The sequence below is a fragment of the Trachemys scripta genome, chromosome 5 (genome assembly GCF_013100865.1).
Source record: "Trachemys scripta elegans isolate TJP31775 chromosome 5, CAS_Tse_1.0, whole genome shotgun sequence".
NCBI classification, from domain to species: Eukaryota; Metazoa; Chordata; order Testudines; family Emydidae; genus Trachemys; species Trachemys scripta.
In genome coordinates this window covers 105,148,955-105,221,043 of record NC_048302.1, presented here as the reverse complement: position 1 = coordinate 105,221,043, position 72,089 = coordinate 105,148,955, and the positions used below count along the sequence as shown (strand labels likewise).

The 72,089-nt window shown below is 40.9% G+C and overlaps 1 protein-coding gene across 1 annotated transcript; it reads left to right on the top strand.

Annotated features, from left to right (window-relative positions):
- The first annotated feature begins 29,888 nt into the window (after window positions 1-29,888).
- Window positions 29,889-61,541, top strand: SLC34A2 (solute carrier family 34 member 2). The gene is made up of 13 exons (XM_034772956.1): window positions 29,889-29,960; window positions 41,599-41,707; window positions 41,817-41,951; window positions 42,559-42,687; window positions 44,020-44,163; window positions 44,816-44,927; window positions 46,998-47,193; window positions 47,834-47,929; window positions 51,381-51,501; window positions 52,201-52,368; window positions 53,678-53,794; window positions 53,879-54,003; window positions 60,510-61,541. The coding sequence occupies exons 2-13, from the start codon at window positions 41,602-41,604 to the stop codon at window positions 61,089-61,091; spliced, it is 2,031 nt and encodes a 676-aa protein (XP_034628847.1). The 5' UTR covers window positions 29,889-29,960; window positions 41,599-41,601; the 3' UTR covers window positions 61,092-61,541.
- Window positions 61,542-72,089: the final 10,548 nt, after the last annotated feature.

Sequence of the window (72,089 nt, the reverse complement as noted above, 5' to 3'; positions counted from 1 at the left end):
TCTTGCAACCAAACAGGCCATCTCCTGTTGCATTTTGGACCACCGAATGATTATGATATGTCTGTGGGAAGATTAAATGGATGAAGGTACTGATATTTGTAGGTATTTTATTTCATCACAGTGAGTTTCTTAGCCTCAGGCCAGCTTTCAAGAACGCTGTCTCACACTCTTGTAAGTTTCACCCTTGACAGAGTTGACAGTTTCATAGTTCCTGAGGAATGTAACTGTTGTAGATCAGCATTGTGGGAAGAGATGCTTGGACAGTGTCATGGAGGGCCTTTTAGATTATAACTGAGACTATGAATTTGAGCAAGTATATCAGCAGTAGGCAGTGTACCAGAGTATCTGGAGTGATGTGATCTCAGCAGCTATTATTGATGAGGAGATGGACTGCTGCCTTCACATTAAATTTCTTTAAAGTCTGTAGGCTTATTCCTAAATTATAATGAATGGCAGCAGTCTAGCTTGGGGGTTACAGAAGTATGGATCACTTGGGGCCAGATCATTTTTCTAACATTGTGAGGTCCAGCTTCCTGCCTAGCCCCAGACAAAAGAAAGTACTTCTAGCAGCAGTGACTGCACATGCATTAGTAATGAGGACACAGCCCAATGGATTCAATCCAGACAAGGCTGTGACTACATGGGAAGGGTGTGTGGTGCAATTTACTTAGTTTATGTCTGGTTAACAAATTCCAGGGTGGCAAACTCCAGCAAGCTAGTGTGAAGTTTCAAAGCTATAGGCTGGCTGCCTGGGAGCTTCCCTGTCAATAATATAAATCAAATTAACATTGAGGTACTCTTTTATTTTTTATTTTTATTTTTTAAAAGAGTCTCAAACCAAATGAAGTTCCCAGAGAGAAAACCTTTGTTTAAACAGGAATTAAGGATGTTAATTTATCACCATAATAAAGTATTTGTTGGAAAAAGTATTTTTAAAAATCATAAGCATCTGAAATCCGGAAAAAAAAAAGTTGTAAAATATGGAAATTCATTTTTATAGTAACCCGGACAAACTTAACTTGCCCTCCGATGTGTGACTGCTCTTTACACACAATTACAAAATGACCGTACATCTGCCAACCAGACATCTTCAGCATGTTACAAACCTATGTGTTCCTTCAGGATGGACGTGCTATATAAACATAAGATATGCATTTTCCCTGTAAGCTACTTGAAAGATATAGCCTCATGGTTGGGAAGCTCTGTTTTATGCAGTTCCAGGATAAATTTTACCTGGTTTAGTACTAACAATACTTACATAGCACTTTAATGTTCAAAGTGCTGCAAATATTAACTAGTCTTCCCTGAAGTAGGTAAGTATTCTTCCTATTAAAGTTGTGGATTTGATTCACAAAGACATGGTGCTTTGCAAAGATAATACAAGTCAGTGCCAGAGCTAGGATTACAAGTTCCTGTGCTCAAAAACTTAGACCATTCCCCTCTCTTTTAAACTTCACTTATACTTAATGCTTATCTTTATGAATCCCAATACTTCTGTTTCTTTCCTCTCAAGTTAAGCCTTGCTTTGAAGATCCTAGTTCCATCAACCGTAACCTCCATAATATCTGTCTCCTAATACTCAGTGTTTTATCTTAGCAATGACATTTTTAATGTACATCTGACTTATTAGGTGTCTAATCACACCCTGGTAACAAAGTTCATATCGGGGGTGGGGAGGGAAAGAATCTAGAGCACTGGTTCCCAAACTTTTATTGGTTCACATACCATCTGCCTAAAAAGTTGATGTTCAAAGTACAACATGCAAATTTCTCCTTTTTGTGCACATTTATTTTAGACCTCAATTGGCTTAATTTAAGTGTTTCTGGACTCAGTAGTAAAATAAATGTCTACGAAAGCCTAAAATGTTTGTTTATAACTAGGGCTGGCTAGAAAACAAGAGTACCATTTCACGAAAAACGTTGAGGTTTCGACCTTTATTTCTATTTTGATGTGGAACAAAACCAACCATTTCAAAATTTTGAGAGGGAGAGAAAGAGGCACCACACCAACAAGAGTGCCCTGGGCACTCCCCTGGGATGTGGGAGAACCAGGTGCAAGTCTCTGATATGAATCCACACTCCTCTGTTTGATTTGGATTAAACTTTTATAAGGAAGATTTCTCCAGTCCAGGATGGAACTTCTGGGGGCGAGGGGGTGGGAGGGGAGGAGGCGAGAGAGGCTATTTTAGGGTTTGGGGGAGAGATCTACCCCAGAATGGGGAGGGAGGAAAAGAGAGAGAAACTTTTAAAACAAACCCAGTAAAAACAAGAAAAAAATTACAAATTCAAAAATAATTGCCTATCCCTAATAGTACAGAATGATTTCCAATAGCCCAAGGCTGAATGAATTGATCCAAATAGCTTATACGAGTATAATATCTAAACTTCAAATCAAAGCGTAAAACCACTAATAATCTTAAAACACACACACATGAAGAACATCGGCAACCCCAGTACCAAATAATTTACATAGTCTACTTTTTGAAATGGCCATCTTTGCTTGATCTAAAATAAACTTTGCAAGGCATCCCACAGATCTATTTGTGAACCTATATTTAATTTTTCTCCTGTATTTATTTTTACTATTGAGACAATAAACGAAAAATACCCTGAAGTAAAACAAATAATGGCTGTAACTTGGAACAAGTAAGAAACATAGGAAAACAGTCTCCTCCATGTATCAGAGGGGTAGCCGTGATAGTCTGAATCTGTAAAAAGCAACAGAGGGTCCTGTGGCACCTTTAAGACTAACAGAAGTATTGGAGCATAAGCGTTCATGGGTGATAAGCTTTCACCCACGAAAGCTTATGCTCCAAAACTTCTGTTAGTCTTAAAGGTGCCACAGGACCCTCTGTTGCTTAGTCTCCTCCCTGTCACAAAAAGGACATGACATGGACACCTTTGGAGTGAAATGATGCATAAACGCATTCATGGCAATAGCCTCCTGAAGAATTCTCCATTGGAGACCACCCATCCTCTTTTCAATTGGAAGATTGTACACAGTGTGCCAGGCTGGCATCCATCACCAGAAGCTGTTTTCTCCAAATCGTATTGGGATCATCAACAAGCATTTGAAAATGACAAATTTTTACCACAAGCATATACAACGACTTATGGCTTAAGCTATTAAAAGTAAATTCAGAAGACACACTGAAGGCAAGCAAGGAGCCAGGATTGTCAACATCCCGGTCCACAGCAGGAGCAACAGGAAAGAAAATAGAAACGTGAGTATAATCAGAAATGGCTCGCTCATGGAGGCAACTGCCTAGCCTGGCAATAGTGCCCCTGGACGGGCTGATTCCACCTGTGATAAAAACTGAGAACCCCAGCAAATGGAATGAAAACCAAGCTTGACAGCCAAGATATCCTCTGAGACCCATGTAAAATCAATTAAATGAACCATTTTTGTTACACCTGCTGCAATAAGGGTCAAAACTAGAATTCTCTTGGCAGGGTTATAAATAAGGGGATCAGCAAGCAGACCTGGGAACTCCAGCCACCTATCCTGTGGCTGAAGCGTAAAAAATCTCCAAGCATTAAAAAGGTTTTGATAAGAACTGAGTAACATCTCAAAATTGAGATTCCCAGGGTCCAACAAAAAAGTTCCCGATCAAAACGCAATCCCTCTATCAACCGAAGGAAAAGCAAAGGCCAGTTGCTTCCAAGGAACAGGCATGTCCCCAGACAACAGCTGCTGCAGAGACTGTAACTGAAAAGTAGTGACTTTGTTCAAAAGATCAATGAGACTTTGAACCCCTTCCACAATGGGCAGATACAAAATACTCTGTCTCAGCCAATGATGGCCATCCCAGAAAAAGTCCAAAAGAACCTTCTGAACTTTTTTTAAAAAGAGTGGAGGGGAATCCAAAACAATACACTTATGCCACAACATAGAGGCAATTAAATTAGTGACTAACATCTGCCCTCAGAAAGAAAGTCAAGGCAAATACTACTTCCACATTTGCAACCTCCCCTCCAACTTTTCCATAACTCCTTCCCAATTCTGACCCAAAATATTGTCTGATCTCAGCATAACTTCCACTGCCTTAAAGCCAGTTTGGCTCCACAATAGTCCCCTCTTTCTCCCCCGCCCCCCGCCGCCTCCCCTGGAAAAGTCAGAGTGTGGGAGATCACCCAAGTCCCCAGCTGGAGTGTGTCACTCTTCTCCCAATTTATGTGAATTGAGGAAACCTGCTCAAGAAAGAGCTGACATTCAGTCAAAGCCTGGACATCACAATCATGAGTAATAAACATAGTCCCATTGTCAGCATATGCAGAGGCTTTCACTGGAGTATAAGTTGGAACAGGGAGAAAAAGCCCAGAAGGTGCTCACAACACTATTAACCTTAAATAGACTATATATATCATTATAGAGTAACTGAATGCAGGACACAAACCTGGGCTAAAACCAAAAGCACAAAGGGTCCAAAACAAATATCCATGATCTACATGATCAATAGCCTTCTCGTGATCAAGGAAAATCAACCCAATGTGCAAATCAAACATTTTTGAGGCCAAAATTACATGCTGCCATAGGAAAAGATTATAAAAAATGGACCTGTTTGGGATGCAGTAGGTCTGATCAGGCTGCATGGCCACACCAATCCGAGTTTTCAGTCTATTTGCCAAGGCCTTTGAAAAAAATGGATAGTTGGAGCAAAGCAGAGACACAGGTCTCCAATTCTTCACCTCCCCAGATCTGTCTTCTTAGGCAACGGGGTAAGAAGTGCTCAATGACAACTGAGTGGCAATATCTTCTCTCTGATACTTTTCTGAAAAACCTGGAGCAAGTCAGGCCCAAAAAGGGTTCAAGGGACCTTATAAAAAAAGAATAAGCAAACTATCTATACCAGGTGCCTTCCATGGAGCAAAGCCATTTAAGGTAGAAGTCAGTTCTGAATGTCAGGTCCTGTTCAAGTTTATCCACATCCAATGCTGAAATCCTAGGAAGATCCTCAAGGAGTTGCCAAATCTCAGATGGACACACAGGCTCTGCGGCATACCGATCTGAGAAGTAATTCACAGCAAAGTTCCTAATCCCCACAGGATCTGAAAGCACATGGCCCGACAATGTCTTGAAGCGGCCAGTCATCCTTTCTGCATGCTTCTTTTCCAGGCTGAAGAAAAACTGAGAAGGTGCATCCATTTGAGAAGGGAGCCAATTTCAGGGTCTAACCAGTGCACCCTGAACTTTGCTACTCAATGAGTCTCTCAAGAGCTATTTTTTACATTTCAAGCTCTCATGTGAACTAGCATCATTATTGCCATGAAAGATTTTTTCAGGTTCTACAATCCCCAACACTAACTCCTCCATACTTGGCAAAGGCCCAGGGATGTAAACATGTAATATTAAACTTGCCTCAAGGAGGGGAAAACATCGATTGAGGCAACCCAGGCACCCGAAAAATAATTGAGAGAGTCTCAAAAGTGAGTATCTTGTAAAAGGCGAGTGTTAAAATGCCAATATGGATGACTGTCGTGAATAGAAGGAAGAAACAACACAAATAAGTCCAAACCATGATCTGAAATCCCAGTAGGGTAAAAACATAAAAACGGTCCAAACAAGCCATAGAGAAAGAGCTGGCACTAGCACTCAGCCAGGCATACTGCTGCACATAAGGGTGAAAATGTCGTCTTAAATCAGTCAGGTCAGAAGCCTGTAAAAAATTTGTAAGTCACTGAGCAGACAGTGGATGTGGCTCCAAATGATTCCTATCCAATCTCTTAAGTTTACAATTAAAATCGCCCCAAAAATTAAAATATCACCTGTCAAACAATTTGTCAAAAGAGCACCCCAACCTCTGAACCCTCCTCAGAAAACAACCGGCCCTCAAACCCCCTACACCCTGTCTTTTTCTACAGTAGGAGCATAGACATTAAATCAAAAAGAGATGATATTGCTCAAAAGTAGCTTGAGCCATCAATAAATCGCCTGGAACAACTTCATGTACAACCACCGAACTGAATCAGGCTTCACCCTATTCCCGCCCCCAAATTGGAACACCTGGGCTTGCAATGGAACCATGACTCATAAAAATCTTTCTTCACCAATCAGCAAGCCTATCGGTTTGGCTGCCTGCATCTGTGTGCGGCTCTTGCAAAATGTAATGTCTACCTCAGGGGTCGGCAACGTTCGGCACGCGGCTCGCCAGAGTAAGCACCCTAGCGGGCCGGGCCAGTTTATTTACCTGCTGACGCGGCAGGTTCGGCCGATCGCAGCCCCCACTTGCCGCGGTTCGCCGTCCCGGGCCAATGGGGGCGACGGGAAGCGGCGCGGGCCGAGGGATGTGCTATCCCCCATTGGCCCGGGATTGGCGAACCGTGGCGAGTGGGGGCCGCGATTGGCCGAACCTGCTGTGTCAGCAGGTAAATAAACTGCCCCGGCCCGCTAGGGTGCTTACCCTGGCGAGCCGTGTGCCGAACGTTGCCGACCCCTGGTCTACCTTTTTCTGGAACAGGTACTCAAAAAGAGCCGTACGTTTTTTAATGTCCCTGCACCCATTCACATTCAGAGAACCATATATAAAATTATCCATCAGACCAGTACTCATCAGGAAAAATAAGAAAAAGAGAGACACAGAAAACCCACCAAAAACCTCAAACAAAAACACCACATTCCCCTACATCCATTAAACCCCAACATTGCCATTGGCCACAGACACAAAGTTTGGACATCAGATTTCCCCCCACCACCAATCTGTACCACTCACCAACTCAGACACAGAGACATATTGCATAGTATACTAAGCAGATAACAAAAACAGATTAAGATCAGGAAAACCATCTGCCACCTCTACTCCACGTTTTCCGTTAGTCTCATCTGGAAGCCTATCAATAGCATCTGGGGTATATCCCCCCTCAGTGAGTTCAGGATCCAAAAGAATCTGCGAGTTCGTCATACCCCATACACTCAGACTCAGAGTCACTGTTGACCTTGAGAGGGGAGAGAGAGAGAGACAAGAGAGAGACCATAGGTAGGGGGGCTGTAGTGACCAAGGAGGCAAAACTAATACTTGAAAATTCTCTATGTCCCCAACCAAAGAACTACCCTCAGCAGCATCCTCAACAGTGTGCTTCCCTACTGCTCTGACCAAACTGGTCTGCTTTACAGCACCCTCAGAAACTGGAGCACCCTCTTGTCAAAGTTTATGCTCTTTTCTATTTTCTTCCAACTTCAACTGCCATTTTTTACTTTGCAGTTATCACAGGGTATTCACTCTCTGTGGGTGGTGCCTCCTCCTGGCTGTGCTGGGGATTAGCTCTCGTCCAGGTCCAATGCCTCCCCTTGTGGTCTCTCCCCATTGTCATCTTTTTCACTCTGCAACCCCTCTCTCACTCTAGGAGCTGCAGCTTCCTCTTTGTGACTTGACCCTTTGGCCTGATTCCTCTGTGATTTCCCCTCCTGGGGAATAGAGTCTCACTGGACCCACTGTATGGGGAATGCCAGTCAATCAGTGGCTGGTAGGGGATCCCAGGCCCAGCACAGCAACCCTACAACATGCAGCTAAGGTCTCTCAGTCGCCAATCTTGCTGTTCTCTTCCTAGGTTACTACCTACCCACCACCCACAGGCTTTCTTCTCCACCATTCTCTCTTCTGGGTATGCCCTTCCTCAGAGCCAGGCTCCTACTCTCTCCCTGTGTTCCCTCCTCCTGTCTCTAAAGTAGAGGGTGGCTACAGACTTTATCACTGCAGCCATTTCTGTTGCCAGCTTCCTGGTGAACACTCCTTCACAGGGGCTTTGCCAAAAAGCCAGAATCCTCAGCTAAGGCCACAGTTTCCATAGCAACAGGCTCAGCTTCCATTTTGCAATCAGGCGCAGGCCATGAGACCACTGAGTCAGGAGCCACAGAACCAGTAATACCATCTCTCCCAGGTTGTAAAGGGGGCACTGACCCCCCAGAACCAACATCCCCAGAGACAGCTGGAGCCTGTTGAGAGACAGTCTCTGTCACAGCCACCCTACCTTGTGCTTTACTCTCAAACCCCCACATTCCCAGGCACTGGGTCACCAAGCAGTCTTCTTAGGGCACTGATTAACCAAATGTCTCAGACTACCACAACAAAAACAGGTGCTGGCCTCAGAGGCAACAAACTCAACATAATCAAACACCCTAATCCTATACTTCAGGTAAACTTAAAATTTTGGAAGCATTGTTTAATAGCATATAAACTTCCCTATGAAAGGGCAAGACATGCCAAATCTCTAGAATCCTCCTAATAGGGCTGGTGATCTTACCATAATTCACCAGGTCTCTAGCCAGTTGCCCATTTTCTAAAAAAGGAGGAACATTAGTGATAGTGACTTTAACAGCAGGTTAAAGTTGCGAGGGGCACTATAGGGACAAAAATACCCTGCACAAAATTGCCTCAACCACCGGCTCAACAAGACTAATGAGACAACAAACACAACAGCCTTGCTCATGCAGGAGGCATACCTCAATTTATAAACCCAATTACCTTTCCCACAACTGGAACACACTCCTCCGCAGAGGCAGTCTGGAAGCAAAACCTGCAGCTCATGGCTGCAGGTTAAACCCTCACAATCCACAATAAATGGAGGTCGCTGTCATCTTGGCCAGCCCCAAGGGCAGGCAGACAGACTGCTAAAAAAGTGAAATCCTGAAATTGAACCCATAACAACCTCAAAAGTAAACAAACATACAATAAACCTCAAACCCCATTTCCCCAACAGAAAGAAACACAGAGAACAGCGAAACACACCCACTCTCAGTCTCACTCCACCAGTCCTCTGAGAGAGAGAGAGAGCAAGCAAGAGGGAGATAGCCTAGATGCTTGATAGATTGATATGTACCCACTCCAGAAGACAGTGGGGTTAGTAAGAGGCAAGAGCTCAGGTGTTAAGATACTCACCTGGGATGTACGGTTACAAAGTAGCAGCCGTGTTAGTCTGTATCCGCAAAAAGAACAGGAGTACTTGTGGCACCTTAGAGACTAACAAATTTATTTCAGCATAAGCTTTCGTGGGCTACAGTTCACTTCTTCAGATGCATAGAGTGGACTCAAGTTCAAATCCCTTGTTTGAATCATGCAGAGTGCCCTAATCACTGGGCTGTTTCGGTTTTTTTTTCCTGTCTCTCATTTTGACCAGAAATTCTACTCTGGACCCGAGAAACCCTCCCAATACCTTTCTGCAAAAAGTTTTGTTTTTGATGATTCAACTTTTTCCGATAAAAGTGTTTCCTAGTTAACTTCCCAAGCAGCTCCTATAACATCTTCTTTAAACATTTAAAATTGTTAGACAGTGTATCAAAAAGCAACATAATGAAGCAGCCATTACTATTATCTTTCATATTACTCAAATTACAAGAAATAATAAAATGTCAAAAATGTCAATATGTGCTGCTGAATTACATTCAGTGGCCTGACTTTTTGTCTAATTTAAATCTGAAGTTCCTGCTAATTTGTATCTGGAGTGTGGTTGAACATGAGCCATAGTTCACTTTGCTTCCCTTTTACAAAATTTAAATTAAGAAAAATACAGCATGTTTTGAGTCACTACTGAAGGAAATGAAAAAAGTGCCATTAACAAAAAGTGTGTGTGTGTGAGAGAGAGAGAGAGACAGACAGACAGACAGGGAGGGGGAGGGCAAAATTGGTGGGGGAGGAGTCTTGGTGGCGGGGCAGGGTTTATCTAGGCATCAGGCAGCTTCCATTCCAGGAGGTCTCTTACTCCTCAAGCAGCCCCAGTCCCTTCCTAATCAGGGCCCCAGACACCTGTGATGCTAGGCAAATTGCACAGTGGCTCCCTCTGCTGGGAGGAGGCCCAAATTACAGCCAGCCGCTCTGTGAAATATCTGTCTATTTCTTCCCTATGTTGTTTTCTTCATCATCTTCAGCTGGAAATATTGAGCTTAATTGTCCCGGGTGTTTTTGTGGATACTTCAAGGGCAGAGGGCTACATAGACACTCACCCTCCATTAGACCCCTGTTCATGGACAGAGGAGAATTGCAATCCCTGAACTACATTGCTCCCTGGTAGCACATCTGGAGTGCAAATTGTCATAAAGGGGCCAAGAAAGAAGTGGTCATTAGCTCTGTCTCTCCTCTGCACTGGTCAACAGAGCTGTCCTCCTGACCACGGAGAGTATGTTTTCACTGCGTTGTTAATTTGGATGATTGGCACCTGAGTCTAAGCACCTGGGTTAGCCCAGCCCAGGCGTGAGCGTTCCTGCAACAAAGCCATGCCAATGTTACTGTGTCCTTACTATTTCTGCACTTGCCCATGTGTGTCTGGGGCATATCCCATGGTTCTTTGTGCTGAGATGCCCTGGGATTCTTTCCCAGACACTTGTGTCAATTAGAGGGGAACTTGTTTGTCCTTTGGGGAGAATTGTGGGAAGGGCATTGATTGGAGGACAGTCAGCATTCAAGTGATTTTGCCTGCATCATCACTGTAGAGTAGGTGGGTTCCAGCCCACGTGACAGCAGTATCCAGGTTCTAACCCATACCCTAGTCAAGTAAACTAGCTTGTGCACAAAGCACCTGCAAACCTGTGTTCAGGTGAGAGCCTGGGTTAACTGTGTAGTGAAGTCAGACAGTTATAGTGTTTCCTAGTTTACATCTTATTTAGGGCCTGATCTAATGCCTGTAGAAGTCAGTAGAAAGACTCTCATTGACTTTAGTGGACTTTGGATCAGGCTCTAAGGGAACTATAAACAGTCATAATAGTTGATCATGCCAAGGTATTTATATGGAAAAAAAAACAAAATACAAACAAAGGGTCAGCTAAATCTGTTTAAGGGCTGGTCTACACTGGAAAATTGACCAGATTAGCTATTCTAGAATAGCTCCCTGTGTGCATGTTCTTATTCTACAATAGACAAGCCCTAACTAAGTTTGAAAATATACATAATGATGCAATATAATGCTAGCCTGATGCGTGGAATATGAAAAACCTTGAAAAGATTAGCAGAAGAAGAGGCTGATAAAGGAAATTTTATTGTACTTGTTATTTAGAAACAATTCACTAAACTGATAGAGGATTTATAAATAGCAGACCAATCAGATCAAGGTTTAGGGATCAAGGACAGTACAGAACATCTTTGTAAATGTGTTTTACGTAATTTGACATTAACCTAAAATGGTAAAGTTTTGCAGACTCTGTAGGTCCTTAGTTACACATCAGCTGTAACAGACACATCTGTTTAAATCTTAATATATGCCAAAACACACTTGTTGCCTTCGGGTAAAAACTGTCTCGCCAGTATAAGTTAACAAGTAATTATTGTTTGCTGAGCTGCATCAATTGATGGGTGATCCATTGCTGTGAAAGTAGTTAACTGACTTTTTTAAGGAACAGTCTTTTTTTCTGTGGTCTTTCTAATGTTACGGAAACTCTGACAAAATCTTTCCAACAATAGATTCTTCTTAAGGTCATGATCCTGCAAACACTTATATAGGTATATAACTTTACTTGCATTAGGCTCGTTAGGATTTCTCCTGCAAGTAAGTTTATACTGATAGATAAGTGTTCGCAGAATCAGGCCCTAAGTTTGCCTTTTTAAAAGGTTTAGTGATTAGAAATCAGGGCAGATCTTTGTTTAGGAGGTTTGTTGGTTGCTATGTTTTAAGAATGTAAAGATATATTTTCCTGAGCATGGTAATTATTTTATAATCGTAAGTATGTTACACTTTACACATTTCACAATGGCAGAGTTGTGTGATGTTTCCCCACAAAGAGTTGTTCTAGTGCTATGTTTACATTAAGATTTAAATAGATGTCTCCATTACTGCCTGCCAGCGGAAATACAAGCACATATCTTTTAAAATCAGCTGCTGTTCATCGAGGCCCAATAACAATAGCTGATTTTCAACACCCAGGATATTATAAGCCTTTTATATCTGTGGACAAAATTGTGGGCAGGATTGTGCCATAGCAAAATTTTAGTGCCAGATTCTGCCAACCTGTATGCTGAGTGGTAGGTAAGGTCCTGATCCTGCAAACATCTATGCACATGAATAACTTCATTTGCATGGGTAGCATCAGTGTAACTACTAACGTGAGCAAATGTACTCATGCATAAATGTTTGCAGGATTGGGCCCTTATTTTGGAAGGAAGTCCCATTGAAGTTAGTGTCATATTTGATTTTAATAATGGGAAAGGTATTCCACTGAAACACTAAGGGCCACATTCTGCTCTTAGGTACACACATGCAACTACTACAAAAGTTAATGGGAGCTCTACTCATGTGTCTGTCAGGGGCAGCATTTCACTTTAAATAGTTTTCAGGAAATTATTCCATTAACAGAGAGAGAGAGAGAGAAAGAGAGAGAGGCTTTAGAATAAGAACAAAACTATTATCCCTACGTTCCTTATTTGATATTAGAAGAGAAAACTCTTTCTGGGACTCTTGTCAAGTGACACTTCCTTCCTTCTTTATGGTAATGAAAAAGTGGTTTTTGTTTCAATTGCTAAATAAGTGTATAGATTCACCAATTCACCCTCTCAGTGAACATATATACGCTGATTTCACTGGATTTTTCATAGGCTAAGTCTGGAAAATATTGTTGTCATCTTGTTTCAAAATATTGACAGTACATTGGGGGATTACCTAAAGGGGAAGTCTTTTAATGCAGGTTCTCCAGAATGTTACCTTACCCTGTCCTGAATGCCATCTATCTAAATTAATCTTTAAAACAGAATATCCTCCCAAGTCTGTAATATGGGTGTGTAATTTAGGAATGGAAGTGACTGGGTTGATGACTTCGAGCAGTATGTTGTCAGCACCCAAGGATAATTTGTTTTTTTTGTCTATTTGAGTACTGTGTAATGTTTGGGTGTTCACTAGTGGCAAATGTCAGGGGGTGAGAAACAATCAGGATATTGGTCAACTCTGCCCACGTGAAACAACACCCCCTGAAGGCTGTTGGTTAGAAGACACATGCTAGGATCTTGGAACTTATGATAGTTTTCATAAAGTTCATGAATCTCTTACCAAAATGAAAATGTATCTGTGACGGCGGTTCATAGTGCAATCCAGACTGATAAGAGGTTGTGTCACCATATGCCCTGCAATCCTGGGTGCCTTGCAATGCTCTACTGCTGGAGCTCCCAGCCTGAGATCTCACAGCCAGCTTTCAAGCATGCAGGTCACACTTTGAGTGTCTGTGTGGTAGACAGCCCTGGTTCAGCAGCTCTGCTCCAGCAACCTGTCTATTGCCCCATAGACCCAGTGTGGCATACTTTTTGCTGACTGTGGACGTCCCAGGCAGAGAGGTACAATAGCAAGGCATTGGGAAGCACTCAGAGTTACAGTGTAAGAGGTGACACAACTCTTCACCAGTCTGGATTGCATCCCAGAATGTAACAACATCTAAGTGCCAAACACAAAATTCCAATTTACCCTGTCAAATGCTTTCTCTGCTTCTGTGGAGATGAAGAGAGTGGATGTGCTCTAAATTATCCTATTGATAAGGCTGATTAGTTGTCAGACATCATTGCCAGAAAACTGCTATTAACATAACTCCCTGGGCAGGAGCTGTAAAAGTGTGAATGACCTGTAGCTGAACAGCTAGGACCTTGGCCCAGATGCTTATACCTATGTAGATAAGTGATATGGGCTTACAGGAAGCACAAAGCTCAGGGTCTTTGCTTTTTTGTGTGAGAGAGAGTGAATGGATTTCAACCTTCAGTGTTTCCACAGGGAAGACTCTGCTCCTAATACTGTGGGACGGGAAAAAGAGCAAAGCTGAGGTGATAACATATAAAATTTCACTTTAGATCATCCAGTTCTGGGGCTATATCCACTGCCATGATCTTGGTTGCTTGCTGAAGTTCTTCACCATCTAAGAAGATGTATTCCACGGCTTATAATTTAGGGAGTTCTGCAGCTACAATGAGATGGATCTACTCTGTGTGATGAAAGTTGTGTCCTATGTGTATGGTTTAAAAGCTTCAGAATCTTTATTGATATCAAAATGAGTGAAAATATTGTGCCATTAGACGTGCTGGAAAAAAGCAACACCACATAGAATCATAGATTATTAGGGTTGGACGAGACCTCACGAGGTCACCTGGTCCAATCCCCTGCTCAAAGCAGGACCAACACCAACTAAATCATTCCAGCCAGGGCTTTGTCAAGCCAGGCCTTAACAACCTCTATAGACGGCAATTCCACCACCTCCCTAGGTAACCCATTTCAGTGCTTCACCACCCTCCTAGTGAAATAGTGTTTCCTAATATCCAACCTAGACCTCCCTCACTGCAACTTGAGACCATTGCTTCTTGTTCTGTCATCTGCCACCACTGAGAACAGCTGAGCTCCATCCTCTTTGGAACCCCCCTTCAGGTAGTTGAAGGCTGCTATCAAATCCCCCCTCACTCTTCTCTTCTGCAGACTAAATAAGCCCAGTTCCCTCAGCCTCTCCTCATAAGTCATGTGCCCCAGCCCCCTAATTATTTTCGTTGCCCTCTGCTGGACTCTCTCCAATTTGTCTACATCCCTTCTGTAGTGAGGGGACCAAAACTGGACACAATACTCCAGGTGTGGCCTCACCAGTGCCAAATAGAGGGGAATAATCACTTCCCTCGATCTGCTGGCAATGCTCCTACTGATACAGCCCAATATGCCATTAGCCTTCTTGGCAACAAGGGCACATTGCTGACTCATATCCAGCTTCTCGTCCACTGTAATTCCCATGTCCTTTTCTGCAGAATTGCTGCTTAGCCAGTTGGTCCCCAGCCTATAGAAGTGCATGGGATTCTTCCTTCCTAAGTGCAGGACTCTGCATTTGTCCTTGTTGAACCTCATCAGATTGCTTTTGGCCCAATCCTCCGATTTGTCCAGGTCACTCTGGACCCTATCCCTACCCTCCAGCCTGGGAGCTCTCCTCCCAGCTTAGTATCATCTGCGAACTTGCTGAAGGTGTAATTCATCCCATCATCCATATCATGGGATAAGTCAAAGTAGTCTATTTTTTGTTTTAAGGTAAGGAGAAGGGTATTTGGTTTTGCACAACCACATTAAATTTCAGAATATGGACCTGTCTGCTCTGGTTAAATGGTTGTAATATTAACAGGATATGGTGTTCAAAGTAATTCATCTCTTTCTCTAGATTCAATTGAATAAACAATTGGAATGTCAGTTTCCCTGCCAGCTAGGCAATCAGAACCCCATAGGGCATGTCTGCACTTGAAACTTGTTGCAGGTTTTGTGTATCCACATTAAGCGATCCACAACAACTGTTGGGTGAGTGGTTTGTATTCACCATATTCAGAGGGGTAGCTGTGTAAGTCTGTATCCGCAAAAACAACAAGGAGTCCGGTGGCACCATAAAGACTAACAGATTTATTTGGGCTCGGGTAACCAGAGAGCAAATGTGAAAAATCGGGACGGGGGAGGGGGAGTAATAGGAGCTTATATAAGAAAAAGACCCAAAAATCGGGACTATCCCTTTAAAATCGGGACATCTGGTCACCCTAATTTGGGCATAAGCTTTTGTGAGTAAAAAACCCACTTCTGAAGTGAGATCCCAGGCTGGGAGCTCCAGCAGTAGAGCACTGCAAGGCACCCAGGATTGCAGGGCACATGGTGACACAACCTCTTATCAGTCTGGATTGCACCATGAACCGCCGTCACAGATGAAAACTATCATAAGTTGCAAGATCCTAGCATCTGAAGAAGTGGGTTTTTTACCTATGAAAGCTTATGCCCAAATAAATTTGTTAGTCTTTAAGGTGCCTCGTTATTCACCATACTGTTGTTCTCCAGTTACGGGACTTTTAGTTTGTGTTGTTGCGGCCGGACAGTACTGCAAAGTTTTGAAATAAGCACTCAGCTTCTAAGTAGACATCCCATGGTGCATTGCTCCACTGCTGTACTGTGTGCATTCAGGGATTTTTTGCACTGTGCAATGTGAGAAACTACTGAAATTTGGGGGGTTGGGATCAAATTAAATAATTCCTATGATTCCTCTCCTTTCATCCCATCATCTGTTTGGTTTTTATGTGTGCAGCTATCAAGGAGATGCTATCATTCCAGGTCATCTGGCTGGGTAAAATACAGGAGTTTATTAATTGGTTTCCATGGTTGGGGTTCCCCAGTTGTGGGGACACATACCTATTTTGATGGGACACATACCTATTATTTGCTCTCCCATACCAGGTCTCAGAGTTCATCAACAGAAAGGCCATTTCATCCTGGTGCTGCAAGGTTTGCTTGCTCACAATGGAAAGGTCCATGGTCCAGGAACTTTAGAAAATTTGAACTGTTTTCTCCAATGAGAATAGAAACATTTACTCCAATGGTCATTGCAGACATTGATGTTGTTGCCATTCTGCCAGTCATCTGGGAGATGCTGCTTATGCCAGGGAAACAGAGCTTTTTACTTGGATGAGAAAAAGGAGCTGCTTAACTGTATCCTGAGTATTTGTAGAATGACATTGGAATGTGCATTTGGGAGATTAAGAGGTAGATGAAGGAGCCTGTTGTTGGGGTTCGGGGCGGATGAGATATCTGCCTCTTTATGATAGCTGCTTGCTGTGTTTTGCACAACCTTTTGTGAGAGCAAGGGAGAAAGCCTTGTGGCTGTATGGGAGGAGGAAGTGGACAGATTTGTTGAATGTTTTGAACTGCCAGAGAGGCGACCTCTGTAGAAAGCTGTAACTACTCAGGGGCACACAGTCAGCGATAGTTTGCTACTAACTTGAGTGTTGGGGCTGCATGTGAACTAGGTATTGCTTTTGTATAAGGCTTTAATCATGATTACTGCACAGCTTCATGTATATGTGCAGTGGTGCAAGGATTTTATCATGCTTGATATGTGCATTTTATCACACTTTATGTGAGGATTTAAGTATAGTAAATGTGTGGATTTTATGACAATGAAGCTAGACATTTCAGTGAATTGTGTAAGACTCAAAACCATAAATGTAAAGATATTTTCAATGATTTCTTCATAAATAACAGTGAACACACCATGTTCAAGGTTTAGAACAGTAAAAAATTAAGTTGAACACACACAATGCTGTGCAAAGTTAAGCCATTTAAAAATAATAATAATTTTAAAAGTTGCATGCAGACAAGTTTGTGCTTTCAAAGCCCTGTGCTTAAGGCGGATTGTTTCTCATTCCATCATCCCCAGTGGCTGTGATGTGCTAGCAATTTCCCTGTCCTTTAGGAACTCAGTTCAGCACCTCTGTCCATGGTTTCCGCAACATGTTGGTGCTTTGGGGAAAAGCGAGAAAAAGGACAGCTAGTTTTTGTCCAATGTATAGTCTCCATGGCAACAATGAAAAAATATTGCTTTTTCCTAGATTTTTGGAATTCCAGGAGAAGAGATGAAAAGGAAAGGAGGGAGAAAGAGAGAAGTGAGGAATCATGAAGAAGAATATGTTGGGTTATTTTAGTCTTTTAAAATGCCCCTCTCCCCAAAGAATCTCAGGGAAAACGTAATCTTTTATAGTTTCTATAATAGAAGTTTGGTTCGTACTTCTTAAATAGCCTGCTTAGGCATTTAAGCTAAAATATAAAAAATTAAAGTAGCCATGATTAAAAATTATTTAAGACATGTAGCTAGACCAGTTATTTTAACCTTCTGCTGACATTGCTACTGTGAAAAATTAAGCTATTTTATGCTAGTGGATTTGGTGTTTTAAACATACACTGTACATATACCCCACTTCCATTCCTAGAGGGTAGGAAGCATGCCCAGCCACACTACAGAATTTATACAAAGTTCTTTCCACAGATTGTAGAGAAACTGGAAAAGATCCAGAAGTGAGTGACAAAGTGATCAAAGGGATGGAATAAAAGCCATATGACTAAAGGCTGAAGGAACTGGGTCTGGTTAGTTTGGAAAAAGAGGAGATTAAGGGGTGACATGATAACAGTCTTCAGATACTTGAAAGGCTGCCATTAAAAAGTTGGAGAAAAGTAGTTCTCTTTTCTACAGAGGGCAGGACAAGAGGCAATGGGTTCAAACTACACAAGAGCAGATTTAGATTAAATCTCAGGAAAATCTTCCTAACAGTAAGAACAGTAGGACAATGAAACAGACTGCCTCATGAGGTTGTGGAAGCCCCTTCACTGGTGGTTTTCAAAAGGAGGCTTGATAGCCATCTGTCTTAGATGGTTTAGACACAACAAATCCTGTATCTTGGCAGGGGTTAGACTAGATGACTCTAGTAGTCCCTTCTAACCCTATGATTTTATCTGTCCAAATGTCTGTATTCTAGAATTAGTAAATGAATTATATGTTCCAGTGAACATCAAGAAATGGGTACTGACATGTCTATTGGTTGCAAAATATTTAATACTCAAAATGAAAATCAAATACACCTCTAGTTTATTCAGCATGATAGAGAGAATTGTCAAACACAGCTTTGATGGAAAAAATAACTTTACATTGCAAATAGAAAAATTACACTAAAATTTGGTATCCCATAGATGCATTTGTGCAGTTGTGATATAACAAGGATCATATATGATATAATACTGAAACAACATTTGTAGATACCATTTTAAACCAGTGTAAACTGATCTTGAGGTCATGCACTGGGCTGATCCTGTGTAAAAATTAAAAAACGAACAAACCAAACCAACAAGAAAAAAGTGCTAAAAGCATAAAGCAAAATACTTTAATGTTTTATTCTTTCATTGATTCTAATAGGTATTGCATTAATTTAAATATCTTACTCATTGTATAGTATTTTCTTTATTTTTTTCTTAAATTACCAATGAGAGAATTTTGTAAAAGAGAAAAGTACTGGCCTTTTAAATGCTTACATTAAATAAGACACATTTAAAACTAATTTGATCCCCTCCCTCATTTAGAGTTCACGTGAAAGGATTTATGAACATTAGGAATGAAACTAATGTAGCCCTAATTATACCGTATTTAACTTGACAGTTTGGGTTTGGATGTTCTTAAATCACTTAGCTGTTTTTGAAGTCTCACCTTTAAAGGCTTACATTTTTCTAGTTTAGCTATTTTTATAGACATCACATCTTTATACCATATGGCAGAACTGTTCTTTTCCTACACCGAGAGACAAGGTGGATGAGGTAATATTTTTTATTGGACCAATTTCTGTTGGTGAGAAGGACAAGCTTTCAAGCTACACAGAGCTCTTCAGATCTGGGAAATGTACTCAGAGTGTCACAACTAAATACATGGTGGAACAGATTGTTTAGCATAAGTAGTTAACACACATTTCAAGGGACCATTCAAGGCAAAGAGGCTAGTTAACACCTCTCCAGTGACAGGAGGAGGAAAAAATGCACCACAAAACCAATGATATACTTGAGATACATTGGTGATATTTTCATCCTCTGGACAGATGACCTAAACTCCCTTATAAAATTCCACCATGACTTCAACCACCATCATCCATCAAACTCTCTCTAGAACACTCCCACAGCAGAGTTAACTTCCTGAACACCACAATCAGCTTTAACAACGGAACCCTATGGACAACTATATACAAGAAACCCATGGATCACCACACTTATCTTCACAGATCCAGTAGTCACCCTGTGAAGGGACACACACTCACTCTGGTGGAGAGGAGACTAATGAACTCGTCTGGGCTATTCAAAATTAATGGTGCACCCGCAGGACTTCTTCTGCCTGGAGGGTGAGGAGTTTAAAAAAGGGAAACCTGCCAAAGGAAGGGGTGGTGAGCAGGAAGAGGGCTGCTTCACTTCAGGGATTACAGACAACAAAGATAGGTCAGCTGAAAAGGAGACAGTTGCAGGCTATACTAGTCTTGAAGCTGCACAGACCAGCTGTAAAGCAGTATGCCCCAAGCAGAGGGGCAGAAGGTAGGCCCCACTAAGGGGTAATAGACGCTGATAGACCAAGCTCATAGACCTAAATCCAGAAAGACTTCCTGACAGACAGGCAATCTTTGCCCTTCTTTGTTTTCACCCAGGTTCCCCTCTCTCATAAGGGAAAGAGAGGGGAGAGGACTGTTTCTTTTGCCTGTTTGTGTAATTCAGTAACACCTCATGTACTATGAATTGGGGAGGGGTCCTGGACCAAGAAACACACCAAGAAATCTACCATCAACCTCAGCCTGGACCAGTCCACACAAGAGATCCACTTCCTGGACACTACAGTACAAATAAGTGATGGTCACATAAACACCACCCTATACCGGAAACCTACTGACCGCTACACGTACCTACATGCCTCCAGCTTCCATCCAAGACACATCACACGATCCATTGTCTACAGCCAAGCCCTAATATACAACCGAATTTGCTCCAACCCCTCAGACAGAGACAAACACCTACAAGATCTTTATCAAGCATTCGTAAAACTACAATACCCACCTGGGGAAGTGAGGAAACAGATTGACAGAGCAAGACGGGTACCCAGAAATCACCTACTACAGGACAGGCCCAACAAGGACAATAACAGAACACCACTGGCCATTACATACAGCCCCCAGCTAAAACCTCTCCAGCGCATTATCCACGATCTACAACCTATCCTGGAAAATGATCCCTCACTCTCACAGACCTTGGGAGGCAGGCCAGTCCTCGCTTACAGACAACCCCCCAACCTGAAGCAAATACTCACCAGCAACTACACACCACACCACAGAAACACCAACCCAGGAACCTATCCCTGTAGCAAACCTCGTTGCCTACTCTGTCCCCATATCTACTCTGGCAACAGCATCAGAGGACCCAACCACATCAGCCACACCATCAGGGGCTCATTCACCTGCACATCCACTAATGTCATATATGCCATCATGTGCCAGCAATGCCCCTCTGCCATGTACATTGGCCAAACCGGACAGTCCCTCCGCAAAAGAATAAATGGACACAAATCAGACATCAGGAATGGTAACATACACAAGCCAGTAAGTGAACACTTCAATCTCCCTGGTCATTCTATTACAGATTTAAAAGTCACTATCATTGAACAAAAAAACTTCAGAAACAGACTTCAAAGAGAAACAGCAGAACTAAAATTCATTTGCAAATTCAACACCATTAATCTGGGCTTGAATAGGGACTGGGAGTGGCTGGCTCACTACAAAAGCAGCTTTTCCTCTCCTGGAATTGACACCTCCTCATCTATTATTGGGAGTGGACTACATCCACCCTGATTGAATTGGCCCTGTCAACACTGGTTCTCCACTTGTGAAGTAACTCCCTGCTCTCCATTTGTCAGTATATAATGCCTGCATCTGTAACTTTCACTCTATGCATCCGAAGAAGTGAGGTTTTTACTCACGAAAGCTCATGCCCAAATAAATCTGTTAGTCTTTAAGGTGCCACCAGACTCCTTGTTGTTTTTGACCAAGAAATCTGTTATTTACAACCAGACACTTGGATACCACAGAAGATGCTCTGAGGAAAAGTCCACGATACACACCTTAACATACTTAAAACCACCTTCAAACAAGGACACTCTGTACTGTACTCTATACTGGTTCACCAACCAGTTATCAAGTATAAACTTGTCAGGCACTGTAACAGCCTGAGCAGGGAGTCACAGACAGTTCCATTGGGTACTCCGATCTATCTCACCACCTAGGTGAACATACTTTTGTGATATACTGGACCCTTACACCAAGAATCAGAGCAGTATTCAGATTACTCTCTGTCCCAAAGAACCAGTCACTTACGTCAGGTCAATTGCACCTTAGATCTCACACCAATGATGATGCTTGTAGCCAATCAAATAATAAGTGATATAAAGATTTATTAACTAAGAAAAGGAAATTAGAGTTATTTACAAGGTTAAAGAAGGTAAACATATATAACAAATGAGTTTATAATCTTAAATTTCAAAAGTTAATAAAAGTTCTATAATAAGCAAGCTCTTATGTCCTTTAGGGCTAATCCAGGCTAAGTAGCTGGGGATGTCTTGCTTATGCCTAGAAAAAAAACCTCAGAGTCCAAGCAGCATAGAGGAAAAACAGTTCCTTCTGTTTGGGGTTTTTATCCCCCTCCTGACATGTACTCCAAGCTGCAAATTCGGCTGATGGTAGGAATCCATTTGCATGATTCATCTTCACTTGGAGAGAGCAGAACAACAAAGTCTTTTGTCCTCTTCAATGTCCCACAATAGTTCATTTGGTGTTGATCGGTCTTTCCTGTTAGGAAGGATGTAACATCTTCTGTTGAAGACCAGCATTTCACATTTCTTACTGTCTCTCTCCTGTCTGGTGATTTACATAGTCACAGAGGCTCACAATACAGCTGCTCAAATATTACCTTACAATATGGGATACAGATGTTCTGAATGAGATTAATGCAGGCAGGAACTCACTTGCATTCAATAAAGTCAAAACACTACACACATTCTTATAATGCTAGTACGTGTTTTAACAATACTAACACAGAGATGAGCCGGACGTAGGGCAGGTCTACACTAATACTTAAGTTGATCTAACTTACATTGCACAGGAGTGTGAAAAAGCCCCCTCCCCCCCGAGTGATGCAATTTTCACACTGTCCACACTTGTGCTATGTCACTTCTTGCTGAGATGGAGTAATTATGCCAAAGGGATAGCACATCTTCACCAGACACACTACAGAGGTTCAGCTGTGTCATGGAACAGGCCACCCAAATACCCCGAGAGAATCTGCTTCAGTACAGAAGTAGGACCCTTTCTGACCACACACCCCTACTTCTCACCTATTGCTCCACACTGGAAACCATATGGGGTAGCATTAAACAATTGCAACACATACTTGATGGCGACCACATCTTGAAAGAAATCTTTCCCAAATCCCTTCTTCAAACAACCCCCCCATCTCTCCAAGTTTATCATCAGAAGCAAGCACAGTCCAGGACCCACCACCTCCAAGTCACACCAGACCGTGCCACAACAGGTGCAAAACCTGCAGACATATTTCCACTGCTGTGATGATCAATAACCCTGAGAACACACCTTTCAAGATCCATGGGTCCTATCCATGCCTATCACAACACGTGGTATACCTCATCTGGTGCAGTAAATGCCCCAATAACAACTCTGTTGGTGAAATGAGACAATCACTATGCTCTGAGATGAACTCACGTAGAAAAATGATATGACAGAAACACTGTATCATCCATAGCAGACACTTTTCATAAAACATTTACTCCATATGACCTCTCAGTCCTTGTCCTCAAAGGACACCTACAGAAAACTGTCAAAAAATGAGCCTGGGCTGGGACCTTAAATTCATAACTTTGCTAGACACTAAAAATCCTGGACTTAATAGAGACCTGGATTTATGGCTTATTACAGTGATCTATAACCTTCCCCGCCCCATTTTCCACTCTCTTATTATTGCAGAAGTCATAACTGGCTACACTGAATGGTCGGTCCCTTGAAATATGTGTTAACTACTTATGCTAAACAATCTGTTCCACTTTGTATTTATCTGTGACACTCTCCGTACATTTATTAGACCTGAAGAAGAGCTTTGTGTAAACTAAAAATCTTGTCTCACCAACAGAAGTTGGTCCAACAAAAGATTTTACCTCAGCCCCATTGTCTCTCTAACAAGCTGGGATCCATATGGCTACATTTTTTCCTAAATTGGTTTTATTTCTCATGAGTATTGTTCTGAATCATTGGATACTGTTTTTACTTCAGTAAAAAGTTAGAAATAAATTAATCTAATTATTGTTTTGATAGGAATCTTAATAAAAATGTGTAAGATACAAGTTTTCCAGAGTTTAGCTCTTTTGTGGCTTCCATTATTTTCTCAGCCTGCTATGCTTTTTTCATATTCCTCATTACCATTTCAGTACCTTCAGCCTTTTTGTGAGCCTTTTCTAGAGAGAGAAGATCGTAAACAAATGAACCTTATCTTTTCTAACTTCCTCCTTGACCCAGGCCTTCTATTTCTGAAATTAATATGCATGCTTTCCCTTTCCTCTTGCCTTGACTATTGCATGTCTCTGCCTGTTTGCCTCTCCAGAGCCCAGCACATGCAGACTGCCTCTATTCACTTTCTCATATATACAAAGAAATGCAATATCAACTCCATCCTCAAGCAACTTTATTTCTATTCTAACTCCCCATTTATTTTAGGATTCTGTTCAAATTTGTCCTCTCATTATTAAAAGCTATCATGGACTTGCTAAAAGATGCTCTCTATTTCCCCCTAGTGTTCTGGTTGTCGAACACTGGCCTCCTTTCTGTCCAGTCAGAAAATCTTATACCATTTGGTGTGAAAGACTTCTTTCCTCTTATTATTTGGAAAAGCCTTCCTGTGGTTTTTCACTTCATTGACTCTCCCACTCATTTCATATCTCATCCTTTCCCCGTTGACTATACCTGTCAAATGCTCTCTCTTTCTGACATTATTGAGCACTGTATGTGTATTATTTACAATAACTCTGAAGAATTTTTGGGTACTGTTTATGTGATAAAAAACATTAAACTACAATGCAATTACATTTTGCATAACATATAGGATTGCCAACATTGTATTTAAAAAAGAAGAGACTGTTTTCTTAGCACTCCTGCCCTACCCATCCTCCCAATATTATTATTATTATTATTATAATCATTGATAATAATAAGCAGTACTCACCTACATTCACCAGGGGTATTTCTTGCTGCTTTTTTGCAGCACTCAGCAACTCCCGATCTTGTTGTACAGAGATGAAACAATAAGGGACGTCCCTTGTAATAAGGGATGCCCCTTGTAATAAGGGACTGTTGGCAATCCTAGTAACACACTACTCTGTGTGATATGATGCAGACACTTTGTCCACTAGGTTATGTAGCCTTTACATAATTTATGTAGTCTTAAATTAGCCTCAGGAAGTCTCCCTTATTATTTTCTGAATACAATAGAAACATATTGGGCCAAATATTACTCTCAGTATATTTTTGCAATCTAACCCAGCTGACAGTAAAGTCATGTAGGAAACTAAAAGTAGAATATTGCCCTGTAAGAATGATAACATCAAAGACAAATTTGCACTTATTAAAGGAAAAAATAAATTGAATATTCAAGTACAAAGGCTACAGTATCAAGAATCTGCTCTCAGAGGCATATATGTACTGAAGTGGAAACCTCAGATATACTACCAAGGATAGAATTTGGTCTAAATATTATTTCCCAGTGCATACTGAAGCATATGTGAATACAGAATTTCATACATATCGACTTTAATTCACTGTGCTTTCCTTTTTGAACAAAAAAAGTTGTTTAAATATCACCCAAAAAGTATTCTGTATTTAAATGAAACAGATAATTCGGGGTTAAATTCTACCCTGAAAACTGCACCATGGATGTCAAGAAAGAGCACTATTTCAGGTTGTTTCAAGGCTGACAGTAGCTGGCTCTGCACCAAATAATGTTTATTTTATTATCCATAATGCAATCAGCATGGGGCTCTTTTTTCGTATAGCCAACAGTTTTGTTTACGATTGGGAGTGTAGGTGGCTGGGGGAAAGGGGAGGAAAGGAGGACATTTTAGGCCAAATATATGCACTTTCCAAACACAGATCAGTGGCCGGAATTTGGCAGAACAAATTTCAGTGGACATTGTATTCAGAAACTCTGATTCTTACAATCTCCTCAACAGCGAGCCACATGGCTATCTGTTAAAGAAAGTGACATCAACCTTACCTCATTTATGTAATAAATGGCAGTATATTGTTCTGATTAGTGGAACATTAAAATGTAATTGGTATATTGTATAAGAGGTAATTTTCTTCCTGGTGTAAGAGGGATATCTTGACGATGCATAATAATTCTATTGGGATTTATATCTAGTAATATGACCAGTGTGATCCCGTAATGTTATTAATGACAGATATAAGCCTTGTGCTGCTGTGATGTCTTTGTTAGGATACATGTTAGTCAATTTTTAGATTGATTTAAAAAGTTTTATTTTAATTGTATATGATCCACATTTTTCTACTGGAATGTATGTGCACATGCTCAGGAATGAATATTGTCCCTTGGGGACAGATGGATTTATATTTGTCTTTCTCTCACTGCAAGTCCTATATATCGCCAGTTTGTTTGGGAATGTTGTAAGAGAGCTTGTAGCATTTTGTGGTATGTATGCATGTCAGACATATTTCTCGACTGTTTATAGGCTCCTGATGACAAAAACAGTGTCTTGACAGAGTTCATAACTCACATAACTTACTGGCAGACTGTAAATGAGCCATTGTTTGAGGTGGGTTTTCTACACAAACACGAAAGGACTTCAAATGGTGTTTGTTTCAAGTACCTTGAATTGTGAGTAACTACTTTCTGCAGAATAACAAACGGACAGGTCAAACAAAACAGAAAACCACATCCATGGAGTGAATTTGTTAGTTAACTCTTTCCTTGCCAGAGACTTTTCCCCCCACTCCTTTCAAATAGGGTCATGGACTCATAGAAGATTAGGGTTGAAAGAGACGTCTGGAGGTCATCTAGTCCAACCCCCTGCTCAAAGCAGGACCAATCCCAACTAAATCATCCCAGCCAGGGCTTTGTCAAGCCAGCCCTTAACAACCTCTATGGATGGAGATTCCACCACCTCCCTAGGTAACCCATTCCAGTGCTTCACCACCCTCCTAGTGAAATAGTTTTTCCTAATATCCAACCTAGACCTCCCCCACTGCAACTTGAGACCATTACTCCTTGTTCTGTCATCTGCCACAACTGAGAACAGTCTAGCTCCATCCTCTTTGGAACCCCCTTCAGGTAGCTGAAGGCTGCTATCAAATCCCCCCTCACTCTTCTCTTCTGCAGACTAAATAAGCCCAGTTCCCTCAGCCTCGTCTCGTAAGTCATGTGCCCCAGGCTCCTAATAATTTTTGTTGCCCTCCGCTGGACTCTCTCCAATTTGTCCACATCCTTTTGGTCAGTTGATCAAAAAAGGCATCTGCTTCAAAGTAAACCGTAGTTGATAAAAATTAAGAAAAATGTGTTACTTGCCCTCATTATTACCCGTAGCTTCCAGGTCTCTCTCTGTTCTTTATGTCCCATCTCCATTTCCCATCAGGCCTTGCTAGGACTCTGGACTCCAGTCCCAGCAGCCTTGGGACAATTCAGCCAGGTATGCTCTCCTGGCTCTCAGAGAGGGAGGTTGCTAGTACAATTAAGAGACACCTCGAGTCTTCACTACTGAGTGGGAAAGGGAATGCAACTGGGTCAGCCGCCTGGTCATGACCAGAGGTCAGTCTGCCACACCCTGCCTCCATTTCCTCCCAGCAGGGCCCCTTAAGAACTGCACAGTCCACAATGTTTCAAACAAAATGACCCCTTTTGGGTAGCGGTCTAGTTTATTTAATTTTGGGCATAGTCTCCAATGGCCCTAAATCCTTCCCTCTTGACTAAGGGAACCCTGCAGCACTCCTTCTGGGCTGTTCTTCTCTCTGGTCCCTTTGATTCACCCTTCACTAGTTCCATTTAGGCTGGCAACGAACAGAACTCAGTGATCTCTTTCACCTATTAGTCTAACACAAACACTGAGTTTTTACACCAGGTTTAAACTGGGCCCAGCCCCTCTTTTCCAACAAGGGGCCCATCTTCCCTCAACTAATTCAACTACCTCTCCCAGGCTTACCTGGCTGGAGCTCAACATTGTGGCTCTGGCTTCAAAACTCCCTGGTGTCAGGGTATTGCCTGCAAGAGTCTTTCTCACTCTACAATTTCCTGAGCTTCCCCAAAACCCCCATTCTCTTTTGGCTTTTTATATGGACCTCAGTCCTTCATCATGCCCCTCAAGGCTGCTAACACAGTGCAGATGGGCTGGAGTAGTTCCCTTTTAGGGTATGTCTACACAGCCGCTGGAGCAGTTCCCTTTTAGGGTATGTCTACACAGCCACTGGGAAAGAGTCTTGCAGACCTCGTTGACAGACACATGCTAGCAGGACTTGGGGTAGCATACTAACTAGCTGTGTAGACATTGGTTTGACACGTGGGCTGGAGCTCGGGCTCTGAAGTCCACCCCTGTCCCTAGGCTTCAGTGCCAGAGCTCTGGCCTAAACTGGAATGTATATAGTGCTATTTTTAGCGAACTAGCTTGAGCCCTGCTAACACAAGTCTGTTGTTCTGGGATGTCAGACTTGCTCCCAGCAGCTGTGTAGATACTCTTAAAGGCCCAGTTTACCCTGTGACAGAGAGTTACAGCCCTTCTGCTCAAAGTATCATTCTTGTGCCCTAAATGCAGGCTGGAATAAGTGTTTTCCCAAGCCCCAGACTGCCTTCCTGAAACCACTTCCTCAATGACCAGCTCCTCTTCCTTAAGCTATTGTTTCTGGAACAGCAAAATACTGGTCCAGGAGGGGTCACCCTCCTAAAATCTGAAAAGGCTGGTATAGCCTATTACAAGAATCATTCTGTGTTTGACAGCCAGAATAACGTATCTTGAATAAAAACCAACTGTTAAAAAGTTAGGCATCTACCTGGTTGAACACTGACCATGTGTTTGAATCTTGAATAAGTCTAATAACTTTCTCAATACCAGAGCTGGTGTTTTACACTTAGTAAACCAAAGGAGGATATATGCATAGTTCACAGGACACAAGGGTCTTCCTATTTTAAGCTATTCTAATATGTATTTTTCTACAAGTGGGGGATCAATTAAAATTATTTTGTATGTAAATTAAAGTGCAGTTCTAATAGGAAAAGTGACTATAAAATGGCATTATGAGTTTCCAGGTTTATTTATTCCATTTCAAGTGTTTTCAGCTTTCACAAATAAAAAGGTATTTTTAATAGTCAGCTCCATCTGGGATCTGAGAATAAATCTGGGTACTTTGCTCCAAGTGCATCATCATGAGTAATAAGGGTAATTAGGCTTTTGGTTACACCTATACAGCTCCCTGAACTTCAAATTATGTCTTACTCACCCCTGTGCCACCCCAGTGCCTCCAGAGGGTGGCATGAGTTTAACAACTTAGAATTTAGTAAATAATTCTGTTGATAATGTATAAAATCCAGCTCACACCTTGTCAGCTGTGTTGTCTCTGCAGCTAACTGGAGTGAAAAGCAACAATAACTTGTTTTGTCACCAAACTATTTTTGTCAGTAGATATGACCTGCATACACATAGGAAGCAGATCTCTTGGGTAAGATGCTGCTTCACTTAGTCACTTTTCCAAGTGAAGGTGCTCTTTAAGAGTGAGTAGGTCTGTAAAGCAAAAATTAATTGCAATATTTGATGTTGCCTGGTCAGTACCCAGATTCCTTACAAACCCAGTCCTGTATAGTGGCTCTTGGTCTAACTTGAGTCAATTGTTTGTATAGTTCATGAATCTTTTATATCGTACGAAGCATCTTCATACCTGTCCTACTTTCTAGACTTCGGGATACAATTACCAGGAGCAGTCTCACATCTTTAAATCTCTGTAAGAATGAGAACCACACCAGCAATGGCCAAAATGCTAATGATCACTGTAGCTTCTCTTTAATTGGAAACACTGAACACTGATAAGAATGAAAATTACTCCTTTGTTCTGAAAGGGATTCTTACTGGTTTCCCAATGAGACTGTTTTTTATCTGATTCTCCTTCACTTCTCTTCTTAGACAGATCAATAGGCAGATGAAACAGATAGAAAGATGAACAGATAGATGAATAGACAGATAACAGTACCATATCCCTATCAGAACCCTTTTGTTAGACTTCTGATACCACAAAATATGTTTTGGAAAATTCTTATTAGAGAGATTACTGAATGATAAGGTGCCCAGCAATTTGTCAGAGTGGAACAAACAGCTCCACCACATTCACAGGAACATATGAGCTACTCTTGTTTAATGCTGATGAGACATTTCCTAGAATATGATGAGCATGAAACAATTTGAAGTTTAGTACTGCTGGTTACTGCCGTGCTGGAAAGAGCTGATTGAGATCATTAAATTGCAGGTAGGCAGTGCCTCCAGAGTGTAAGGTAGGAATGTGAGTGTGTGGTGATGACAGTAGACTTTGCTCAATACCTACGTCTATATATATTGTAGGTTTCAGTGGATACCTGGTTGATCCCTTCTCTCTATTGTCTGGGAAGAAAGAAGTGGTAAGTAAAAGCCACTCAGACAAACTCTCCTTTTTTAAAAACTTTACCTTAGTTTGCAAGTCAGAATCTCTACAGAATTCTTTTGCAGCTCACATGAGATAGCAACAACTAGAGCTCATAAAGGGAAGTGGAATTGCACAATGCAGTATAATTCAGTTCTTAATTTTTTCAGCTTTTATTCTTTAATTTGTACTCATAATATTTTAAAACAGAGGATAGAAATGTATACATTGTGGCATAATAAATATTTTTTAGAAAGTAACTATATTTTTTATTGTCAAATCCTAAAAAGGAACTAAAAGTTATTTTAATAGTGGTAAAGAGTAAGAATTAACTCAGCCATCTATAGCCTGGGGAAAGTATTGTCTTAACCTTTTATTTGGTGAGATTTTAAAATACAGCACAGTGAAGAGTAGTATCCAATAGTGGAGAAAAAAGTCTGGAATGTAATCAATAAAACATTTTTTAAAGATTTCCCTTTACATTTCACTTTGTTAGTATAAATAATAGTGCGATGTCTATGTGCAGCACTGTTGCAGTATCAGGCGATTTGTCAAGGATACATTGTCTTATGCTAATTCAGTTTGATACACTGAGGTAAAAGGAGTACATTAGTCTAATATAGTTAGCTGAACTAATGTGACGGGAAACAGAAGTCCATGGATATCAGAGGAACTTTTATTAGCGGCTCTTCTATTAGATCAACAAGCCTTTTAATATCATTACTTTTTCCTTTCTTGAGATTCTTTACTATGTGCTTCAGGTTAAGTACTGGTAGGTGCCTGTTTTATTTTCATTGTTTATTATTAAGAATTTTTTTCCTTTCAATTTTTAAGAATTGTAACTTGTTTTATTTAGGTTTCTTTCTGCCAGGTAGTTCATTGAAGTCTTTTATACGATAGTTGCTGTGGTTATGGCCATTATAGAGCAGTATCTTTAGAACTGTTTGTTCATGAGTTGATGGGTTATTACTGGGGATTTGCTTTATTTTTGCACTGGCTTAGAAATTCATTTTATTTATTATTTCATGTTATCTATGGTTTAGTTCTGACATGCTTTAGATTCTATTTTCTGAGGCAACCAGGGTTGCCCAAGGGCTCAATAGAAATGAAAATATATATAATTATTTAGCATCCATCCACTGTATTTTCCCATCTATGACGAGATGTTTAGAGGTTTTACATCGTGACTAGATTCTGATCTCTTTATTCATGCCAATAGTCCCACTGAAGTCACTGTTGCTAAAGCAAAGAAGAAACTTGTTCCTAGTGAGTTTGAGTCATTGTTTGCATGTATTTAAATTATTACCTGTTCTATCATGCTTGTGGGAATGGGGCACAATGTAACGAGTCTTGGACCAGATCCACAGCTAATATAAATGGGTATAGCTCCAATGAACTTAATGGAGCTACACCAATTTACACTGTCTGACAATCTGGCCCCCTCTTGCCTTTACAAGTCTTAAGTTTTATCTTTAGTTATACATTTTAAAGAAATATTCAATATTTATTCAAAGTGTACGCTGACAAGGGTTAAGAGTTAGCACTAAATATCAGACTAGCTGTAAAAAATGCCATTTTTAAAACAAAAAATCTCTACATCATGGTGAATTACTATAAAGTATTGTGTATATGTAGAAATGTAAAAAAAGAGGATACTTAGAAGAAAGTCTGAATAGCCCGCAAGAAACGGATTTTCCGTATCTTGCCTTGGAAACAGTATGAAAAATCTGGAAAGAATTTGCATGTATGATAGTCTAGCTGTTCATTGTTTTTAGTAATAATTGCATATGAAGGTAGCGGTACTTTCTCCACAGAAAAAAAAACCTTCCCCCCCCCCCCCACCAGCATTTCATCTCAATTTTACTTCATCCAGTTCCCCTGTAATTTTGATTTCTCTAAACCTTACTGCTTCCCAGTACTTGTTTCAAGTACAACTTGCCCTTTCACTGAACTGTCATGGATGGAAAGGTACAAACAATGCTTTGTAGACACATGGCAATTGGTAGTTTATATCTCCGTATGTTAAGTACAGCAAAATAAATAGACTTGCAACTGCTTTTACTGTAGAATTGAAAACTACTGAAAGTTTAGCTCTAAAACACAGAAAATGTGGAAGCGGTTTAATGAGACACTTGGGAGTATAATACAGGATAAATCCATGGTGCCTAGTGCTGCTCAAGTTATTCACCAGAAAGTTGAATTTTTGTGATTGTGGCACTGTAAGTTTCCATGCAAACTGTGGGCTCACCTTTTGCTGGCACATGTCAATGGGCCACTCGTATTTCAATGTTGGTTTAAAATATTCCACTTTTTGTCCTGATGCTCTATATTCTTTAAGGAAGGGACTTTGCCTTCGTTTATATTTGGAAAGCAATTAGTACACAGTGGGCACGACCAAAAGCAAGAGTTACAACTATAGGATCACATGCTTATGACTTGTGAGGATATATCGCAAGATTCACTGAGACAGATTGGATCACAGCTTGCATGAGCATTAGATTTCATACCTTGGAAATAATACTTTCATATGGTGTGCAAAGAATCTTTTGATCTGTTACTTTAAAAAAGAAATCTTTTCTGTTTCAGTGCTTGCATCATTGTAGGTGGGAGCCTCTCAAAGTAGCATTGAAAATCATGCCTAAAGTAAATTATTATGTTAAGGACTGTGGAGCTGATTCTCCATTCCCTTACACTATTTATAGGCATTTATATCTGTGCAAAACATATATAAACTGCGACTATTTTGATGTGGTAATGGAGGTGTTCACTGACTTTACACAGGTGTAAATAATGTAAGGGGCAAGGAAGTGGACTGTGAGGCCCTGTGACATTAGGTTTCAGTTTTTCTGCAGTGTCCACTTTTTCTTTGAAATATTGTTTCCAAAGTTTCAGTGCTTACCCTTGGGGAAGACAGTAGACTCGGAAGTGAATATTGAAGTGATAATATTTACATTCTGTATCAGAATGAGAAAAGACCTTTATTAAATCAACTTGTGGGTAGTTGTGGGCCGGAATTCTGTTAATCAACCTGTCTGGTGGCTGAAAGTTACCTGCTCAGATGCTCACTGTTTCACTTAGCTAGGGGTTGGGGATGGGGGAAGTGGACATCTTTTGGTGACACTTAAGAAGTCCAACCTCTACACGGTTCTACTTTCAGAGACCCTTGATAACATCAGGCAGTCAGAGTTGGCTGCTACTGTGATATCCTCCCTGGAAACAGAGCTGCTGAGGGTAGTTACTTCTAGGAATTAGGGTATTCAGGTTATATTCCCCATCTTGGACATTGATCAGACATCAAATTTAATAATTGTATGTATATATTTAACTATATAGCACTTCTCCTCTGCCACCTTCTCCCTCCTTCACTCCCCCACCCCAACTTGCTCAGAGTGCTTCAGGATAATGAAATAATAATATAAAAAAGCAATAATAAAAATAAATGACCTACCTGTGGAACTCCAGACACCTTAGTGTTATGAGGCATCCTCATTATGAAAATGTGTTCTGCCAAATTCTTGAGTTTAGAAGATTTCTTGTATACTGGGATGAAAGAGGCTTTTTCACCAGGTGGAGTTTTCAAGCCCTCATGCCTCTGGAAATCACACCAGTCTCATTTTCATACTGCCTCAGTAATAGGGGAGGCTGAATACTTGAGTTCCACCTTGAATTTGGATATAGCAAAACAGTTTTAAATGTATTTTGTAGGTGATAGGACTTGTGGTGGGTGGTGAAAATAAGCGGCCAGTCCAATCCTAAACCTGGATTTAGACACTTTTTTAATGTTTGCATTTAAATTTTAGAGGGTTGCTACTGCTAAGCAATTTTGTTGCAAGCCGTTTTAATGCTGAAGTTAACATATACTAATGCATCTTGTCTAGCAGGACTGGGTTGTTCTGACATGCATGGGACGAGAATGGCTTCAGGCAAATGGAAACACACTGTTGAAACAAGCAAGAGTGTTTTTTCCAACCGTGTAAAGATCATTCTCTGTGTGCCCTCCAAGTAGCTGTGTCTACACTACTGTTAAAACTTGACTAATAACAATTGTGTAAAGGCACAGTTGTTGCTATCAGGATATTACCATAATTTTCCTGACCAGTGTGGAAGGAGGAGAATGTTTTCCTTATGAGTGTCATGATGCTGTGCTATAGAAGGTGGTGATTGTCTGTGACTTTCTCCCTCAGCCATGGTTGAACACAAATAGTCATTGAAGGAGGGACTGGAACCACTCTCCTCCCTCCCACATGAATGCCCTAGCTACTGGGCTATCAAGACATTCTCACTCTCTCTCTGGCCCAATGACCATTTAATTATTTATATAAAGTGGAATAGCTTCAACAGGAGCAATTGCGTGACACCTACCCCTTATCCCTATGGTTAGTGTACTCCTCAGGGAGACAGGGGAACTGGGTTTAAGTTCCTGCTCCAGATCAGGCAGAGTCCAGACTTGAACATGGTTCTCCTGCATCCTCAATGAGTACTTTAACAACTGGGATATTGGATAGAAGTGGGGAAGGAGCACCACCTCTTCCTCCTTTTATGATCTGGTCTGATCTGGTCCTGATCTGGCCCTACAGGCAAGATAGGCAGGGGAACACTTAGTTTCAGACTGCAGCCAGGGCTTATATATGAGCTAGGTGCTGGGCATCAGGGCAGAGGTGCCTTTACATGTGTCCACCAGCAAAAATTTAGGCACCCAGAGAACTTTACTGGCAGAAATTTAGACAGCTAAAGAATTTAGGCACCTACAGGGGGCAACTCCGCAGGGGTTGTGAGGATCTGATTTCTGGATTTAGGCAACTAAATCCCTTTGTATATCTATTCCTGAGTTGTGTAACTGCTCAGACCAGGTCTATACAATACAGAACTTAAAATTCCAGTTACCTCCACAGCTTTGTCCATGTTACTAATTTCTTTAGTGTTACCACTGTGGAAGTTTCTCCGACACCACAGTTGGTGGTAGCAGCCAAGTAATATTTTAGCAAATATTTCCTACACACATAGCCTTTAGGGAACAACTTTCTGGAATATCCTTACTTTGTAAAGGGCCTGTTCAAAGGAAAAGCTCAAATGTTAGCAATATTTAGCCATGTTTTTTGCTAGAAGGGCTCTACCATGGTTCTTTTCTTATAACCATGCTATAATTGTAACTGTCCAGTGCTTAATTTGTGTCAGGGCTTACCAGGGTTGAGCCCTAGCACCTCTGGGCTTGGCAGTTCATAGCTCAGGCACCTCTGGGCTTGCTGCATCAGTTAGTAATGAAAAAAATTGTTGAGTCCCGGCACCTAATTGCTTGAGCCCCGGCACCTCTTTCATTACGCATGGTGGTAACTATCTATATCGAAGTTTATAACACTGAAGCTTTATCTACATGCAGTAATTTAGCCTTTGTCAGCAACAGATATGGCTGAACCAATGCTAAAAACAGTTAAACTGAAAGTGTAGACAAGACCCAACCCCGATCAGCACCCAGAGTATAGGAATGTGCCTGAATGGCACAAATGGGCCCTATGATTTGGCTTCTGAATTAAGTATCAGAGTTAAGTAGTCATCCTGCAGCAAAAAAACTTCACGACCAGACTCCAAAGAGAAACTGCTGAACTCCAGTTCGTTTGCAAATTTGACACCATCAGCTCAGGATTAAACAAAGACTGTGAATGGCTATCCAACTACAAAAGCAGTTTCTCCTCCCTTGGTGTTCACACCTCAACTGCTAGAAGAGGGCCTCATCCTCCCTGATTGAACTAACCTCGTTATCTCTAGACTGATTCTTGCCTGTATATTTATACCTGCCTCTGGAAATTTCCACCACATGTGTCTGACGAAGTGGGTATTCACCCACGAAAGCTTATGCTCCAATACATCTGTTAGTTTATAAGGTGCCACAGAACTCTTTGTTGCTTCTAAATTAAGACACCCTGGAAAGATTAATGGAAATGGAGAAAGCAGGGTTGTAATTCTCATATATTCAGTCAACAATAAAAATAGCAGGTCCCTCTTCAGATCCATACACTGGAATACTATTTCAGGATTACAATTATACAGTTAAGCACCAGAAAATAGAAAAAAAGTTAAAGCAGTAATTTAAGTTGTTTTCTACCGGAGGCAAAATGAATGAAGAATTAAAACAACCTGTATACTTAAAGTTTTGAAAGCGTGACGTTCTTTGCTTCAGTAGCAGCCAAAACAAAACACATTTACAAACAGAGAGAGGAAATCATTTTGTTTGCTTCTTTTTCACCCCAAGCCGCTAGTCAAATTTCGGGGTCTTGGGGCTGTTCCAGTTGGACGTAGAAATCGATGGAGTCTGGTATTCTTGTTGTGCAATCTTGTTTATTTACAAGGAATGTACAAAGTCCTTCTTCTCTGATTACAGGAGGAACCAAGAACAAAAGAAGTTCCTTAGCGTACTGCCCCAAGCCTCTTTAGCCAACAAACCTGACGGTTTCTCTCTAGCTTTTCCCAGGTCACACTGTGCTCACAGGCTATTGCTTGGCTTTCTTGCTTTTTGCCTCTGCTTCTCTTTCTCTGTTCTTTTGTGTTCTCAGTTTCTATGTTTTGTGCCTTCCCTCACCCCCTGACCCTTTTGCACACACACACCTGGTTACAATACCCCGTGGAATCCCCCGGTCCACATGGTGCTAGTTTCTGGGCAGACTTTATTGGGCCTTGTTTTAGGTGTGGCCCCTTAAATGTCTCTACAACGCTCTTAAATGAAGGGTATGTTCACACATCAGTTTGAATGAGGTTTTAACTCAGCCCATAACAAGAATTCACCCAGTTCATAACACTCCTCAGCTCCATTTTACTCATCGTCCCAATGAGGCCTAAAATGGTGATACCCAATAACCCATCCCAAACAGAAAATTACAAATGATACAAGCGTAGCTATTTACATAACCTTGGGATAGACCCTAGACAGGACTGTCCCAAATAAATGAAGTGGATAGAGGATGCAGTTGGGTCCCAGAACTAAACCCAAGCTTAACTATTTACAGTGTCTTTCTGTCAGAGTAGTTTCACTTCACCAACATAAAATAATTTTATTCCCACCCAAATCTGTTTGGGGGCTTTTTTCTCCTTGGATTTCCTTTCAGTGTGCTCCTGAGGTGTCTGTTGTTTCTGTGGAACTGCTGGCGGTGACAGTCCCTGCCCATTCTGTCTGGGTGTGGGACTCATTACTGTCACAACATTCCCAGCCTCGGCATCCACAGTTACATTCTCCAATTTGGAGAGCAACCCTGCTGAAATCCTATCTCCTCATACTGCCTTTGATGGTCCTTCTGGATAATTTTGGGTTTAGTCCTGTGACCCAACTGTTTCCTGTATACCACTTTGCTTATTTGGGACAGTACTGTATATAGTCCATCCCAAGGTTTGTCCAACTTAGGGGTCCTACTTTTCTTTCTTCTAGGAATATGGAACCAGACCAGGTCCTTGCTTCTAAAAGATTCTCTATATGCCATGATGTCACAGAGGCTTTTCATTTTATCAGAGGCTATCCTCAAATTTTCCCCAGCAAAAGTGTTAGCTTTTTCAGTTTGGGGTTCCATTCCCTTTGTTCCCTTCTTTGTAAAGCAAGCATCACATTTCCTGCACTGACCTTTTATGTCCTGCCTTTCTTTTACCCAATAGAAATTTTCTTTTAGCTTGGCTAAGGTTTTGCAAATCCAAAATGTGCAGCACTATTAAGATCATGTTAGATGTTATATCTGGTACAAACAGCTGTGTCCATCACCTGTTTTCTCCCACCTTCTAGACAATATTTCGTCTTTAAATTCCCTGTGACCAGGAAGCTTTAATTGTGGTACTGTGGGAGGAGACCATATTTCAGGGTGTCTGTGTTTGATAGTTGATTTTCTAATTAAACACTATCATAAGATCAGAATCCTCTCTCTGGGAAGCTTTTAGTTTGTTCTGGGTTCCATTCCTGCAACCCTATCCCCATTATTCCAGAGGATAAACCGGGAACACTGGGTACTTCTGCAAATTAGAGAAAGAGAGGCAGACCTGTTCCATTGAGCAACTAATTCCTTGCTCTCCCACTTGGGGCAGTGTTTTCAAATTAGCCTCCCAACAAGTCTGTCTGGACAAGGCAGGAACATTACTATGTCTATGGCCACATCTGCATGTTATTGTGAAATCTTAGCACTGCAGTTTTTCCAACCACCTGACAAGCTGTCCCTTAGAATTCCTGGATCTAAAGAGCCATTGCAGGGAAGCATTGGTTGGTCCTGACCATCAACTTCCTCCCATACAAACAGGGAGGAAAACATTTTGTAGATTTAACCACTGCTGGAGTTCTTCTCTGGTGAACTTAGATTTTTGCTATAATAAGTTACCATCCGCTCAAGTCCATTGTGTTCTTGTGTCAATATTTTCCTTAAATCATAAGCACTAGTATCTGTGTCCAATATAAAGGGGGTTTTGAAAAATGGATAGGCCAAGCAAGGCACCATCACAAGAGGCTTTTCACCTCTGAAAATGCTACATCACACTTTGCTGACCATTGAAATGGTTTCCTTTTCTGACCCAATCTATGCAGTGGTTTTGCAATAGTTGGAAACCCACAAATGAACTTTCTGTAATAGGCGCAGTTCTCTAGAAAGTTCTACGCATCTGTTACTGTCTGGGGAGTTGGGTAGCCTTTTTAGCATGTCTGGTCTAATAACCATTATGTTTGAGTCTGTGTCAACTATCCCTATACACAACACAGATCCTAATATGCACTCGATAGCCAAACTCCTTTTACTGTTGTTTAGATCTGGGCTATTAAACCAAAACTCTGGGTCTGATCTTTGTACCTCCATAAGCTTTGCTCCTTTAACTTGGTGTCACCTGTTTCCCAGTCCAGGAGAGAGGCTTTCACTAGACACTTTAGACACTTTGTCTTGACCTGCCTTAAATTTATAATAATCCTTCTTTTTGGGCCAATTTTGTCACAGTGCCAGAATTTAACTGACCTATTTTTGCATTAATGGCAAATTCCCCTTTTTATAAACCATGTTTATCATTTGTTCTAATCATTCAATATTGTCATGTACCAGATTTAAATTCCCTCTTTCATCTTACATATTGGGTACAGAGCTGTACTTACAGGGCTCATGACAATCAGTTTCCATCTTCCTCACTAGCAGCTGCTTTCTCTTCTGGTGCACTACTGAAAGAAAAGCTTCAAGTTTAACGGGAAAATTTCACAGCCTCTTGGAGGGTCTTTGGTCTCCTTTTGCTGATCTTGATTGGCAAGTCCAAGTCCAGCTGAACATCTATAAATTGGTCCAATGCCAGCGTATTCTGGAAGGTCTCTGTAGTGTCTGTAGTGCCAAGAACACAAGTCTTCCACACGTACCCTGCCAGTTCAGGTGAGGGTTCTTTCCCTCTTCTTCCAGCTCCTAGCTGTGTCTTGGCCAGCTCAGATGATGGCTAGAGCCAAACAACAGGTCAAAGTTCTGGGTAAGTTCTGCAGCACAATCAGAGCTGGGCCCCCCAAGCTTGCTGCTAGTAACCCTCCTTTCTATCCTTCCTCCCAGCCATTCAACTATAAGGTTGAACTGAGCCAAAAAAGCCTCCCCAGGAGTTTTTTTTATCAAAGATTTTACTTTATTTGAGCTGGGACAGCCTGACCTCTCCCCCTAGGCCTCTGTAGGTTACAAATGGGGTAGAAAACTGTTGTAAATGTCCAATCTTAACAAAGTGTGCTAGGTAGCTCAATTCCTCTCCACACTGCTGCCTTCCACTGGTCTGTGACCCTTTGATTTCCTTCCAGAGGTGAATTTTTAGCTCCATAAGTCCTTGCTGCAGCTTATCTTGGTTGGCAAATTGAAGCTTGGCTAAAGCTTGCTTAGCCTCCACTATTTCACAGAAGAACTGCTGATCTATGCCAGTCAGATGGCTGGTCACCTCATCACTATTCCAGCATGGACATGTCCAGACCAATCTGTCCGGACACTTTGTAGTTGTTGCTCCCACAGAGATTTCATTTCTGTCTGCAAGTCATCTCTGAGCCCTTTCTGGCAAACCTCCAGGTGCTGCTTCAATTCCATTTGTGAAGCTTCCAGCTCCTATTTCAGGTCTTGTTTTAAGTTCAGCTGGCCACTTCTGATTTCTGCAAGCAGCCCCATTATTTGTTCCATATTTCAGGGCCGTCCTTAGGGTTTATGGGGCCCTATGCAGTATTATTAAACTGGTGCCCATAAGCCCGACAGCTGCCTGGGTTCGCATGTGTATTTTAGCTAAGGGTAGTCTTTTGAAGGATTTATTTAGAAAACTATATGTCTGAAGATCGAAGCATTTAAGGCTAAAGATGAATACCCAGATTGTGCATCTAAAAATCTATGCAAGGATTTTTTAGCAATGTGATTTTATAATCTTCAGCAACACACTAATGAAATGTTTTTAAAGCAAATTTTAAACTAAGGTCCTGTAGACTAACATGTTCTGAGTAAATATTACAGTCATGCACAACTGTTTTTGTCAATAAATTCAGAAACTGACAGTATATACCTGGGGGTTGGGAAATGCCTGTTAAATGGCTTCATCACCACTTGAATGGCTCTTTAACAGTTTCAATGTTGTGCTAATAGGTCTGGCAGGCTGGAGGCTTTTTCACTTTTAAGTACTAGATCCCCTCCGGAGGAAGACTCCCCAGGCTGCAGCAGCCAGCTGTGGTGGGAGCCTGCGGGAAGGGTCAGAACAGGGATAGGAAGAGGCGGAAGGTGGACACTAAGACCCGGGGTGCCCCAAATTTTCATGTGCCATATGCAGTCTCATATGCTGTGTATGCCTAAGGACGGCCCTTCCATCTTGGTTCAGCAGAAATACCAGTTCACACTCTTTCTCCTTGAAAACTGGATCCCAAGGCTGACACCAGCGTTGCCCCTTTTTGAGCCAAGTGGCTAGTCAAATTTTGGGGCCCTGGGGATTTTCCAGTTGGAAGTAGAAATTGATGGAGTCTGATAGTACATTACTTGTAAATAAACAAGATTGGGTAAAAGAGACTAAGTCCTGTTTCTCCAAACACAGGAGGAACCAAGAACAAAAGGGGCAGTTTTTTAGATTACAGTCTCATGCCTCTTTAGCCAACAGATGCAAAAGCTCTCTCTCTAGTTTTACCCAGGGTCACACCGTACTCACAGACTACTGCTTGACTTTCTTGCTTTTTCCCTCTGTCTCTCTCTGTTCTCGTGTGTTCTCAGTTTCTGTATGTTCTACCTTCCCTCACTCTCTCATACCTCCCCAGTCACAATACCCTGTGGAACCCCTTGCCCCCATGGTGTTAGTTTCTGAGCAAACTCTGTTAGATCTTGTTTTAGGTGTGACTCCTTAACTGTTTCTTACAACCTCTTAAATGACAGGCATGTTCACACGTCAGCTTGAACAAGGTTTTAATTCAAATCATAACAAGCTTTTATGCAGCTCATAACAGTATAGCTTGTATTGGCCTAAGTTTCACAAGTAAAGCTACAATATGGTTTCACAAATAAAATGCATTAATTCAATAAGGTTAATAAAGAACAGAGTTCAAGGATGAGTTGTTTTCTCTCTGTTGTTTTTAGAGGTAATCCTTTCTCTTGTCATACACCGAAGAGTGTTTTCATCAGACTCTAACATTAATCAATGTATTTTTTTAATGTCAGATCATGGCTCCTTGGCCTGAGTTGGAAAACTCTCAAACCAATAACTATACTGAAGACTCCTCCAAACAAGACAAGGCCATGTCTGAAAAAGGTGGAGAAAATCACAAAGGTAAATATCTGCTCCTGTATAATTTACATGGCTATAAAAACCTTACAGTTATGCTACAGGGAAAGATGGCAAGTAATCAATTTGGTTTATTTGTGTTTTATTTCAACAGACCATGTGGGTTCACTTCGAAGTAAAGGTGGACTTCAGCCTGCACATTCCAACATTGCCTTGATAGATGAGCCAGGGCAAGAAGAAGACCCTTGGAGTATGCCAGTGCTTCAGGACACTGGGGTCAAGTGGTCAGGTACAACCTGTCAATACACAACTTATTTACATGTCTTTATTTCTTCTCATCTTCTGTGCTCTTTATCTTAGCCATTTCTTCTCAAATGTTAGTTTCTGGATAAATGAATTTAAAATCCTCCTCTTAGGCACACAGGTTTTAAAATGTTTGTGTTAACCACTCTGCTTCAGTTTCCCCATTGGTAAAACGGGGCTATAATATTTCCTCAGATCCTGTGGGTGATGAGATTATAATACCATTTACCCACCATTTTAAAGCACTGTGAGAGCTGTGGATGAAAGCTGTCAAGCAGTATGTTAATATTAGCCTTTCATTAACCCCACTTTATGTGGTAAAAACCTAAAAGTGAACAGTAAAAAAAAAAGGATGAATTTCAAACTTCACTGAATCTTTAAAGTATATGAAAAGCTTTTGTGTGCAGTGATGCTGTAGTTAAAATTTTATTAACAAAAGCATTCCTTTGGGTTTATCATCCACAGAGCTCACAACACTATCCTTGACTCCATGGACTATGGATGGGAGACTTGCTAGAAGTGCTAAACTGTTCAAAAAGAAGTGCCAAATACATAAATATTTGATACATAAAAACTCATCTTATGTTTTGCAGACATGGATAACAAAGGAAAAATCATCAGTGTGCTCACAGGGATAGCAAAATTTATTGCCTTGCTTGGACTACTCTACTTCTTTGTGTGTTCCTTGGATATACTGAGCTCTGCCTTCCAGTTGGTAGGAGGTATGAAAACTCTTATGAAGTATCAGGTTAGGCTTTGGGTGGGCTGTTGAATCTAATTCAATTCAAAATAAAGTAACTATTCAAAGTTACTCATTGCATTTAAATATACAGAAGGAGGCCTCTGTGATTGAATGTTGATCTCCCTTTGTTTGCAGGGTGCCTTTGTTTCCAGAATGGTGTTGACATTAGAGATTAGTGATCCCAGTTTATTTTGGAAGTCCCTTTTATTTTAGTGACTGTTAAAAACACAGGTGTAGTTATATTATCTTCAATATGTGAAAAGCTTTTTACTGTGGAGAGACTTAAAACTGGATGCTTATTGAAGCTCTCATGATCCCAGGTTCCCCGTGCCCCAAGCTCAGGTAACTGCTGCCACCACCAAGCTTGCAGATAGAAATGTTATATCATATCACCCTTTGCTCTGCTCTCTTACTCCTAGGACCTAGTCTCCGGGAGCAGGGTTCTTGCTGATAAATACAGTAGGTGCTCTCTCAAGGCCAATGCAGGAAAATCTAGTCACCACAGCTCCAGACTTGGTTAACAAACTCTTACTTTATTACTTACAAGTAAACCCATGAATGATCTCATTTCCCACTTCATCTAGAGGTGCTCTTTACCCTCTCAAGCTTAGGAAAATCTTATTACAGATCCCAATTTTCAGGCTTCTTTCTCAGAAGCTGCTAGGTTCAGATCCTCCTAACTTGGCCTCCGTGTTTGGGCTCCAACTTTCACATCATTTTATTGCTGTCTGAATCAGTCATTTACTTGATCAAGCATAAAACCACTCAGGCAGGAAAATGCTTAAATAAGGGAATGCCCCGTGTGGGATTAGACCACAGGGTCATGCTGAAAGTAAGGCAAAATATAGAGGGATTTGGACCTATCAATGTTCTACCCATATCTGTGCCTCAGACAGCTGCTTCCCTAAGACTAACTACATCTTTGTACGATGATCATGATGGTCTGACCTTAGAGTCTATAAATCTATTAATCTTTTTTCCCTCAGGGGTTTCTCCCCCAAACCTCAATCCCTTCCCCAATTTTGATGGCCTTCCCTAGACAAAGTAGGCTAGATACAGTTCTCTCTGGGGCCCATCACCGTTGCTGATTTTTCAGTCAACCAAAGAAAAGAGAAAAATATAAGGTGTTCCCTGATCACTCAGAAGGCTAGAGACTATGTTCAGGAACTGAACTTGGATCCCTGGGTTATATCACTTTAGACTGTCAGGCATGGCTACATGCATATTGTTTTTATGCTCTTTCACAAAATGCTGTCTTATTTACTATTGACTATTCAAGGCACTTTCTCACTAAAATAATTCCTTTTCATAGGTAAAGCAGCAGGGGACATTTTTCGAGATGGTTCTGTGCTGTCAAATCCTGTTGCTGGTTTGGTGATTGGAGTTTTGGTGACAGTCATGGTGCAGAGCTCTAGCACTTCCTCATCCATTATAGTCAGCATGGTGTCTTCTACATGTAAGTCTGCTTACAATAAGCTAGTGCAGATCACCCTCAGACCCTTTACATTCACCACCTTTTACCTCCAGGTATAGAAACATTGGAAATGAGGAAAGGGACTTCAGGAAAACAACCTCACAGTTATTTCATCCTGATACAAAATAAGAAATGGACAGCGATTAAAAATGGGCACATAGCATAGAAAACCAGCCATTCCCTAACTGTGTCAAATTCATTTGGTTCACTGACACTAGATTTGTTAACTTCAGCAGCACTTGCATACTTCATCCTACCAACAAAGTTATTGTAACTGGTTTGCTTCTGTGGTTTAGTTCTGTGAGAGTTGCATGCGGGATAATGCTTAGGGATAAGAGAGAATTTCTACTACTTTCACATCTTGAGGCAGTGGCAGAAAACCAGTATGCTGCAGATGCAGAGCATGACCTTCGAATAATCAGATTAATCATGTTGCACGTTCTCAAGGTGCTTTGATAAAATAAACTTGTTTAGATTATAGTGTTTGATTACAGTTACTTAACAGGACAAATCCTGATCCCACTGAAGACAATGGCAAAGCTCCCATTGATTTCGGTGGGAGGATGATTAGGTCCATTGTAAAATTTGTGCCAAGGATTTGATTTTCTCCTAATGCTCCTTTTTTACTTTATAGTGCTGAGTGTAAAGGCTGCTATTCCTATCATAATGGGGGCAAATATTGGTACCTCAGTCACAAACACAATTGTGGCGCTCATGCAAGCTGGAGACAGGAATGAATTTAGAAGGTATTGTGTTTTAATCTTAGCCCTTCAGAGCCTATTTTCAATTCCTCTAGCAGACTTACTTTTGTGTTCTTATCATCACAGTAGCCACTTTACAGTTTAATTGTCCAAAGGGATGTTTTATAATTTGGAAAGGTGAAAGTACATTTCTAAAGCTATATTTCTAAAGCTACATTTAATGAGTTCTTGTGCAGTTTGTTATATACTTGGATATAAACTAATTAAAATAAGTCAACATTTAGTCCACAATCATGAAAAAATATGGAATACTGTCTCACTTAAATCAAGGGGAATTTTGTGCTTGACCTCAATAGGCTCTGTCCTGCTTAGTCATCATACATAATTACATGGCAATTCTGTAGCTTTCTGCTTCATAAAGCAGTCAGCTTTGGTAGTACAGTAAGTACCATGTTGCCTTTGTTCATGAGCTATGTGCCACTATAAAGTACAGTACAACCTAGACTTAATGTAGTATAATTGAAAATACATCTGAAAAGAGGCATAGTGGTTCCATTGAAAAGTTCCACAGTTCTAAGAGATTCTACTCTTACTTAATAGACTCCCCCTTTTTAAAGATCAGGAATGTCACAGGAGCTAGTAGAATCTTTCTAACCAGTGGAATTTGAAGAGTGCCTGCTTTTCTACCCACATTTCACCATATCTCTATAACAGGCAAAGAAAAACTTTGTCTGCACAGGAGAGGTTAATGTTACACTAGATAAAATGTTTTCTACCTGTTGTTTACTCTCCTTATGATTTTTTTCAACGTCTGTCAATTCCAAAGTAGGTAAGATATAGTAAAATGAGGAAAGTGAAACATTCTAACAACTGACTGTATCCATTACCAGTTTATGGATTACTAACTAGCTTGACACTACAAAGGTATGCTGCTAGCTTACTGATAGAGAGCAGTAAAAATGGGATGGGAGTGAGACTTTGGCACCTTGTCATTCAGTACAAATAATAACGACTGTGTGCATGTACCCAGATGCGTGAAATACATTTACCCAAAACGTATTTCTGTGTTGTCCCTCTGAATCTTACTAGTCTTTGTCAATGACATACACATGACCTACCAAATAGTTTGTTAGAGCTAAATAATGTATAGAAGGGAGAAACTTTAATTACAAAAGTAAAATGAAAAAGTTGCTTCATAATATAATTATTAATAATCATATCTATCTATTAATAACCTGTACTGTTCACATCACTCTTGTGGTGGATGAAATGGATCAATACATTCATATTTCAAAGAAAGAATAAAAAATGACAAGTGCCTGCTAGCAGTCAAAATAATACTCACTATGTGACTGCATCGTCATTTCCATTGTCCAATTCTAATGTTCCAACTTCCACTAATATTCTACCCTCAAGCAATATTGCAAACCTAAGGAATCAAACAGATTAACATTTAGAAAACATGTTTCCGTGGCTCACAGCATTAGGTTTTTAGTTTTAGGAACTACATTTTAAAACATATGTAGACAAATTGGAGAGAATTAAAGGAGATTAATAAATGATTAAAGACTTGGAAAAGAAGACCGATGGGGAAACAACTGTGAATGTTGAGTCTGCAGAAAAGAAAGCTGGAAGGGAGATCTACAGTAATTGTTTGCAAATATGTACAGGATTGCTATAAAAAGGATAGGGACACATAATTCACGCTACTCAGTAAGGACAGGGGGAAAGGGATTTTAGCTGCAGCAGGAAAAAGTCAGGCTAAGTATTAGGGGAAAACAGTATAATTAGAGTTGAGTGATGGAACAAGCTAATGGAGATTATGCAGTGGCTTTCACTGGAAATCGTTAAAGCAAGGCATGACACTCCTCTTTCAGGGAGAATTTGCTTCATTTGTCTGTTCTTGTTTGATGTTTTAATCCCTTAGGGTCCATTTTGTCAATTGCATGTAAGATTCTGTGCACTATGAGACAGAATAGAAGATTGTGGCCCTAACAAGGAAATCATTCCTGCCTCAGTGCAGGCTCCTTGCCAAACCATATGATTACATCCTTTATCTATGTTATGCATGTGTTATTCAAACAACAAATCATCTTTTTGAATCTCTTTTTGCAGGGCCTTTGCTGGAGCTACAGTCCATGATTTCTTTAACTGGCTCTCAGTGTTCGTGTTGTTGCCCCTTGAAGTAGTGTCTGGTTATCTTTATCGTCTTACTAATGTTATAGTTGATTCCTTTAATCTCGAGAGTGGTGAAGATGCCCCTGAGCTGCTAAAAGTCATCACAGATCCTTTTACAAAGCTTATCATCCAGGTAAGCTCTCACTTTAATGAGGCCACTTGCTTGATTCATCTTCAGTTAATCAAACTGCTCTGAGGCTGCCAGGCTGCATATTAGTCCCTGTACTCATGACAGAAAACTCATTTTTAATTTTATTTTATTTTTTGTTTCACATTTCCTGAAATCTCATGTATTAGATACATGTTTCAAATATTTCAAAAAATGTCAATTTAATGCTGACACCCAAGGCAGGCACTTCTGGGAAGGTTGGTTGGGAGTTAGGCGATTGGTGAAAAATAGAGTGAACAGGGAAATTGATACATGGAGAAGTTGAGTTTATATGAAATCAACCATGTGTGTTTGTTTAAATGAGGGATAGTTGATGGCTGATTTGGTCTAGTACATGGGGCAAAGGATGCGTGTTTCATGTTTTTATAGATATATAAAAATGAGAAAGGAAGATTATTTTTCCAGGAGATAAACCCCTGTTTGTATGTCTTGTTGGGCAGGAGATCAGGCACTTCTAAGATCATGTTTGCTTTACTCATGTTAGCAGACCTATTGATTTCAGTGGGACTACTTGGAGGAATTAGATGAGCAGGCTTCGCTCTAATTTTACAGATCCAAACTACAGACTGGAATTACTGTGTTCTATTTGTTTCTTCTCTTTTAGCTTGATAAGTCAGTAATAAATGCAATTGCTACAAATGAGGAAGGAGCAAAAAACAAATCCCTGGTAAAGACTTGGTGCAAAACTAAAACAAATGTGGTGAGTATTGTGTTAAAATGGCTTTTGTGCTCTTAAGGAAAGATATTGCCGCTTAACTATCACTCCTTCATATAGAAGGAAATAGTTTGACAGTATTATAAATACATCCACAGCACAAAAACGATATTTTTCTATTACTACTAATGTTATTTACAGTAGTTGGGCAAGGTGTTCTAATATATGCAGTTTGTGAGATTATTTTGAGATTAGTTTTATTTGTTGCATAAAATAAATGAACAAAGTGTAACACTCTTGTACCTCTACTGAAGTCAAAGGAGTTGTACCAAGTATAAATTTGGCCTAATTTGGTCTGACATTGAACGATGCTGTACACCTTTTGATTTGTCATTGTGATTGTCTTGAATCAAAAAGAAAAAGAAAAACCTCCTAAATCCACTATTATTTTAAATTTCTGGTGCTGCTGCAGACTTTCTGCATGTAGAAAATATCTGCAACACAGCGATAATAATACTATCTCCTCCCCACCCTTTTTCTGTCTTGTCCATTTATATTGTAAGCTCTTCAGGGCATGGTCTGTCTCTTACTATGTGTTTGTACAATGCCAAGCACCGTGGGTCCCTATGACTGGGAACTTTTGGTGCTACTACAGTAAAAATAATTAACAAAAAGAGGTGAAAGTCATCTGCAATGAAGCATGAATTTCAGCAGAACAGAATAGTGCCCCTGACATTAAACGCTGAGGTGAAGATATAAATAGCAAAGCCAAATATTCAAGCAGGAGACCACTGCAGTATGGCAGCATTCCAGTGAGTTGATCTGACAAACCAATACAGAACTAGTTTATTCTGATGTGCAGTAGGGCAATCTTTTGCCTATTTTAGTATTCTTGGAAAACTGCTTTGTGACCAACCTGACTTGGAGCTTAACCTGAATTCATAACTCAGGCAAAACTCCCAATTAAAGGAATTTCTTTCAGAAGTTAACGTCAATATACATTTTGCTAGATTAAAGACTGCAGGATTTGGATCTTGTTCAGTGCTTCATCTAAATAAAACTGGTTTGTTAAAGATCCGTTGGTGCTCTTAATGAGAATGTTATCACTTCTCATATGTATTACAGTAATGCCCAAAGTCTCCAAGTCAGCAGCCCCAAATGCATAAGAAGACACAATTCCTGCTCTGAAGAATTTAAAATCTAGAGCTGGAATTTTCAGATGAGCCTAATGGAGTTAGGCACTCACCTCCCATTAATATTCAATGAGATTTGGCCACCCAACTCTCAAACACGCTTTTGAAAATCCCAGTCTAAGAAAATAAGTGATTACATGGAGCGTGTGGGAAGAGGGATATAATGAAATCCATACAATTTGATGTGCATGTATACATTTGTTGTTCTAGAACTGCAACTCAAGGAAATATTTAAATTTAAAAATGACTAAACAAACAGTCTCAGCAGAGTGGCCAAATCTTGAATAGCTATGGGGACAGATTTGGTAACTCCAGGTCAGGGTTGAGGTGTATTGGCAGGGCCGTGTGGGAAGCTTGCACTGCCCCTGCCCATATAGTACCTTTTCTGTTGACAAATACAAAATGTCACTCAGCAGGACTATCAACCTACCATCTTTCACCAGTACAAAATGCGCTAAAAATAGTTCTTAAGATAGGAGTCATGTTAGATTCTCTGTAGTCCCTTCTGCACAGCAATGACCCCATAAAAACCAGTAGATCATGTTTCCCCTTTGATTTTTGCACTCAAGTCCCATTTATTTAATAGAATACAGCCCAATATCAGTTTATAATGGGCTGCTAGATTCTGTTACCCTTACTTCCTTTGAGAACTACCTTACTAGATTTCAGTGAGACTACTCAGCATGAGTAAGAGGAGCAGGTTCTGGTCCATTAAAAATGTGACCATGCACACCTCTTTAAACATATATGCTAAAGGCTAGATTCTGATTACTCCTTGAGTAATCTCATTGAAACCAATGGGACAGATTGGGGAATCAGGTACTACTCAATGAAAGTATATTAGAATCAGGTCCTACAACAACAGCATATTGCTTGGCTCTAATACTAAATGATTGGTTTTGCTGCTGCTAGTGGCTGTTTAGAAGCTCTGCTGAGAGTGGTAATGTTGTAATAATACAGTAAGTAACATTTGGCAATAAATGGGCAGTAATTGCTGCTGAATTTGAAGGAGATTCATTAAACATTGTAAGATTTCATGCTTTACTTACAATAACCCCTGGTTTCAGAGACTACTATGAGTCCTAGACAATTAGTTCTCGTGTGTTTATTAAATTGCAAACTTAGTCCGGTGTCTCTGATGAATAAAAATTCATATGAAAGAAAGGAAAGTAGAAGAGATGGGTAGAACCCCTACTGCGTTGTCATTCAAAAATATTGTTAAATTGGTACATTTAAACACACAATGTTAGAAAATTGTTTTAATAAACCCCTTACAAGCATAGGTACAGACAATTTGTCACTGGCTGTGAGGGCAACAAAGTGAGAGATAACAGAAAAGGAAAAACTTGTCTGTGGACTGGTGACAGTCACAATGTCAGTGGCTCAGAGAGTTGGAGTTCAAAGTCTAACGGGCTGGTAACTACTTTCTTGGGCTGTACAGTTTAGCAAAAACAATCCATTCCATGGTTTCGTAATCTGGCTAGGATTTGCAGACCTTGTATTATATAACACTGTTTCTCTGTGAACTGAAGAGTCGGGGTCTGTGTGTGCCTGCCACCCTGAATGAAGAATCCTGTTTACCTCCACTAGAGCTGAGTCTGATCTACTCAAGACTACTGCTTCGAAATAGCAGAACATGACTGCCTTGGCAACTCATAGCCAGCACGGCTAGAGTCTGGACTGGTCACTTCCCTCCTCACAGGCGAGGTTGTGGCTGGTGAATGAGTGTGGGGTCCAGTACAGGTCCCTACTAATAGTAATTAGCTCTTCTATAGGACTTTTCATCAGTAGATCTCAAAGTGCTTTATAAAGGATGTCAGTAGCATTATCTCCATTCCACAGATGAGGAAGCTGAGTCATAGAGAGGTGAAGTGACTTGCCCAAGGTCACCCAGCAAGAAGAGCTGGCAGTAGAACCAGGTGTCCTGAGTCCTAGTCAAGTGCTCTATCCACTAGGCAGCACTGCCTCCACTACTTTCAATTAAGGACCCTGGCGGAGATAAGTTTATTTGATTCAAGGAAACAGTGAGATGGATAGGGATTGTCAAGGAATTCCACAGCCTTCCCACCCCACCATATTACTTTAATTAACTTGAATGAAGTCTCAGCCTTTTTTCAAAATACAAGCAAGTCTGCCTCTTCATTGGTGGGATGCCATTAGTTATAGACTGAGCTTAGCCCTGTTCACCATTCTTCATTTATTATAGGAATGCTTTGTTCCAGTTCTTGAAAATCCATGCATGTTAGTTTTTAATGCAAAGGATGTAGTTGATTAAATTGTCTGTTTTGCATGGCAATATCTAGACAATGCAGAATGTCACCATTCCGGCCTCAGAAAACTGCACATCCCCTGACCTTTGCTGGACTGATGGAAACTTGACATGGACCATCAAAAATGTGTCTCTCACAGAAAATATTCAAAAATGTAAGTAGAAATACCACTTATTTGTAAGTTATGGGTTTTAGGTACACTCTTTTTGTGTAAAGTCAACAACAGATCATTATAAAGGGATACAAGCAAAATGAAGTTTGACAGCTGCATACATTCAGACCAGCTCCTCTGGAGTTATTGACCAATTTCCTTTTGGTAGCATTGCATCATTCAGACCCCACATAGATCTCTTGCTAGGAGCCCTAAAATCAGCACAGAATGTATTCCATGTCATGTCACCCCTTACAAGTCCAGTGACAGGGTCCTACGGTTATGTTACCAGAGTGATTTCTTGGATATTTTGATTGATCATCTTCATTGGCATGTGAGTACCGTTTGGCAGGGAAGGGGTGACACACTCATCCTGCCACGAAGAACACACTAAGATTTGCTCCTGCCTTTGCATACTGCTCCCTTGCGCAAAGTTGCATGGAGACACGTTACCCATACATGGGCATGTTTCTATCTCTGTCTGCCCCTTTGTGTGGGGATGCTAGATATCTTATAGCCCTGGCCATAGGAGATCCACATACACCCCTAAACCACCCATACTGGGTAGCCAATGAGGTAAGGATTTTTTGCTACCTTTGACATTGATGCCACCAGGCCTATTTATGGAAGAATAGCAGTATGGCCTAGTGACAGAAATAAAATTCTGGCTAGTCTGACTTTGACTTTCTTTTTCCTTTTTAGGCCAGCATCTCTTTGTAGGAACAAATCTTGCTGATCTTGCTGTCGGTCTCATCCTGCTTGCAGGGTCTTTGATAATTTTGTGCACCTGTTTGGTGCTGATAGTTAAGTTACTGAATTCTGTGCTTAAAGGACAAGTGGCCTCCGTTATCAAGAAGACACTCAATACCGGTAACTATGTGTTGTTTCTATGTAACTAGGAAAAACTGTGGCAATAAGCATGTTTACTGACACTTTGCCCTGGCCGATCCGAAGCGATGGCATGAGTAAAGCAATATGAAGCTGAAATTCTAAAATATTATTTCATCTTGTCAGTGTGTTTCTTGCATTTCTTTTTATAAATCAGTGAGTGAATGTTTCACTTGTGAAGTGTGGCTGATTAAGCCGTAGAAACCAAAGTCCAGACTCTGTTTTTGATGTACTGTATAATCATTAGCTGTTAGAATCCGAGGGGTTACTCGATATATATCCTCAGTAAATACCACTGAAGTGCTGACAGCTTCCTCTGGCATGGGGCTTTCACCTCATGTTACTGCTGGTGCTAGTTGAAAAAAGGGACAAATTTTTTGATGCTTTCCCTTTCCCTCTCGTGACTGAGCAGCCAGCTTCCATCTCTATGACCACCTGTCTCATTAAAAAGCCACTTTATGCTAGGACATTCGCCCAGGTGCAGCTTTTGCCACCATCCCTTTTGCTTCCTAGATTGAGGAGAGGGGTGGGCTCCACTAGCAGTGGGAGGCAGCCCTGACAGAGGTCTGACTGAGGAAGAAGAGATGGTGCTCTGCATGGGGAGAAGGTTACATAAACAGGACTTGCTGCTGGCCCTTCCTTCCTCTGGGGTACAGGGCACCAGCGGCTCAGGAAAAAAAATTAGTCAGTTCCCATGTTTACATCTAATTTGGAACTGGTCAGTTTCTTGGGTTTCTTATTTCACTTCTTCCCAACTGATTACGTCCTGATTTCATAGCTGACTGGCAAAGCTGCAGGCGTCAGGGAAACATGGTGCATTATCTCTCTAAGTAGGGTCTTTAGGTCTATATTTTCAAAAGTTATTAGTGATTTTTAGGTGCCCAGCTTGAGACACATTAAAGAGACCCGATTTTTCACAGGCTGGGTTCTCAGTGCTTTTTGAAAAACAGGCTCACTGAGGGCATCTGAAGCTGCCAAAATTGAGGCCACTGAAATTTGAAAACCGTAGGCCTTGTTATTTCAGTTTATAATTGAAAGGTACCTATATGTCATTGTGTTGATTTTCATGTAAATGCTTTTATTATTATTTGCAACTAGGAGCCCTACTCAAAGACCACGGCCTCGCTGTCCTGGGTGCTTTACTAACATAGAACAAAAAATGGTCATTGCCCCAAGTAGCTTTAACATCTAATAAATAAGAAATAATAATAATATTTTCACAGCTGTATTACATATAGCACAAAATATTTTGTGACTCTAAAAATTGTGCCCTCCCTTTTTTATTTTTCAGATTTCCCATATCCTTTTTCTTGGGTAACCGGATACCTGGCAATGCTTGTTGGAGCTGGTATGACGTTCATTGTTCAAAGCAGTTCTGTTTTCACATCTGCTATTACGCCACTCGTTGGTAAGTTCTTTGGTATTTTATTTCTAAAGCCTCATATTTTATATTTTTCACTCCAAAATATTCAGTCCTATTTTCTTCTTCTAGGTATTGGTGTTATAAGCATTGAGCGCGCTTACCCACTTACGTTAGGGTCTAACATTGGTACGACCACGACTGCTATACTGGCCGCTTTAGCAAGTCCAGGCAGTACATTAAGATATTCATTACAGGTCAGTATAAATCATGCTTATTATTACTTACAGATTGACGTCAGTGAGAATTTTGCCAGAGTAAGGAGGATTAAGGCGTAAGGAGAATTTAGCTCTAATGATGCTGGCATACAAATATCCCACGCTAGTACCAGACCATTGCCTTTCAAACCTGAGCTCTTCAGGTTATTAAGGGTCACGCATCAGTCTCAAATACTGAGACAAAAGGTACATTAAATGTTCACAGAATTCTGTTAGATAATGGCTTTCCTGAGATTGGCTTGATTCTGTTATAGACTTTCAGAAACAGAAGCTAGGTTCCGAAGTCAGAATGTTGACATTTACACTGATGGCCTGTTTTCAAAAATGCTGAAGACCAAGTAGCTCCCATTGACTTAATTATTGGCTCATCCCTTGTGAAAAGCACACCGCTGATTTTAGGAGCCTAGGTTTGGGAACCTATTTTTTAAAATGGTAAATGACTTTCCAGGTATATGGTGATGTCTGAATTTACCTTTCTACATCAAGAGGGAAAATAGTAATGAAGTCTTCTCTATAACCAGTATCAATGCATTTCAATAACTCTAATAAACTGAACGTACTTGGAAAACAGGGAAATAACAACAGTAGTCATTTTATTGCCTCCACACAAGATAAAGCAGCTGCAATCTCAAGCTGGGCTAAGTCCAGTTAAGTTGATCTCATGTTAAATAATCATTTTATGACATCCTTTAAAAAACAAAACCACGTGTTTGAATTAGGGCTGTCAAGTGATTAAAAAATTAATCGCAATTAATCACTCTGGTAAACAACAATAGAATACCATTTCTTTTAATATTTTGGATGTTTTCTACATTTTCAAATATATTGATTTCAGTTACAACACAGAATACAAAGTGTACAGTGCTCACTTTATATTTATTATTGATTACAAGTATTTACACTGTAAAAAAACAAAAGAAATGGTATTTTTCAATTTACCTAATACAAGTACTGTAATGCAATCTGTTTATCGTGAAAGTTGAACTTACAAATGTAGAATTATGTACAAAAAAACTGCATTCAAAAATAAAACAATGTAAAATTTTAGAGCCTGCAAATCCACCCAGTCCTACTTCTTGTTCAGCCAATTGCTCAGACAAACAAGTTTGTTTACATTTGCAGAAGATGACAGGATCTGCTCAATAACAATCCAAAGCAGTGTGGACCGACGCATGTTCATTTTTATTATCTGAGTCAGATGCCACAAGCAGAAGGTTGATTTTCTTTTTTGGCGGTTTGGGTTCTGTAGTTTCTGCATCAGAGTGTTGCTCTTTTAAGGCTTCTGAAAGCATGCTCCATACCTCATCCCTCTCAGATTTTGGAAGGCACTTCAGATTCTTAAACCTTGGGTCAAGTGCTGTAGCTATCTTTAGAAATCTCAGATTGGTACTTTACCTTCTTTGCATTTTGTCAAATCTGAAGTGAAAGTGTTCTTAAAATGAACAATGTGCTGGGTCATCATTCGAGACTGCTGTAACATGAACTATGTGGCAGAATGCAGGTAAAATAGAACAGGGGGCATACAATTCTCCCCCAAGGAGTTCAGTCACAAATTTAATTAATGCATTTTTTTTTTTTACGAGTGTCATCAGCATGGAAACATGTCCTCTGGAATGGTGGCCGAAACATGAAGGGGCCTACAAATGTTTAGCATATCTGGCATGTAAATATCTTGCTACAACAGTGCCATGAGAACGCCTGTTTTCACTTTACATGACATTGTAAACAAGAAGTGGGCAGCATTATCTTCTGCAAATGTAAATAAACTTGTTTGTCTGAGTGACAGGGTGAACAAGAAGTAGAACTGAGTGGACTTGTAGGCTCTGAAATTTTACATTGTTTTGTTTTTGAGTGAAGTTATGTAACAAAAAAACCCCTTACATTTGTAAATTGCACTTTCAGGACAAAGAGGTTGCACTACAGTACTTGTATGAGGTGAATTGAAAAATACTATTTCTTTTATCATTTTAAAGTGCAAATACTTGTAATAAACAATATACACTTTGATTTCAATTACAACACAGAATACTATATGAAAATGTAGAAAAACATCCAAAATATGTAATAAATTTCAATTAGTATTCTATTGTTTAACAGTGTGATTAAAACTGCGATTAATCGCAATTAATTTTTTTGAGTTAATCGCGTGAGTTAACTGTGATTAATCTACAGCCCTAGTTTAAATGTTAGTTTTAATCAAATAACAATTACAGAAGGGAAATGAGATAAGGGCAAGGGATCTACAGATTTGGTCAGCAGACACTGGACTTATTTTGCCCAAGCCCCTTCTTGAGGCTTTAGAAAGCAGGTCATAGAGTTTAAAGCCAGAAGAGACAACCAGATCATGTAGGTTATGTCACTCTTAAACCGCAGCATAGACACTCGCGGCTGCAATGGGAGGTTTTCTCCCATTGCTTTAGTTAATCTGCCTCCCTGAGGGGCGTTAGTTAGGTTAACAGAAGAATTATTCTGTCAACCTAACACTGTCAACAGGGGGCGGTTAGGCTAACTTACTTGTGGCTTTTTCACACCCCTGAGTGACACAACTGGGTTCACTTAACTTGTTAGTGTAGACCTGGCCCTCGTGTGACTTCCTGTATATCATAGGCCACCAACATCACCCAACACCCCCACCCTAAACCCAACAATCAAAATTAGATGAAAGTTCTGTAGCCCACAAGAGACTAAATTATTATGTGGCACAGGCAGAGAAGGGGGAGACTGAGGTGTACCAATGCCGAAAGCCCTCGCCATGGCAGGGAATTGATTGAGCAAGATATATCTAGATGATCCCAGCACGTTAACTGCACCCCACACTGCAAAAGAAGGTGAAACCTCCACAAAGTCACACTCTGACCTTGGGGAAAATTCCTTCCCAACCCCAGATATTGCAATCAGCTAGAGCCTGAGCATGTGAGCAAGCACCTGAGTGAGAGAATGTTCAGTGCCACCTTAAAGCACCGTCTGTCCAGTGTCCCATCTCTGATGCTTCAGAGGAAGAAGGAAAAAAACCTCAGAATACGTTGGGGTCACCCCTTCAGGTGATCGACGGAAGACATAAACTGGAAGGGACCCCCAGGGCTGTTGAGCCTTGCCCCCCAACATCACGAGCAATCCCATCATATAACCCTACTCATAAATTTATCCATCTCTCAAAACGAATTAACTGTTTTGCCCCATAACTCCTATTGCGAGGCTGTTCCAGAATCTCACCTCTGTGATGGTTAGAAACCTTCTTTAAATTTCCGGCCTTAATTTGTTCGTGGCCAGCTTATACTCATATGTTTTTATGCAAGTTTGTCCTTTAAATTTAATAGCTCTTCACCCTCCCCGGTGTTTACCCCCTCTCAGACTTCATTTTGCTAGGCCAAGCAAGCCAAGCACTTCCATTCTCCTCTCATAAAATAGGCACTCCATATCCCAGTCATCCTAGTAGATCTTCTCTGCACCTGTTCCAGTTTGAATTAATTTTTCTTGAACATGGGTAACCAGAGTTTTACACAGTATTCCAGATGAGGTTTCACCTGTACTTTGTACAATGACATTAATATTTCTCTATCTCTATTGGAAATGTCTTGCCTACTACATCCTAGCATCGCATCTACCTTTTTCACAGCCACATCCTGGTCGTGGCTCATAATTATCCTGTGATCAAGCAATATACTTAGTCTCTGTTGCTTCTAAATGATAAGCTCTGAATTTATAACAGAAATTCTTATTATTAAATCCTATCTTGCACTTTGTACTATTGAATTCAGATCCTCCTCTGTATTGCCAATACCTCCCACCTTTGTATCAACAGCAAATTTTATTAGCACTCTCCTACTTTTTGTGCCAGTCATTAATAAATTAATTAATAAAAAATAAATAAATTAATAACAATATTAAATAATATTGGCCCCAACGCCAATCCTTGAGGAACTCCACTAGTAACCTCTCTGCAGTCTGATATTTCTCCTTTCAGCACAACCCATTGCCTTCTCCCCTTTAGCCAGTTCCTTGTACTAATCTTCATCGTCTCTACCTTAACTAATAATTTTCTCTCTGGTACCATGTCAGATGCTTTACTGATGTCCAAGTGTATTAGATATGCTGCATGTCCCTTATCTAAAAAATCAGTTCTCTTCTCAAAGAAATAAATCAGGTTAGTCTGACACACTTTATTTTTAGTAAACCCATGTTGCATTACATCCCTTTTCCATTTACCTCCATGAATTTAATTATTCTTTCCTTCATAATTTGTTCTAAAGCCTTGCATACCATTTAGGTCAGACTAATAGCCCTGTAATTGCCCGGATCAGTTATTTTCCCTTTCTTAAATATCGGAACAATGCTAGCTATTCTCCAGTCATATGGTATTACTTCCAAATATATAGATTTATTAAAAATCTTTGCTACTGGACTAGCAATTTCATGTGCCAGTTCTTTCAGTATTCTGGGATAGAAATTATCTGGTCTCCCTAATTTATGATCATTAAACTCTTAAGTTTTTCTTTCAACTACAATGTGACAGTCTCCCATCCATATGCTCATTTTGAATGGAGACTGTCACATCGTAAGTTTTTCCTAAAGTCCAACCTAAACTGCCCTTGCTGCAATTTAAGCCCATTGCTTCTTGGGATTCTATCCTCAGAGGTTAAGAAGAACAATTTTTCTCCCTCCTCCTTGTAACAACCTTTTATGTACTTGAAAACTGTCATCATGTCCCCCCTCTCTTCTCCAGACTAAACAAATCCAATGTTTTCAATCTTCTCTCATAGGTCATGTTTTCTAGATCTTTAATCATTTTTGTTACTCTTCTCTGGACTTTTTCCAGTTTGACCACATCTCTCCTGAAATGTGGCACCCAGAACTGGACACAATACTCCAGTTGAGTCCTAATCAGTGCGGAGTAGAGTGGAAGAATTACTTCTCGTGTCTTGCTTACAATACTCCTCCTAATATAACCCAGAATGATGTTTGCTTTTTTTGTAACAGTGTTACACTCTTGACTCATATTTAGCTTGTGGTCCACTATGACCCCCAGATCCCTTTCTGCAGTACTCCTTCCTAGGCAGTCATTTCCCATTTTGTATGGTGTGCAACTGATTGTTCCTTCCTAAGTGGAGTACTTTGCATTTGTCCTTATTGACTTATTAGGATGCCGGAGTCTAAAGGCAGCACATTATTTCCTTATAAGCAACACATTTTTTACATTAAAAAATTAGGCTTGTGTACCTTTCTCATTGATTTGTACTTGTATCTTTTTCAGTTGATGAACAGAAATTGCTTGTTGTTTGAGTTGGCTGACTTTGTCCCCAGCGCTGTGCGCTGCATGGTAGAACTACTCAGCAGAGCTGTGTGGAGGACAGGAGTTCTGTTTTGTGAAGGATTTTGAGATATTGAGCTTTGGCTTTGTTCCAAATTGGAGCAAACACCCAAAATTTCCAAATTCTTCACAAAGGGAAATTAAAAATAATATTTTGGGTCATTTGAAAAACGTTTCCTTTTGATTTTAACTTTTTACATGTCTTTATTTAAGTAAAAAAAATTAGATATGAAAAGTAGTTTCAAAGCAAAAACTCAATTCCCCCCCCCAAAAAATGTCAAAATGGGACATTTGTTGAAACTTTCTCTCCCCCCCCCCCCCCCATGATATTCCGGCAAAATGGACCCAGTTTCATTAAGCATTTTGATGCTGGTGGAACCACATATTCCAACAGAATCTGGTCCTTTCAGAGCTTCTCTGACCAGCTCTGTGTATCATTGTGCATGTGGATGTGCTGTCCATTGTACACTTTTAATGACCTTTTAATACTCTTGTTGTAGGCTCCTTGGTTTCACTGGGAATTTTGCTAGTGTGAGGGCTGGTCTACACTGGGGGGGGGGGGAAATCTATCCAAGATATGCAACTTCAGCTACGTGAATAGGGTAGCTGAAGTCGAAGTATCTTGGATCGAATTACCTGGGGTCCAGACGGCGCAGGATCAATGGCCGCGGCTCCCCCGTCGACTGTGCTACCGCCGCTCGCTGTGGTGGAGTTCTGGAGTCAACGGTGAGCACGTTTGGGGATCGATATATCGCGTCTTAACGAGACACGATATATTGATCCCGGATAAATCGATTGCTACCCGCCGATACGGCAGGTAGTGAAGACGTATCCTAAGAGTAAGGAATCAGACCCTTAGGCCAAGTCAGATGTAACTTAGTTGTCTTATGTTGATCACTCATCAAAAACACACAGAAGTCTGGATCTTTTCCAAACATTATCCTGATTGTTGATCATTATTAATTATGTAGTACCCAAAGTGTGCATAGTGCTTCCCAGAACATAGAGAAGACCGTATAACCTAAATCTAATCATAACTCTAAGTGTGATAATAGAGTAAGAGGGGAGTGAAGGAAGACAGAACACAGACTCTGAGGAAGATCATAGGTTTGTTGATATTTGGGTCACAGTATTTAAAGGCACTTTAACTAACTGCTCAAAATGTGCTTGCTTTCAGATTGCTTTGTGTCACTTTTTTTTCAATATTTCTGGGATTATTCTGTGGTACCCAATACCTTTCACCCGGGTACCAATCCGCCTCGCAAAGAGCTTGGGGAACATAACAGCCAAGTACAGATGGTTTGCTATTTTTTATCTGATCCTCTGCTTCCTCCTGATCCCGTTGGCTGTGTTTGGTTTGTCGGTAGCTGGCTGGCAGGTCCTTCTGGGCGTTTGTGGTCCCATCCTACTTGCTTTGATTACAGTGATTGTGATTAATGTTCTGCAGTCCAAACGGCCAAATATACTGCCTACAAAGCTCCAAAACTGGGATTTCCTTCCCAGGTGGATGCACTCCTTGAAGCCATGGGATAATGTGATAACTTCTGCACTCTCCTTCTGTGGGAGATACTGCTTCTGCAACAAGTGCTGCAAATGCTGCAAAGGCAACACGGAAGATGAGCTGGCCAAAGACAAGCAGGAAAAGGCTATGGCAGTTTATGATAACACGGTTGAATTGGCTGATGAAGAAAATTGTGTTACAAAGACACAACCAGCAGCTGGTGGTGAGAAAACCTACTCAGACAACACAGCCTTCTAGGAGGGGATCAATCTATAATAGCAAAGATACAGTATAAGACAATCAATCTCTTGAAAATCAGCTTGGGCAGTATACTGAGGAATGAATGAAAACTCAGTTAGGTTCTTGTATCCAGTGGTATACTACTCATCAAGGAATGCAGTAGAACAAATTCTACATGGTTCCCAGAAAGTCTAAGATCAGGTAAAAAGCTAAGGATGGATTTTTATCTGGAGGATCTACTATATGAAATGTTAATTCAAGGCCAGTAATACTAAACAAATAAACGTTGATATGCAGTCCCATTAACAGAATCGCTCCAATGAGTTGAGACATATGAACTTAAAAAAACACTCTGTAATGTGCAGAACATTCTCTCCGAATTACAGGGATATTAAACTACACTCACCTGATGATACCACAAAGTTTCTGGAAGAGGCAAAAAATCAGAAGAACGAAAATGTTTTCATATATTCATTTTCTGCAATGTTAGAGAGCATAGATGCTGTATTTTGTGACTTTTAACTAAAGGCTAACATGTAACTATTTTAAATTGCTGGTGCACTTGCCATTTGAAAGTATAAATCGGTTAAGGACTGGGTGCCTACTGAAGGGCTTTCTGGAAACTTTTTACTAAACCACAAAACAGCCTTTTAAAATAGCAGAAAAGGTTGGATTTAGAGCAATAAAAGCAAGGAAATTTGGAATTCAGCATTATGCCTACTGCAGGGCTTATGCTAAGATCATACGTTCTTAAAGAAAGCTGTTAACACCTACTGTAGAGAAAATGTGTGTTAACTGTCACCATTTACAGCATGACCTGTGTCAATGTAGTTGGAATCAGCATAGTGCCTGGCATGAATTTGTACTGTCAGTATTATGCATGTGCATATTAGGAATCCAAATCTCTAATAAAAATCCACAGGTAAAGTAATCGTACATCACATGCTGGGAAGTCCCATGTCCTCGCTCTCTGTGGGTATTAATGTTTTAGTAAATGCCTGTGCAGACTAGTCCACATCACGGACTGACAAACTGCAACATTTCAGAATGAGCCATTTCTGAGTACTGCAAAGCCTTCAAAAATCAGTACACTTTTGTTGGCTTTACGTAATTAAAAAATGACCAAGTCATGGGAGATATAGTGGGTGAGGGTTGGAATGTATGAAAGTTGACAGTTGTGAGGGGTGGAAAAACTACAGCCCTGGCTCTATGCTAATTTTTAGTTTATATAGCTGAGTTATAAATGAGACTTACAATGGAAATGCTGACAAGACCCTTCACTGTAGCATAGCTACTCAGTGCTGCTAAAATAGATTTACTTCTGAACAAGTTTGCTATTTTCTTAATGTTATGTAATTTAGTAGGCAGAACTCAGTTATAATGTAAATATGTACATTTTGAGGGTGAAAATAAGTTCTTCACATTTTTAAATTGACATGCTTATAAGTTGTGTAAAGTCTGCTTTTTCATATTATATTAAATTTTATTCAGACTGAGCTTTTGATTTTTTCTGCTACTGTGAGCCAATGACAAGATGCTAAGCATGGTTGTGATTTGTATCTATCAGATAGGATTTTCAAAAGGACTCACTGTAGGCCTAACTCTGCTCCCCTGTATCTCAATAGAGAACTCAGCGTTAGGACCAGCCATCCCTTTCAACCTATTCCTTTTTCTGTTTTCTTGATGTTAATGTTTGTTGAACTTTGTTGTCTTTGAACAACTCTTCTCATATGAACAAGATCTCTAGTCTGCCTCGCACATTTCTAATGTGCTCTCGCATGTTTTTATAGGCTTATGTGCATTTCCTACTCTCAGCTTTTTGACTCATTAGAATAATATCTAGACGTTCTTGTGAAATTCTGTAAGACTAACTTTAAAATAGAAGACGTTTCCTGCTTTTCCTTATTCAGTTAACAGAGTGGCTCTTTGTTTTATTGTTTTAAATAAAAGCTTAAACAAGCCCTCTATCAAAACACCAGGGATAGGTTAGGAAAAGCAGTTGCTACAAAAGAACTGGAGGAATTATGTTTTGGCATATCAGTGAGCATATCAGCTTCTTTGTTGTAAATATTCTGCTGTCCTACATTCAGTTCTTGTTTATCCTTCTTCACTCTTTATATACATTGTGTCACGTGCCTTTATTTTTAGGCAGAACTCATGGATTTCAGTGGAGACATTAACTTAAAAATTGATAGCACATGTCCCAGCATATTCATTCCCAGACTCTAATAATTGCTATTTACACTTAATTTATAATTGTTCTAGTGTACAGCATTTTCATAAGTTATATCGTAAATGTCTTAATGTGATTGAGTTGTTTACATTACATATTTGAAAACTATGCAATGTTTATCTATGATGTAAAAAGGACATACTGTATATTTTGTAACATAGCTTTTAAAAATTATATGTGTAACTATGTATACTTCATACTGTGGAGGCATGTTAGTGGCTCCATTGTTTAAGTTATATTGTGATTTGCTGCTAATGCAGGAGGTGAGTCCTTAAAATAAAGATTACAATGTAGCTAAATATATTCCTATTATGTCTATAATGCACAAGGATGTTGAATTCTATTTTTCTAACCAGTTGTGAATTTTTTGTGAAGAGTAACGGGTGAGGCACAAAGTTTCTAAAAATTATTTTTTTAAATTTGAAGAAATTATACAACTTTTCGGGATTCTGTACCATTGGCTTTGTAACCTGGCATGAATGTTCATCTTGCTCTAGTAGAGTGCAGTGCATTGAATAAAAAAATAAAGAGATGTTTAAAATATATACATTTACTTATATGCAGTGGTTGTCAATGGAAAAATAGTTCTGAGTTGAAGAGCTCTAGTTTGAAACAGCAAACTGTAAAGGATATGGGGCTGTGCATCAGCATAGGTACAACAAGGGAAATCTTAGGAGGAATGTGCACCAACACAGATTTTCATAGAAGTAAACATGCTGCGTAGGAGGCGTACTGGAAGGGACCAAGAGAGGTCATCTAGTTCAGACCTCGGTGCTGAGGCAGGACCAAGTTAAGTCTAGAACATCCCTGACAGGTGTTTGTGCAACCTTTTCTTAAAAACCTCCAATTCTGGGGATTCTACAACCTCCCTTGGAAGCCTATTCCAGAGCTTAAGTACCCTCTATAGTGTCTACTTTTTATAGTTAGAAAGTTTTCCCTAATAGCTAACCTAAATCTCACTTGCTACAGATTGAGCCTAGCACTTCTTGTTCTACTTTCAGTGGACTTGGATAACAATTGATCACCATCTCCTTTATAACAGGCCTCAACGTATTAGCATACTGTTATCCAGTAGCCCCCTCAGTCTTCTGTTCTCAAGACTAAATAGGCTCAGTTCTTTTTAACTTTCCCCCACAGGTCAGGTTTTCTAAACCGTTTATTGTTTTTGTTGCTTTCCTCTGGACTCTCTCCAATTTGTCCACTTCTTTCTTAAAAGTGTGGTGCCCAGAATTAGACATGTATTCCAACTGAGGCCTCTCCGGTGTCAAGTAGAGCAGGACAATTACCTCCTCTGTCTTACATAAGACATTCCTGTTAATACATCCCAGAACTATATTACTTTTTTTTTTTTTTTTTGGCAACTGCAACACATTGTTGACTCATATTCAATTTATGATCCTACTATGGTAGGCCCCTGATCCTTTTTCAGCGGTACTATTACCTAGCCAGTTATTCTCTGTTTTGTAGTTGTGCGTTTGATTTTTCCTTCCTAAGTAAAGTACTTTTTTGCCTTTTGTGGGCACGGACATTTTCTGGCAAGTTTCTATGGGATGGAGTGAGTGGGGGACAGGGGTGGGGCAGAGGTGGGGCCTTGGGGAAGAGGAGGGGTGGAGTGAGGCAAGGGTGTTCTGTTTTGTGCAATTTTAGAAAGTTGGCAACGCTAAGCCTTTCTGTTTGTTCAAGGTATCCCTGACCATTGGATGAGGTGTTAGCTGGAGTGACCTTTGGTAGTAACTCCTCGTCCTGTCCTCCTTGAGGCTATAGGCATAGCTCTGGGGTGGGAAAGGGGACCTGGGCCCTCCCTCTGCAGCAGGTCCATGCCTTGGGCCCTGAAAGTGAAACATCATGCACTGTCCTAAGTTTGGCCAGCCTGCTTGCTTGCTTTCCCCTGGGCCACTTCCTACCACCACTGCATCTCAGTCTGGGGCATGGGCGCAGTGGCATTAGTCTTTACTTCCAAACCCACAAAGTCTAGGGCTGATGCTTATTGCCTACTCGAATCCTAGCCCATGGTTCCTCCTCCCTCCGGGGGAACATCTGGGGAGGTGGGGGGAAATTCTCAGTCAGGTCCTTTTAGGAGAACTTCCCTCTCCTGTTGCTGCAGAGCAGTGCTCCTTCAGGAAATGGCCCCACCTGGGGCTCCTGATGCTCCCTTTATCCTGGTATTCTCCCAGGACCATGCTCAACAATGCCTGAGGGGGCAGGGCCTCCATGGGCCAGTATTGCTCCAGCCCTTCCTTTGTCTGTGCCTTAGTGTGGAGTTTGTAAACCCCATCCCTCATGTGGACAATTTTCAAATCCGTTCTGGAAGTTCACTGAAGCCTCACTTTGGCAAAGCATTTAAGCAAACACTTAACTTCAGGCAGGTGCTACAGGGGGATCTAAAGACAGAATGAAGCTTCATCAAGGGACTCCTCATTGCTGCTCTTACCTCTGCATATTGCTGTACTCCTCTTTCATCTGTCTCCTCATCTGGACCACATTGTTCATCATTCACCGCTGAGCTTTTGGCTCCTTTGCTTTCACTTTCAAGTGGACCCTTCTTCTCACCAGGATTATTTGGGAACTTTACCTTCTCTTTCTCCAGTTTCCACTGTGTCCTGATAATGTATTCATACAAAGACGGCTCCAGGCACCAGTGCTCCAAGCGCGTGCCTGGGGCAGCAAGCTGCGGGGGGGAGAAGGGAAGGAGACGGGGCGTACCGGTCGCCGTGAGGGCAGCAGTCAGGCTGCCTTCGGTGGCATGCCTGCGGGAGGTCCACCGGTCCCACAGCTTCGGTGGCAATTCGGCGGCAGGTACGCCGAAGGCACGGGACCGGCGGATCTCCCGCAGGCATGCTACCGAAAGCTGCCTGACTGCTGTGCTTGGGGCGGCAAAATACATAGAGCCGCCCCTGTGTTCATATCTAGAACAGAGCATTAAACTCAGTACATTTTAAATCCAGGGGAAGTTAAACACACTACTATCCCTACTGCGGGTTAAACACTCCACTACTTATTTCTCTCCTTGATTTCCATATTGGAACCATGGAAGGAAATGGTAAATGACTGTTTCTAGTCTAGTCTAGATAGGTTCTTATACTGCACTCATCACCGTAGAGTATCAGAGCATTTTCCAGAAGTGCATTAAGCAATGTGACTATGTGTCACATTCTCATTCATTCTCTTTCTCATCCTTTCCCTGGGGGGAGATAGTGCATGCAAAGCACTGTTTTGTTCTGGAAGACTTTTTTATTTTGTTTTTAAATATACAGGCTTTCTATGTGTTTATTAGAGCTGGTCACAAATTTTTTTGACTGAACAGTTTTCTGGAAAATGCAGTTGTGTTGAAATCAAAACATTCATGGGCAGGATTAGAATTTGACAACATTTTAGATGGGAAAGTGTTGAAATGATACACTTCAGGTGTCTCAATTTGATTAGTTTATATTTTTATTATTAAACATGAATTTAAATGTATAATTTACTATTTTATATTGTTTTGACATTATTGAAACTGTGTGTTTTTGCTATTTCTGAATTGACATTTTTTCAGAATTTTTGAAATGTTGACTTGTGCCAATTCAGAACCAAAATGGGTTTTGATAAGTTGACATTTCCTGAGAAATGGAAATTCTGTTTTACAGTCAACTCTAATGTTATATTAGAGAAGGCAAGGCCAAAGAAGTGACCCAGGGTCAAGGGCACTGGTATCTGTAGGAGGTGCAGCTAGAATAGGATTTTAAAAACCCCAAAACACTCACATTAAAAATATGTGTAAAGCACCATGCAAGAAATGAATATTTGTAAAAATAAATGTGCACAATACAGAGGAAATGTACCTAAAACAATCACGATTTTCAAAAGATTCTCTTGGGGAAAACATTGAATTTATTGATGGGGACAGACCTCACCGTACTTCAGGAAAAAGCTCTTGAGGAACTAAGGGTATGTCTACACTGCAGTGTAAGCCCAGGGTTCAAACACAGGATCTAGCCTAACCCCCATTCTGTCTACACACAAATTGTGTTAACCAAGGACTCGGGTGCAGGGTACGAGCCTGAGTCAAGCCAGGACCCAGGGTTCAAGCCCTATTGTTTTACAATGATGACACAGCCCTACTGGATTTGTGCTCTGTGAGTCCTCCAGAAGTATCCTACAATCCCATGGGCTGACTTTCTTTCTCCTTGGGATAGTCAAGTTTGGTGGACAATCAAGTTTTCCCACATTGCACCATAAACTAAAGGCTAAAGCAGCCACCATTTTAGGGGCCACTAGGAAGTCTGGGATAAGGGTGGTTGGACTCAGGCCCACACACTGCAGTGTTGGACTCAGGCCCGCACTCTCTGCCTCCCTCCCCCCCCCCCCACACACAGTGGCAACTCTTGCAGTTCCTGTCCTGTGGGACTGGCTGGGCTCCAGGCATTGTAACCTGGCCCCTGATGCATGGGGTCACAGGGCCACTCTCTCAAATTTGGCCTGGCCACCCCCCCTCAGAGAGGCTGGGCCAAACCTGTGCACCAGGATCCAGATCTCAATCCCCAGAGTGAGAAACTGAACCCAGCCAGCCCTGTGGGATAGGAGCTGTTTCAACTGGTGGGGGGAGGGGGGGTTGTGGGTCAAAGCAGCACAGTCCCATGAAACCTGGAGACAATAGGGAAGTCTGAGGCAGAGCTATTTCACATAATGAGCTGACTAATCAGTCCAGACATCATAGTTCAGACCTCAAACCCAAGCACCAACTGCTGTGGATAGCTCTCATATTTTCCTGAAAAATTCACCTGAATCTGAATGGAACAAACAAAGGCAGAAAACACCAAACTAGACCAGATCTCATCTTCATGCTTATACTACTGCACCTCTCATCAGCCTCCAACATAGTAGACCACAAAGATCCTGCTAATCCACCTATTTGATTGGAACAGATGGCACATTATCACAATTCCTTTTCAGCAAAATCCAGAGAATGTTAATGGGTAAATGCTCTTCTTCCTTGAGGGTCTTGAGGGATCCCACAGAGAGCCATACTATTTCCCCTTAATTGGACTTCATGAGAACTATTTAAAAATGGTGAGATGCCACAGACTTTGTGGCCATTAATGTGCACTGTTGACAGCCAACTATATCACATTCTCTACAGATGCCACCAGTGTCACTACTAAGACTTCACGATGCTTTCAATAGATCACTCCTCAATGAGGAGCAGTTGGTTCAAAGTCAGGCCAGGCAAAGCAAAAGTGATGATGGTTGGAAGAAGAAAATGTACTGTCCACTCCTTCTATTGACAGAGTACACTCTCCTGATTTTCATCACTGAGCCTAAATAATCCTGTAGAGTCTTTGACCAAAAAACAGCAGCTTTCTTCTACCTCAAGCTTCTTAGGAAACTTCCCCCTGACTCCCACGGAAGCACTTGGCTACAGTGACCCATATATTACTACAAAAAAACAAATGGTTAATGAATAATACTGAGAACAAATCCACGTGATTCAGTAGGTGTGTAAGCAAATGGGTGCTAGATATGAATACACTTCTACCCCAATATAACGCTGTCCTCGGGAGCCAAAAAAATCTTACCGCATTATAGGTGAAACCGTGTTATATCGAACTTGCCCCACCCCCCGGAGCACTGCTTTACCGTGTTATATCTGAATTCGTGTAATATCGGGGTAGAGGTGTATTGTGGATTAACAGCATAAGGAGATCAGAAGGAAATCTCAGTCCACATTTCCATATAGGTGCTGTAAGTAAGCAGCAATGTTGTGCTCCATATCATCCTCCATGTGTCATTGACAGGGATTTGTTTCTATTCAGTGGGAATTTCTAGCCATACCAATGCCAGTTGCTATAAATATTTTTGTCCATGTGGGACTGGCTGGCATTTTACTGTACATATCAACTCATAGGGAATATTCTGTGAACTGTAGCCCTTCCTTCATCACTTTAATCTGAAGGGGAACACATGCTCCATAACCAGGGAAGCTAAGGCGTGTACTTCTCACATAGATAGTAATTATGCTGATTTTCACTAGAGCAGTGACTAAGTAGATTTACAATGCAGATCAGACCCCAATATTACAACATAGGAGAACATCAGAAGGGAGGACAATATTGAAACCATTCCATTTTACTCATGCTCTTGTGAAACTTTCATATTTACCCTTTACACATCTTGCATGCACCAATCACTATACACTAGTTAATATATTAGTGCCCTGCACTGTAGTATAAACAAGCAACTTAATTACAGCAGTAGATAATATTTTGCAAGCAGATGACAGTAGCATGTAATTACTGCTAGTTTACACTATGCAAGAAGCATAAATTACAATTTGGACAATTTATGGGCCAGATTCTGCCCTTGGTTATGCAACGTGCAACTCTTATTGGCTTTAGCAGGAGCTGTGCACATGTAACTGAGGACAGAATTCAGTCCTCTACTATTTGACTATGGTCCAGAGCATCAGTTCTCAAGCTGTTGTCCACAGAGAGCTAGTTGGTCATAAGGGGCTAGATCCACAAAGATGCTCAGTCTCTCCTGTTAAAGCTACTTTGCTTTATATAAATAATCAAATGATCAGACACAGCACAATAGCCCAGTAGTTAAAACACTCAGCTAGTACGTGAGAGAGACTGTGACAGGGTGCTATTAGCAGCTATAAACTGAGCCCTTTGGAGCACCCTGGTCACCTAGAATAGCCAGGGTACTGGGTGTAGTTAGAGTATGAGGGACTTAGGTAGCTTGGATCTGGAAAGGCAGAAGGGATCACTTGCACCTGTAGGGAGTCTGGGGAGCTAATGAAGTAATTAGCTCACTTGCTGGATAGCTCTGAGAAGAAAGCAAGCAGTGACCAGACAGCACATGTGAAAAATCGGGACGGGGATGGGGTCGGGGTAATAGGCGCCTATTTAAGAAAAAGACCCCAAAATCGGGACTGTCCCTATAAAATCGGGACATCTGGTCACCCTAGCAGGCGAGGGAGGTTCTACATAACTGCTGCTATGCTGCGCTATGCCTGGCGCATAAACAATAATCAAGATACTGTTGGACTATATGTGCTGCTTAATTCACAAAGAGGGCTTACTAGCCAGTGTTTCCAGGAGCTGAAGGGGAAACCTGTTCACAGAGACCCAGGTTCAAGTCTCTGCCCCAATGAACATTTAGTTACGTATACAAAGTGGAACAGCTTCAGCAGAACAGATTAAGAGACCCACCCCAGAATAGCCAATAGCCTGCTGGTAAGGGCACTCACCTCAGATGCATGTTCAAGTCCGTGTTTCAAATCAGGCTTGAAGCTGAGTCTCCCACATCCGAGGTGTGTGGCCTAACCACTGGATGGCTAGCTATAACAGAGTAGGTCTCTCTTGCTGATTTTCAGTTGCTAGGGCCTGGGTTACTTAAGCAGCTGACTTGGCTTATGTGTTTAACACCAGGAGATGGTTCATGGCTAGGGTGACCAGACAGTAAATGTGAAAAATCGGGGTAGGGGTGGGGGGTAAAAGGAGCCTATATAAGGAAAAGACCCAAAAATCGGGAATGTCCCTATAAAATCGGGACATCTGGTCACCCTATTCATGGCTGAGGATCTCATAGAATCATAGACGATTAGGGTTGGAAGAGACCTCAGGAGGTCATCTAGTCCAACCCCCTGCTCAAAGCAGGACCAACCCCAACTATCTTGAGCAGAGGGAAGCACCTTCCTCTACCTGTCAATTTAGTCACCTAGAGGCCCTGATCAATGGAAGTTAGACACCTAAATACCATTGAGTTTGGGCTCTAAGCCACGCCCCTTTCCTTTGCATTTCATTCCTGGCTAGCTTAGGCAGCTTCCCTCTTGGCTTGCTGGTTTCTAAGGATTCCTTCCTCAGGTGCCTAATTTTCTCCATGCATTGTGCAGGGAGCCTGGGCACTTAACTCAGAGCTGAGAATTCTACTCATTGGTGGGGTGTTGTAACATCTAACTGCCTTTGTGGATCTAGTCCCTGGTGCTTGCTCCTTCTTGTTGCCACTTGCTACTTTGCATGAAAAGATGCAAAAATGCATTAAGTATTTTCCCAGTATTACTTTTCCATGGAAGAAATTGCTGTAGTTGCCACAGGAATCTTGTATGATCCCAGATGGAAGAGTAGGTGATTTATATAATCATAAGTGATTCCCTCCTTCACCCTTTGCCCCAGCGGTGGGTTGTTCCTCAGCACAATTTATAGAATGTGAAGCAAAAGACAGTATAAAAGCATTACTAACCACCATGCTCTCAGAGGGAGCAGTCCAAAAAAAAAAAAAAAATCACGTCTGGCTTGTTCAGTAAAGCTACTGAGGTTGGTAGAGAAGGCAAGGCCAGATTCAAGCAATCTGGGACCTTGGTCTTGTCCCCCCCACACACTTGGAATTGAGGTGGCATGGGGATCCCCTTCCAGAGAGGCAGCATGGGGCATCTTCTTCCTCTTAGGAGCAGCAGCAAGGCCACCCTTGCCTCAGGTGCAACGTTCCTGGCCAATGGGAGCTGCGGAGGGCCATGCCGGTGAACCGTCAAAGTAAACAAAATGTCTCACAGCCCACCAGCGGATTCCCCAGCTCCCTTCTGCCCGGCTTCCTGCTACAGTTTAAAAAATATATGCATATCTTCACAGTCACCTTGCATACAACAGTCACTTTTAAGATGAAAAAAATCTATATTAATAACATTTTTTTCCTCAGTATGGTATGGATGAAACCCCCACCATATGATGATGACCATTTATTAGACCAAGCAGAACTGGAAGAGAAGTGACACCCTCTTCAGAAACATTTAACAGCTGCATGAA

Bases quoted from the DNA above. Each gene is read 5' to 3' on its own strand.
- SLC34A2 (XM_034772956.1), top strand. From the start codon at position 41,602: ATGGCTCCTTGGCCTGAGTTGGAAAACTCTCAAACCAATAACTATACT. The intron at 44,164-44,815 runs GTAAGTCTGCTT...TTTACTTTATAG, and splicing joins CAGCATGGTGTCTTCTACAT to TGCTGAGTGTAAAGGCTGCT. The intron at 47,930-51,380 runs GTGAGTATTGTG...GGCAATATCTAG, and splicing joins GCAAAACTAAAACAAATGTG to ACAATGCAGAATGTCACCAT.